Genomic DNA, 70,889 nt, shown 5'->3' with positions numbered 1-70,889 from the left:
CACCTAAAATGAGCCATTGCAAGGTGGCTTCTCTGGGATGGCCCCAAGTTACAAGTATAGTCAAAACATTACATTTGAGGTCCTTACATAGAAATATTTTGGAAATATGTTTATTTTCTTGTCTGGACAATTCTACGTTGCTTTAGAGGATGGCCAGCATGGCTTTTAGCTTAGTGATATACAAGATGGTGCACGTTTGCATCGGGGTGAGGTAGTGCCACATTTTAAATTAACTATTGATTAGTATGATTTGTGTATTGAGGTTAATCAGGTACAACAAGAACAGATAACTTTACTTGGCTTCTTTTAAGCTCAAGTACATAAATCTAATGCAGGGTGACTGTATATTAGAAACAACTTTTTTTTTTGGTCTAGAAGTAATCAAGGCAGTCTCAAAGCTGACAATAACAAGCACAATTCAACCTTCTTCTATTTGTGCGAATCTGGGTTTTGTTTTATTCTTAGGTTATGGAGCAAAGGGGACATATTTCTCTTTCTTGGAAAAGCCTCACTATATACGGTGAGCAACACCCCTTTACCGTGGAAGGGACAAATGCAGTATTTTCCCAACAAGGAGTCACCTTGCATTCCCAGAGATAGCTGGAGGGAAGAAATATTGTTGAGCTTCCTACTAACTCAGGAGTGTCTTCAGGTTAAATTGGAAGGTCTTGTGACAAGGCTGAGAAAAATACACCAAGTGAGAGTTTTTGCTGAGAGATTACTGTTTCTTGATGCCAGATGTATGAAGCCATGATTGCATTTATCATGAGCGTAGGCTCCAAGAGTGCATTTTAACCACATGGTTCCTTACCTGGCAGCCTCTCAAGAGATCCTGGAGTTCGCATCTTTCTGAAATCAAAGCAAACAAATAAACAAACAAATAACTCCCCTAGCTGTCCTTTTAGAACTTGGAAATGGCTGTAGTTCTTCAAGCCTGGACAGAGGAAAATTGAGGAGAGGGCACCTGAGTGATCCAGGTATTTTTTCTCTTGACACTCCTGTGGAAGTTTTGGGGCCGGATGGCATCAGTCTTTGTGACCTCTTAGAATCCTTCGTGAGTTCCTGGATTCTTCAGATTATGCTTGTTGACCACGAGGTACACAAGGCAGGCCAGCACCTCATCTTTTTTGCAAACCACTTTCTCCTATTTTCAGAACAATGTGATTCAGTTTATGTGCTTCAGGGAGGTCACATGACTCAGCCTCGTCCAATCAGAGGACTCAGTCCTTCTGGCCACATTGATTGGTCCAGGAATGGATACCTCCTAAGAATGGGCTAATCACGGCTTTCCATGAGTCTTTTCTCAGAGGTTGTGGGAAAGATGCATTTTACTAAGTTGGCATTGAGGGCTTTGTGTAGGACACAGCCTTGAGACCATGAACTGCCGTCTCATGTCCATCTGGATAAAGCTTGTCTGATAATAAGGCAAAGTGGAGCTGAGAGATAAAGAGAGAGACATACAGCGGACCCTGACGACAGTATTTGAACCTAGATGCAGCTAAGCCTGAAGCTAGGACCATCCCCTCAACCTTGTGGGGTACATAAGTCGCCAACATGTTAACGTAAACTGATTTGAATTGTGTTTCTTCTGTTTGCAAGTGAACTTAGTGGTTAAATCTGAAAAGCTTCAATGTATTACTCAATCCAGAGAAAGAGGGTGGTTTCAACGCATACGGCAGAAACACGGCATTGAATTGTTTTCATTAAAACAGAAATGCCCAATGGCTCCAGTTAGAACATTCCTCAGCAAAACTAAGAGGGTGGTGGAAGGAGTTTGGTGGACGCCTTAGAAAGACCTCATCTTACTGAGAAGTGGTGGGCAGAAAAAGAAGGAATGAAAACATTTGGTGAGGGCAGGGGTTGGCATCTTGTTCCCATAGAATGAGAGAGAAACATGTTTAGGAATGCTTGGAAAGGGAAAGTCAATTGCTAAAGAGAAAAGGGAGCAAACAATAGCTTGTTCTAACCAGGGAAAAATGAGAATAGGAAATAAAGGAAAATAAATAACAAGCATGAAGCAGTATCAAAGGATCAAAATCAAGCATATCACTTACACTAAATATAAGTAGATTGTACTTTTTTTTTTTTTTTTTTTTTTTTTGAGAGAAGTCTCGCTCTTGTCCCCCAGGTTCGAGTGTAATGGCTGGATCTCAACTCACTGAAACCTCCGCTTCCCGGGTTCAAACGATTCTTCTGTCTCTGCCTCCCAAGTAGCTGGGATTAAGTCTCCTGCCACCACACCGGGCTAATTTTTGTATATTTCAGTAGAGACAGGGTTTCACCATGTTGGCCAGGCTGGTTTCGAACTCTTGACCTCAAGTGATCTGCCCGCCTCCGCCTCCCAAAATGCTGGGATTACAGGCGTGAGCCACTGCGCCCGGCCGTACTTTTCTTTTTTTTTTTTAAATTAAAAGACAGTGACTGTCAGTTGGGGTTAAAAAAACAAAATACAAAACCTAGGTCTTAGTGTCTTCATCTGTAAAATGTAGATATAATGACTGTGGTATGTATCTGTGTGTGCACGTGTACATATGTGTATGGGTTTATGTATGAGTACACATATATTTGGAAGCACAGATGAGTCATGCTCTATACAACATTGTGCAGTTCTTTTTTTCAGAAGCCATATGTCCTAAGGATCTCTCTATGTTGGCGCATAAAAGCTTGCTCCAGTTTTTAGTAGCTGCGCATATCCTGCTTTATGACTATGTCATAAATTCATTTAGCCGAACCCCCATCATGGACACGTCGGTTGTTTTGGTTGTTTGCTTTTTTTAAATGGTGCTGCAGTAAAATTTCCTTGTGTACTATTTGGGCTCACTCATGTGGATGTATCTAGAGGATCAGTCCCCAGAAGTGAGATTGCTGGGCAGAGGGCATGTGCACTTAACGTGTTGAAAGATATTACCAAATTAGACAGTTTAATTTGCAAATGTGTCTTATTAGGAGAAAATCTGTTAGATTAAGTCCGCTCAGTAAATGTTATATTTGAGTAGTTCATTTATTAAATTGATTTGTGTTCTGCTTCTTCCTCAAAAGGGCCCAAGGAAGCTTATAGCAAGAGGCAAATCAAATAAGGCTGGAAATAATAAACATACGGACAAAAGCCAGTATGGCAACAGTAACAGCTAGCACATATTTTGAGCACTTACTACATGCCAGACACTGTTGCAAGTAATTTATATATAAACTCAACTAAACCACACAATTCCATTAGGAAAGGATTAGCCTGTCCATTTTGCAGGTGGGGAAACTGAGGCACAGAAGGGTTAGATAACTTGTTCAATGTCACATAGTGAGTGGTGAAGCTGGGATTTGAACTCGGGCAGGCTGGATTCAAAGTCTACCCTGTTAGCCATTATGATATACTACTCCCAAAATCAGGATTCTGTTGAGGAGGAAGGATGAAGCTGGACACAGATAGGTTTTTTTTTTTTTTGGAGACAGTCTCGCACTGTCATTCAGGCTGGAGTGCAGCGGTGCGATCTCAGCTCACTGTAACCTCTGCATCCCAGGCTTAAGCGATTCTCGTGTCTCAGCCTCCCAAGTACCTGGGATTACAGGTGGGTCCCTGGCTAATTTTTGTATTTTTAATAGAAATGGGGTTTTGCCATGTTGCCCAGGCTGGTCTCAAACTCCTGGGCTCAAGCGATCCACCTGCCTTGGCCTCCCAAAGTGCTGAGATTACAGGCGTGAGCTGCCATGTCTGGCCAACAGATTTTTTTTATTATTGCTGTGATCCATGTATTCAACCCTTGATTCATTCAACCACCAGTGTATTTGTGCAGTCATTCAAGAGATGGCTATCAAGGGCAGCCCTTTGCCAAGAACACTGGGATAAGAGTGAACAAAAGTCTCTGTGGTCCCCACCTCTACTTGCCTATGGGGGTCAAGCTGCTTCCTGAGTGCACTCCTCTGGATGCAAGGCTGTCCTTCCTTTGTGGGTGATGGGTCCCTCTGGTCAATATGTTCATTCTTGCTGCAGGAAGAGAGGACTTTTTGAGCCCTTGGTCCTCAGCTTCAGCATCACTGACTTTGTGGCCTTCACCTCAGGCATTGTCAGCCAGAGCTTTTAGTTTGCTCATTGCAACCCATCGGGATCCCCTGGGGGGGCAGGTGGGGCAAGTTTGCAGACAGCCCTATAAGCCTCATTCCCCAGACACTGGGCTGAACTGTAACCTCCTCACTGCTGAGGTGCGGTGGCCTCAGCCAAGCTGGGAGTGACCTCAGCGGAGCCCCAGTGGTCCCTGAGGGCGAAGGGGCAGTTTGAGGTTTCTACTTCTTGTCCCCTGGTGGGAAAAGCACTGCGTATGGGCTTTTGCCTTGCTTGGCGCTCGATCAGCCAGGCTTGGATACATTGAGGTTTCCAGACTCAATTTTTTCGTCTGTAAAATGATAAAAATCAATGTCATTTCCACTTTGTCTCTTTGAAGTGCGTATGAAGCAAACATAACAAAACAAAGGAAATTTCCATTCACTCAACATACATTTTTTTTTTTAGTACCTATGTGTGCCAGGCACTGAACTCGGCCCTGGGGTTGTTCTGATGAACAGAAGGACCCGGCTGTCAGCTCATGATGTGCACAGGCTGGTGGGGAGTAGAGGTAAATCAAACAGTCACAGCAGAAATAATAACAAACATTTACTGAGGACTTTCTACATGCCAGACACGTTTCTGGGCCCTTGACAGGGTGTCAGCTCAGTTCATCCTTACTGCAGCCCAAACACATGGGTGCTTTTATAATCCCCATTTTACAGGTGAGTAAACTAAGTCACAGAATAATTAAGTATGTGTCCAAGGTCCTCAGCTAATAAGAGGAGTAGCAGGGGCTCCACAGGCCTCTGGCTCCCAATCCTGTGTCTCTGAATAAAATACCATCTTGCCTCTGTGCTATGAAGTGGTGCAGGAGCAAAAGAACAGGATTGAGAGAATAATAATGAGAACCTCATTTATGTTGGAGTGTTTGGGAAATGCCCTTAGGAGGAAGTGGAATTGGAAGAGATATGAAGGAGGAGGAGCCAGGCTTACAGACACGGGTGTATGTGTAGGAGTTGGAGAGAGGCAGAGGGAACAGGGCTTGCAAAGGCCCTGGGGTAGGCAAAACATTGAGGGCATTTGCAGAATGGAAAGCTTTGTGTTTGGGATCGTTGGATTGGAGGTGCCCTTGAGACTTGGCACAGTGCCTGGAGCATCAGAAAAGCTCAGTAGAGTTTAGCTCTTGCTGTGTCTTGAGAGAGGAAGAAGCAGGGAAACAGAAGTTTTCAGGGACGACTTGCTTCCCTAAGCCTGCAGCTGACCACAGTAGGGATCGGTATTAGCATCAGGTGCAGGTAAATCCCATTTGATCACCTCTGGCCTCCTTCTCCAGGTGTGGGTCCTGCAAGTGTGGGTTCCCTTTGCTGGGGAATCCTTGGGTGGGGGGCTTTGGCTCCCTCCCACCCCTTCGAGGAATTCTCCTTTGTCAAATTCACTGAGTGTGCTTCCTTTTTGTCCATCAGTCTTGCAGTGGGAAGAAGGCATCTTCAACCTGCTTTCAAAGCTGAGCAAATAAAGCTCTTTTACAATTGGTTCCATTGTAGAGAGAGCATTAGACTGATTTATTCAAATCAATTCTGGGTAAAAGCCGTAAAAGAGAGCTTAAGAATGAGCTCTGTTTCCCCAGGAAACCCAGCTGACGGATGGGCACCTCAAGTGGGGCGGTGCGTGGCTGGCTTCTGGAGGGAGTGGGGGGCCACTTGCACTCTAGGCAGGCTCAGACAGCATTTTCCTGGGGGACTGAGGTTAGACGTGGCCTCCAACGTTCCTTAAGCTCCTGGTGGAGATGAAATGGTCCAGTATGTCTTTTGTTTTGGCTCCGGAAGGGCAGGAGGCCTCATTGTACAGCAGCTTTTGGGAACATAAGCTGATGTCATAGCTGGAAGGATCATCAGATAACCTGCTCGGAGCCCCTCCTTTTTGGCAGTAGAAGGATGGGTGGCTAGAACCCAAGAAACTGGAGCAGCTTGCCCAAGGTCACCCTCAAATTAGCGGAAGACTCAGAATTCAAATTTAAGTCTCCCAACTTCCTTCTCCTGTGCTGTATGCATCACAGGAGCCACATCCCAGCTTATAAACAAAATGAACCAACCAGCTAACCCCAAATGACCTTGATGGTAAGGGCTGACATTTATCCAACTAAAGCCATGTATGTTTTAATTTTTTTTTTTTCTTCAGACAGAGTCTCACTCTGTCACCCAGGCTGGAATGCAATGGCGTGATCTCGGCTCACTGCAACCTCTGCCTCCAGGGTTCAATCAATTCTCCTGCTTCAGCCTTCCCAGTCGCTGGGATTACAGATGCATGCCACCACACCCAGCTAATTTTTATGTTTTTAGTAGAGAAAGGGTTTTGCCATATTGGCCAGGCTTGTCTCGAACTCCTGACCTCAGGTGATCCGCCCACCTCGGCCTCCCAAAGTGCTGGGATTACAGGTGTGAGCCACCATGCCCGGCCCACGTATGGTTTAATTGAAGTCACTTTCCTTTACTTTGGTACTTTGCACTGATAGAGAATAAATAATCAGCACTGTGTTCATAAAAATTCTTTGTTGAGGTCAGAAGAGAGGGGAAAAATAATCTCTACATTTGCTGCACTCGAATTCATGTCACTTCTCAAACAGGATGAGTTTCTTTTCTTTATGTTGCACTTGCCTTCTGTACCCTCATGCATATGCCTGCCACTTAGTAGCTGTGTGATCTGATCCCTGATCACGTTGCTCAGTCACTCTGAGCCTCAGCATTCTCATCTGTGTAATGAGAACAGTGCCTGCCTCATCAAGGTGTCACGACTGGATGGCATGAGGCATACAAAGCAATCAACAGTGCCTAGCCATATCAGTTGCTCACAAAATGTTAGTTCTTTTTTCATTATTTGCACAGAAGAAATGAATGAGCCTCTTCCCCATTGGATAAATGTCAGCTGTTCTGTATTCTGCTTGCAGACTTGGCCTGCCTCTCATTTTGCTACTAGGATTGTTCATGGACACCTTTCTCTGTCTAACCCCCACCCCTCACCTTCAGCATATATGCACACACGGCACAGTATGCACATTTGGGTGTACAAAACACAGACTCTCCTTTTCAAGTTGCAAGTAGGAGTAAGAGAGAGAAGTAAAATGTGGGCAGTAAGAAAGAATGTGAGTCCTTACTTTATTTTTTCTTTCTTTCTTTTTTTTTTTTTTGGTGAGATAGGGTCTCCCTCTGTCACTCAAGCTGGAGTGTAGTGGTGCAGCCATGGCTCACTGCAGCCTCGACCTCCCTGGCTCAAGTGATCCTCCCCACTCAGCCTCCCAAGAAGCTGGGACTATAGGCACATGCCATCACATCCGGCTAATTTTTGTATTATGTTGCTCAGGCTTGTCTGGAAATCCTGGGTCATTTGATCTTCCCACCTTGGCCGCCCCCACAAAGTTCTGGGATTACAAGCATGAGCCACTGCACCCAACCACGTCCTTATTTCCTAGACTTTTTGTTCTCCAGCGTTTTCCCTGCCCTGGGACTGGGATAGGAAATGTCATGTTTTGAGTTAGCGCAGCCTGGGGCCAATGTGTACAGTGCGGACTTCAGTACTGAACCTTTTCATTCTTTGTCTCTTTTCCAGGGACTTGGTGCCCAAATCAGTCAGACACCAGAACCCAGACAAGGTGTTCCCAGGTGGTGCTTGTGCTTGGGACCCGCATAAGCTGTATTTTCTTGGCCGGCTGGGTGGAGTCCCTGTATCTGTCATAGAAGCTTCCCTCCTTGGGCACAACTTTGTCATCATTACAGGTGTGTTCAACAGCACCAAAGCAAGAGGAGGAAAAGAGAGGAATGAAGAAGGGGTAGAGAGGAGGGAGCAAGTGGGAGTGAGAGGGATGGAGGGGGAGGAGGGGACGTCTCAGAAATCTGCAATCACCCACTGCCTGGGAGGGAAAGGGGAAATCTGCTTTGGCCGTGGTGCTGAAGTACAAGTGCCCTGCAAGGGACTTCGAGGCAGCAACACAGCCAGCAAGAAATATGACAGAGAGAGAGAGAGAGAGAGAGAGAGAGAGAGAGGAGAGAGAGTGGGAGAGAGAGAGGGGGGGGAGAGAGAAGAGAGAGAGAGAAGAGAGAGAGAGAGAGAGAGAGAGAGAAAGAAAGGAGGGAGAGAGGCAGGGAAAAAAGGATGGAGAGAGGAAGAGAGAGAGGAATGGAGGGAGGGAGACAGAGGGAGGGAGGGAGGAAAGGAGAAAGAAAAAGGGAGGGAGTAAGAGAGGGAGGGAGGGAGAGAAAGGGAGGGAGAAAGAGAGAAACAGGGAGAGTGAGAGAGAAAGAGAAAGGGAGGGAGAGAGAAACAGATACAGAGGCAGGGAGAGAGAGAGAAAGAGATGAGGGAGGGAGGGAGGAAGGGAAAGTGAGAGAAAGAGAGAGAGGAGGAGAGAGAGAGGGAGAGAGAGACAGATAAGAGAGAAGGAGAGAGAAGGGGGGTGGCTGATAGAATGCTAACTCCTGCCTAGATTAGGGGTCAAATGCCAATGCCACAGGTTCATGTTGGAGAGACACACAGCTTTTTTTTTTTTTTTGGCCAGCATTTTTGTTCACTTCCCAAGGAGGCTTAAATTATGTGTGCACGTGTATGTGTATGTGTATGCATAAGAACAGGGATTATTACTACATGCATTTTACTCCATGTTGGAGGCACTGCTTGGGACATCATCTTACTTGTGCCTATAAAACAGCAGGGCAGCGTAGCTGGGGCACAGACATAGGTAGCCTTGCCCATGGGGACACCATAGCTTTGCTCGCAGTGCAGGAGGCCAGCGGCTCTGTGGGAGGGACAATGAAAGATGCTTCTGTTCTGTCTTCTGAGGCCTTGGCTTCTAGCTTGGCCCAAGGGGATGGGGGATTTTTTACTCTGTTTTGATGATCAAGGGTGTTCCTGAATCCCCGTGGTTGCCTATTTGGTTTGCTCTAGTTTAATCTTCTGGGGGTAACCAGGGGTTTGCTGTCTGCCTTCTGTGCTTCACAGGGACTTCTGGGATCTTGCTGGCTTCCACGAAGCTCAGGGATTTCCATGCAGGAGTAGAAGATGATGGGCATGTGGCTGCATGGTGCCTCAGAGCTCAGGCTTAGGAGCCAGACATGCCTGCATTGAGGTCATTTCTGACCCTCACTGTGGTCTTGGGTGAGGTTTCTTCTTGTTTTGTTACTGACGTAGATGTGGAGGACCCTGGGTGGTGACTGGTATCTGAAGATGACAGAATGAAGGGTAAGGCTTTTTGTTAATGTCTACCCTGAAATTATTACACAATGCACCATGGTCCCTGCTGGTCCTAAGCAGTCAACTTGATCTTATAGTGATTCCCCAGAAAGTTCTGGAAGGTAAGTGTCTTTGAGAGGTTATGAGCGTGGGCTTGAGGCAGACCAGTGAGATGCGAGTCCCAGCTCTATTCTTTACTAGCTGGGTGACCTTGGACCAGTTGCTGAACTTCTTAGAGCTTCGTCTTCCTCATATGTAAAATGGGAATAGTAACAATATCCACCTTAATGGGTTGTAAAAAAGATTATTTATTTTTATTTCTTACTGAGACAGGGTCTCACTGTCGTCAAGGCTGGAGTGTAGTGATGCAATCAGCACTCACGCACCCTCCACTTCCAAGGTTCAAGTGGTCCTCCTGTCTCAGCCTCCCTAGTAGCTGGGACCACAGGTGCATGCCACTACTCCTGTGTAATTTTTGTATTTTTTTTTTTGTAGAGATGGGGTCTCATTATATTGCCCAGGCTGGTCTCAAACTCCAACTCCTGGGCTTATGTCATCCACTTGCCTTGGCCTCCCAAAGTTCTGGGATTAAAGGCATGAGCCACTGTGCCTGGCCTATAAGGATGATTAAATGAACTAATATACATAGAATGTTTCTAACAGTGCCTGACACAGAGTAAGATTTAAAAAATATCACCTATTATTTTTTCTTCAACTTTTACTTGAAGTTCAGAGGTACATGTGCAACATGTGCAGGTTTGTTACATAGGTAAATGTGTGCAATGGTGGTTTGTTGCACAGATCATTCCATTACCTTTGTATTAAGTCCAGCACCCATTAGCTATTCTTCCTGATGCTCTCCCTCTTCCACCAACAGGCCCCAGTGTGTGTTGTTCCCCCCAAGTGTTCATGTGTTCTCATGATTCAGCTCCTACTCATAAGTGAGAACATGTGGAGTTTGGTTTTCTCTTCCTGTGTTAGTTTGCTGAGGATAACAGCTTCCAGCTCCAACCATGTCCCTGCAAATGACATAATCTCATTCCTTTTTATGGCTGCATAGTATTCCATGGTGTATATGTACCACATTTTCTTATGTAATGTATCATTGATTGGCATTTAGGTTGATTCCATGTCTTTGCTATTGCAAATAGTGAATATCAGCTATTATTATTTTACTAATATTATTACTGTTGTGGCTCAGGAAATGATAACTCAAAATTTGGCACTTTGACGTACTGAATGCTTTGAACTGAAATAGGAAGGCCTCAGAGATAAGTCTCAGAACCGAGGTCTCTTTGACCTTCCCCTGCTCCCCATCTCTGATCCTCTTTCTTTTCTCAAGCACAGGGAGGGACTCTTTCTGAAATTTTATTTTACTAAAGAAACTTCTTTCCAAAAGAAATGCAATTGTCTTAAGGCCCCCTCCCTAGGAATCTCATTGAATAACCACCAGAGAAGAGAAGAGACTAAAAGTCGTCACCGTGCTGAGATAGACTTTTCGTCTGTTCTTCTGAGGGCAGCTCTAAGAGATTATCTGGGAGACCTTATCTGCATAATAAGACAACCTTTGCTCACAGTGCGGTTCTGCCTCTCACCTTCCCACCACCTCCCCCAGAGCTCTGAGGGATGTTGTCCCAGGCCATTGTTCTTTGGGCTCATTAATTTCCCTTAGAAATTATATACTGTCCCTAAAATTACCTCCAGGCCCTTTATTTCCCTTCCCCCTAAGAAAAGAGTATTTAAGTCTCAATGACCTGGTCTCTTTTGAGCCTCATATTTGCAGGACTCCCATGTCCATATACATACCAAGAAATATGTATGCCTTTTTTTCTTTATTTATCAGTATTGTTTATTTATCAGTCATTTCAGTGAGCCTTCCATGGGCAGAAAGGACACTTTTCCTCTGTCCCTACATTACCATGGCTCTTGTCAACTAGAAAGCATTGGGAACTAATGTGTGCTTCCTGTCCACAGTTTCATCATCTGAAAAATGGGGCTGCTGATAATAGTCACTTCAGTAGCTCAAGAAAGAAATAAGAGAGGTCACACAAAGTGCCCCCACACAGTATAGGCACCCAAAATATGACATTTCCCCATTCCTCCTTTCTTTGGTCATATTCAAGATCAAGGTATATCAAATATTGGCATAAATGCACAGTTTGGTGGTTCTTGCCTTTTTGAGGGGTCATGGGTCCAGAATCACCTGTCCCTCTCAGGGTTCAATAATTCAGTGAACTGTAATGGGTTTTTATCTCATTGCCCAGAACAACCCATCTTAATGGCTTCTTCACACAATACATTAAATACAATTTTCTAGGAAAAAATGTGACCCACAAAAGTGGGTTCTTAAAAGTCAAGCTCCCAGCCAGGCACAGTGACTCATGTCTGTAGTTCTAGCACTTTGGGAGGCCAAGGTGGGAGGATCGTTTGAGCAGGAGTCCAAGGCTTCAGTCAGCTACATTTGCACCACTGCACTCCAGCCTGGGTGACAGAGTGAGAACCTGACTCTTAAAAATAAAAAAAAAAAAAAATTGAACTCTGGTGATGGTGAGATGTGGAGAGTCTGAGAGTCCCAAGAGTGCTTGGTTGTGGATCTGTACAGAAGCTTCTGAGCCCAGAATCTGCCTGTTCTGGGACTCACTGTTCTCATCCCATGGCTGCCCTTGGCCCCATTTGAGGCTGTCTGATGGGTGAAGACAGGATGGTGTTGGGTTGAAGGGGCCTTCCTCCTTCCCCAGTGCTGTCTCACACACACACTGGCTGTGTGGGTGTTGCCTTTAACGCTCTCTTCTCTAAACTCTGCAATTTACAGTGCAGCCACATCAGGGAGAAGGCAGGGATTTGTCTTTGTTGGAAGAACTGTTGCATGTATTAAAAGGCTCCGGTAGCAATCAGCACCCCACGGCAGGAAACAATGAGACACAGCCTGTGCCCATTTTCTTCTTCTTCTTCTTTTCTTCTTCTTTTTTTCTTCTTCTTCTTTTTTTCTTCTTCTTCCTCCTCCTCCTCTTCCCCTTCCCCTTTCCCTTCCTTTTCCTCTTCCTCCTCCTCCTCCTCTTCCCCTTCCCCTTTCCCTTCCTCTTCCTCCTCCCTCCCTCCTCCTCTCTTCTCTTCTTATTCTTCTTCTTCTTCTTCTTCTTCTTCTTCTTCTTCTTCTCTTCTTCTTCTTCTTCTTCTTCTTCTTCTTCTTCTTCTCCTTCTCCTTCTCCTTCTCCTTCTCCTTCTCCTTCTGCTTCTTCTTCTGACAGTTTCACACCAGTTGCTCAGGCTGGAGTACAATGGCAGGATCTTGGCTCACTGCAACCTCTGCCTTCTGGATTCAAGTGATTCTCCTGCCTCAGCCTCCTGAGTAGCTGGGACTACAGGCATGTGCCATCATGCCCAGCTAATTTTCGTATTTTTAGTAGAGACGGGGTTTCACCAGGTTGGCCAGGCTGGTCTCAAACTGCTGACCTCATGTGGTCTGCCCGCCTCAGCCTCCCCAAGTGCTGGGATTACAGGCATGAACCACTGCACCCGGCCTGATCGTGCCCATTTCAGCAGAACAGGAGGAGAGGAGATTCAGATAATCAAGACAAATATCCATGTACCCAAATACCCAAGATGCCTCTCAGAAGGGCTAGCAGCCATGGTTTAGATAAATGCTGATGTCTGATGTTTGTTCTCTTGTCCCTGCAGATGTCTGCTCACTAAGTTGGTTTAAAGCTGAGGAGGAAAAAAATTAGGTGCTAGGATGCTGGAAAGACCCTCAGATATCCCTCTACATGAATCATTTAAGTAGATGAAGAGCTAGATTGCAATAATCATTGGGACGAGAAGAATAAAACATGAGATTCTAGTCACATTCCAGAATTAAAGGTAAAATGGGTAAAAAGTGACATTTTCAAACCTGGAATCACACTGGAGTATTATTTGCATCTTGATAGTTAACAATAAAATTTAACATTAAAAATAGGGCCAGGTGTGGTGGCTCATGCCTGTAATCCCAGAACTTTGGGAGGCTGAGGCAGGAGGATTGCTCAAGCCCAGAAGATTCAGACTAGCCTGGGCAACACAGGGAGGGACCCTGTCTTTACAAAAAATAAAAAAAATTAGTCAGGCATCTTGGCATGCCTCTGTGGTCCCAGCTACTTGGGAGACTGAGGCGGGAGGATCACCTGAACCTTAGGAAGCAGAGACTGCAGGGCTACAGTGAGCTGAGATTGCACCACTGCACACTCCAGCCTGGGCACAGGGCGACAGACAGAGTGAAACCCTGTCTCTAAAAAAAAAAAAAAAATCAATCAATCAATCAGTTTCCAGCAGCACCATGGTTGGGCTGACAGAAAGCCTGTTGATGACCCTGGGGAAGCTATAATCCCTGTGTAATTTACAGGTGCTGGCCACATAGAGACATACATGTTCCAAATCAGGTGGAAGTTGAGAAACTCTAAGCAGAGATAGGCAGGCATCTGGGAGTATGGGCTGGGAAAAGTGAGGCACCCTGGCCCCAATAAGATGGAAAGTAAGATGGGACTGGTGGAACTCTCAGCAGCAGTGCAGGGCCACACAAATGCTGACTTGTCAGTTCAGTGTTTTGGGGGTACGGCTGGCTTTGGGGTCATGGCCAGCCACTAATGACCACTCAGGAGGTGGTTTGCAGACGGTATCAGGAGTCAATTGTGGGCAGTTGCCTGAAGAAATTATGGGTGTGTGTGTGGGGTAAATGATTACCCCCGCTGGGATTTCTCACTAGAGAGGAAGCAGCTACACCTTGAGTTCAGGGGTCTACCCTTATGGGGGCGCCTGTGTAGGGTGGATAGGCGGGAGCTCTGGGAGAGCAACTGTCTCATTCGGATAGAGTCTTGGGAACTCAACTGAGAATCGAAGGCAGGCGTTTGTGGGAAGAGGGTGATTCTAACTGCTGGGTTTCTCCCCTCACCTCCTAAACGGCTAAAAGTTTTCAAGAGGGATTTCAGCGGGGAAGCCAAGCCTTGGGGTTTATTTTCCTCACGCCCTAATTCATGACCAGCTTAAGATGTGGGTTTCGAAGCTTCTAATGGCCGATCTGGCTGCACAGTGAGCTGCAGCTGTTCCCCGGCCCTTGCCTCCGACTTCCCAACCTTGACCCACAGTCTCATCAGCATTCAGTCTCCCTCCTCCTCTTCACCAGGATCTCATCCAACTTCAGGATAAGACTCGCCTTCTTTGTAAGCAAGGTACGTGGGCTGGCCGGGCGTGCTGGCTCATGCGTGTAATCCCAGTACTGTGGGAGGCCGAGGCGGGCGGATCATGAGGTCAGGAGTTCAAGACCAGCCTGGCCAACATGGTGAAACCCCATCTCTACTAAAGATACAAAAAATTAGCCGGGTGTGGTGGCGCAAACCTGTAATCCCAGCTACTCGGGAGGCTGAGGCAGGAGAATCTCTTGAACCCAGGAGGCAGAGGTTACAGTGAGCCGAGATTGCACCATTGCACTCCAGCCTGGGTGACAGGGTGAGACTCTGTCTCAAAAACAAACAACAAACAAACAAAAAAAGTACGTGGGCTAATGATATTTAAAAACAAACAATTTTTGAACCTTTATTAGGTGTCAGGATTAGAGCTTTACATGCATAATTTTGTTAAATTCTCATAACAATCCCACCAGGTACTGTCGTGATGCCCATTTCACAGATGAAGAAACTGAGGTTTCCAGAGGTCCAGTCCCTGCCTGAGCTAATGCAGTTACAAAGGCTGAAGCCTGGACTCGATTTGAGTTCGGCCTGCAGCGCCCTGGCTGAGCTACCTGCCTTCTAGCTCCACGGCGGAAGGGGAGAATCCAGACGTCCTCGAGACCTGCCCAAGGAGTGTCCCTGTCACTGCTCTGCCATCCTTCTGATGCCACCCTGCTCCGTGTCTGGCTGGAGCCAGCCTGGTTCTGTCTGGGTTTGGATGCATAGTAGATGTTCTTGGTGGCCTTACTATTCCTGTGCATGCCGGCCACTTTTGCCTGAAGCTCTCTGTGGCCGCCAATGCCACTTTGTTGAAAGTACTTGGAAATTAAGACCCACTAAGGAGTATCTCTGAGTTGTGCCTGGTGAGTTTTCGGGTAGGAATGGCCCAGCTCCTGCAGACCTAGGCGGGATGTCTGAAATGCACCTTCTACACGCTCTGTCAGTTGGATTAAGTCCTAGGATGCCCACAGGAGTCACCGAGAGGTTAACAAACCTTTTACAGCTGTCTTCCCTTCTCCATATTCATCCCATATCCCCAGGCCATCACCAGGGTTTCCCGGCATCACCCCCAAATAAACCTCCTGCACTTGAATCATCATCTTGGGGTCTACTTGTGGCGGGACCCAGGTACTCACTGGGGTCAGATGCATCTTCTCTGTGGGTGTGGGGGTTACGGCGGGAGCCTAAAGACCCCACTGATGCAGAAGCAGTGTCTTCCTCCAGATATCCACAGTCTTTTCCATGGTTTCCATCACTTCTGCTCGCTGCTTTATTACTTATCCATTACATCTGCACCTGAGGTGGTGAGAATTCTACTCTTAGACTGATAGAAAAGAACCACTTCTTTCTCAAACATTTCCACTTTTTTTTTTTTTTTTTTTTTTTTTTTTTGAGACTGAGTCTCGCTCTGTCGCCCAGGCTGGAGATCTTGGCTCACTGCAAGCTCCGCCTCCCGGGTTCACGCCATTCTTCTGCCTCAGCCTCCCCAGTCGCTGGGATTACAGGCGCCCGCCACCACGTCTGGCTAATTTTTTATATTTTTAGTAGAGACGGGGTTTCACCGTGTTAGCCAGGATGGTCTCGATCTCTTGACCTCATGATCTGCCCGCCTCGGCCTCCCACAGTGGCACAGGCATGAGCCACTGTGCCCGGCTGACATTTCCACTTTTGTCTGTTGGCCCAGATGTTGACATTTTCTGAGCTCCCAAAGAATTTACAGACATTTTTCCTAGGTCAGAGTAAAAGGGATCCCCTTTGTTCTGGACCTTCTGCTGCCTTGATCGTCAGATCAAGTTGAGGAAATGGTGCCTTGGGGAGGTAATCCCAGTGGCTTGGTAAACTCACACCCTTTCTTTTGATGTCAGGTCTTTTAAAACATCAGGACCACTTTCCTTTACTTGTCCAGGATGGAAACATTTGGCAGCACTTTTTGCAATATCCATCCATTCAACAGCCACACGCCCCAGCTGAGGGCTTGGCACCACGCAAAAGCAACGGAGATTCAAGAATGAACCAGCTTAGCACAGGGGATTTTTAGGGCAGTGAGACTATTCTGTGTGACACTGTAATGGTGGATACAATGCTGGATGGTCACATCCATCCAAAGAATGTGCAACACACCAGGAGAGAAACCTAAACTACGGACTTAACAATAATATATCAATATTGACCCATTAATTGCAACAAATGCAGTACATTAAAGCCACATGTTAACAACAGGGGAAACGGGATGGGAGGATTTGAGGGCATATATGGGAGCACTATACTTTCCGCTCATTTTTCTGTAAAGCTTAAGCTATTCTAAAAAATAAAGTCTATTCATTAAACAACAACAAAAATGAATGAGCCTTTGCCCTTACAGAATTCACCGTCAAGAGGAAGAGAAGGCTGGGTGCAGCGGCTCACACTTGTAATCCCAGCACTTTCAGAGGCCAAGACGAGCAGATCGCTTGAGCCAAGGAGTTCAAGACCAGCCTGGACAACATAGAGAAACCCTACCTCTACAAAAAACACAAAAATTAGCTGGGCGTGGTGGTGTATGCCTGTAGTTCCAGCTACTCAGGAGGTTGAGGTGGGAGGATTGATGGAGCCCGGGAGGTTGAGGCTGCAATGAACCATGATTGTGCCACTGTGCTCCAGCCTGGGCAAAGGAGTGAGATCCTGTCTGGAAAAAAAAAAAAAAAGAAAGAAAGAAAAGACGAATAGATAAGCCGATCATGTCAAGGTATGCTGCAGACTGGGACAAAGTCTGTCCAAATTTAACCTCAGGAAGGGAAATATTTATGATACACACCAGAGAGAGTCTATGACTAGCTGGTGGCCCATGTCCTTTTAATTGTCCCTAATTTTCCTGCCTAGTTTAAATGCTGCAAAAGATGGGGTTGACGCTGTGACCTTGGGCACTGGAATTGGGTCAGGCTGCGTGGGTGGGGACTAGAACCCTGAACTGCGGTTTTGTTTCCAGAGATGTCAATGTTTCATGAGTAAGAGAACAGCCTCTATGTTGGATGCCCTGAATTTCAATGTCAGCATTGCCACTTTGTATATAACCAGACGATGGGTTTGCAGACCCAATGGATCTACCGTGACATGAACTTGTACTAACATTCACCTGATCTCCAAAATGCCTATTCTGACTGGTAGACCCTCGTCTCGCCCTAGTGCCAGTTCAGAGCTTGTGTCCAGTGATCCTGCACAGGTCTCATTAGTTCCTATTCCCCTGTTCAGTTATCCTGGTAAAAGGCTGCATATTCCTTTGGGGGCAGGCTGGGAGAAAGATCGACAGTATAAATTTTTGGCAGTGGAGTGGAGTCCTTTCTGGAGGGGACCTGGCTTCCCATTCAGACAAGGGGCTCCGGGTCTGTGAACTGGCTTATGTCTGGGAATCAACTGGGGACTGTGACTCTGTTTTTATGATTCAAGTTACACTTCTGCTCACCCGACCTAGAACGCTTCTGCAAACACAGATCAAGTACAAATGTGGCAGGCTTCTTATCTATTTCACTTCTAAGAATGCTACAATCAGCGGGTACTATAGGTCTGCGAGTCAGGCTATTCTGGTTGCAGCTTTGAGTCTGCTGTCCTTTATGGTAACTGCGTCCACCTTGCCTTTGGGGATTGAGTGCTGCAGTCACTTGGCCACGGCCCCTGTAGTGTGCCTGTGTCACTTACTCTCTTTATGTCTCAGTCTCCTCCTCTGTAAAATGGGCACCCTAATAGCACCCACCCCCAGGGCTGCTGTGAGGTATAGATGGATTAGCGTATGAGAAGTAATAGAAGAGGGTCTCAAAGCCCATGTGTCATTATCAGAATTATTTCATGACGGGGAGAGCTGGAGGAGAGAGGAAGGTGCTGAGCACATCCATGTGTTCTCCTACCAACGTTTCCTGAGCACCTACTATGTGCTGCCCACTCTGAGAGCTGTTAGGGATGAAATACGGAGCACAGCAGGGTAGGGGCAGCCATCGGGAGCTTAGTGGGGAGACAATTGTGCAACATGGTTCCAGTGTTTGCGGTGGGAGAGCTCAGGGAGTACAAGGACTTAGGATCCTGGGCAGAATCATGGAAAGGACACAGCCTCCCCAGTCTCTCCTTCCTCCACTGCCTCCCTGGCCTCCTCTGCTTCCCTGGCCTCCCCGGCCTCCCCAGCCTCCCCTGTCTCTCCTTCCTCCACTGCCTCCCTGGCCTCCTCTGCTTCCCTGGCCTCCCCGGCCTCCCAGCCTCCCCTGTCTCTCCTTCCTCCACTGCCTCCCTGGCCTCCTCTGCTTCCCTGGCCTCCCCGGCCTCCCCAGCCTCCCCTGTCTCTCCTTCCTCCACTGCCTCCCTGGCCTCCTCTGCTTCCCTGGCCTCCCCGGCCTCCCCAGCCTCCCCTGTCTCTCCTTCCTCCACTGCCTCCCTGGCCTCCTCTGCTTCCCTGGCCTCCCCGGCCTCCCCAGCCTCCCCTGTCTCTCCTTCCTCCACTGCCTCCCTGGCCTCCTCTGCTTCCCTGGCCTCCCCGGCCTCCCCAGCCTCCCCTGTCTCTCCTGCTTTTGAGGTAGGCTAGGAGCTGCTGGTGCCCATTTAGCCTGTCCTGGACTCTGGGTGTAGCACCTCAATGTCCAGAAAATACCCCCGGTTCAGCTCATCACGCAGCCAAGGAAGGAGCTCCACACTGACACTAAGGGTGCATCCTGGGCTCATTCATCAGTGCTTGCCTCCAAAATATTTCTCCACGTCTCCTCCCTTTGCCCACCTGCATTGTCTCTGTGCCTAAGCCCTGGCTGGGGGCCTGTAAGGATCCCCTATCTCCTCTGTCCCTGCACGGTCGGGTCCCAGCTAATCTGTCTGCCCACCACACCTCTCTCCCCTTGCCCACCACGCTCCAGCCCCACAGTCCTCTTTCTGCTTCTTTCCCAGCCTCCGGGCTTTTGCACACGCTATTCCCTCTGCCTGAACACCCTCCACTGGGCTGAGAACAACTCTGAGATATTTCTCAGCTGTTGCTTCCTTTGGAACGGCCGCCGCTGCTGTCCCTCTTTCAGTTCCAAGACCTGCTGAGCCTCCTGTCTTTTTCAGTTCCCATGCACCCAGCACTTCTTCTTGGCCTCCGTTTGCCCAACTGACAATATCCATTCTCAATGCCTTCTCACCCAGTGCTGAGCCCCACTGGGTGAAGGCAATGCCTGTCATGTTCATCACAATATCCCCTCCCCCATCACCGCGCCTGGTCCACAGTGACGCTCAAAAAATATCTATTGCCAGGCAATGCGAAGATACATTCATGTCATCCTGCAGGCGGAATTCTCCACGAGTTTTGAGCAGCCTCGGTTTTCCCACCACCTCCAAATCATGCAAGACACAGGGTAAGAGCAGACAAGGTGGCTGTGGCCGATGTCTACCCTCTCGAGGCGTCCTTTCTCTTCCCTCCTCCTTGAGGCAGGGAGACCATGGGGATGCAACCTGGCTGGGGCGGGGAGGAAGTGCAGGGCCTGACCACGGGCAGGGGACAGCGACAGCCTGGGCCGGGGCAGGTGAGCGCGGCGCAGGCTCGGGCCCGGCATGTCCGCGGTGCTCGCGAGAGGCCAGCAGAGGGCGCCAGAGAGCCAGGAGCGGCCCGCGGAGGAGCCCGCGCCGGCCCCGATGCCCCGCTCCGCGCCGCGCGGACGCACCGAGCCCGCGCTCAGACGCCCCAGCTCCGCCGAGAGGCCGCTCGTGCCGGGTGCTTCCTCTTCCCCAAGTGCAGGTAGAGCCCCCGGAGCCATGGCCAGCCCTTCCGGCAGCTCCGAAGCCACGGGCAAGCCCCGAGGCAGGGATGGCCGGCCCAGGAGGGAGGAGGACGATGTCCCTCCCGAGGAGAAGAGGCTGCGGCTGGGGCTGGAGGGGGGAAGCGCACAGCCCGAGGACGGGGAGGACGCCCCGCGGCCAGGCAGGGAGGAGACCGGCACCCAGACAGGTGGCGACGGCAGAGGAGTAAGTGACGGGGGCGCGGGGGTGCGGGGGGCGCGGGGGCGCAGGGTGGGCGCGGCGGGAGGCTCCGTGGCCGGCCCTGGGTTGAAGTTGGTAACTGAGCGGCAACTCCTGCGGGCGCGGAGTGACAGCTCGTGACAGCCTCCGAGACGCCAGCTGCCCCTTCTCGGGTGTGTGGCTTCGACTTCTTGATGTCTCCCACGACGTCCCTGGCCGTGAGACCCGCTGGACTCTGCGGCTGGCCAAAAGGGGAGGGGGAGCCCCGCGTCTCGGGGGCCCCCAGCAGGGGAAGGGGTGGGGGTTGCGCTGGGCATCCTGTCTGGGGCATCTGTCTGGGACTCTGTCGGTGCCTCTCACCTGGCGAGGGGCTTGTGGAGGGGGTAGGGGGGAAGTCCCTGGCGCCAGGCTTGGCCAAGCCCCGCTCTGCTGGGCTGCGGGCTGGCGGCGCTCACCCAGCTCCTCACCTGCCCCGCATCTTCCTGTTTTTTTTCCCATTCTGGTTGGGCAGCGAGAGTTGAGAGGAGGCAGATGGCTTCCATCCCAGAAATTGCTCTCCTCTTTCCATTCCCACAGAGAGGGACAGAGAGGCAAAGTTCCTCGCATCCCCCGGGGCGCTGTCCTGTGAACGCCCTGTGTCCCGCACACGTGGGCCCCTGAGTCACCCGGCCTGTGTGTGTGGGATGGGGCTCCGTGGCCAGCCTGGCCTCCTGGGGTTCACTTTCTGCTTTCCTACCCCCAACTCTTCCTGTGTGGCTTTGCTGGCCTTCCGCTGGGGAGACACATGGGTTTGGAGGGCAGACGAGGGCCCCCTGGAGAGCTGTACCCCTCAGTGAGGGCTGCCACCTTGATGGTTTTTGATGGATAATGGGGTTGACCTCTTTGTTCCTTGCAAATGTTTTTATGTTTGACCATTTGCTCAGCTGGGCTTGTCTTAATAATTTGATTCGTGGTTAATGAGCCCCACATGGGAGAGAGGGCGGCCTTCAATTCTGAACCCATTTAGGCAGCACCGGCAGCCCTCCTCGCCGTGGGCTGCATTAGAGTCCCCCTGCCCAGGCTTGGAGTTGCTGCCGGATGCTGTCTGGGAGGCTTGGTCATGATGACATCCTTATCTCCCCGTGCATGTTACTGCATTCAGAGCTTGGGTCACCTGGACACTGAACTCAGGTGAATTCTGTTTGAGATCCCTGGAGAAGAAGGACAGTTCTCTGGAAGGTTTTCCAGGGCCCATCACGGAAAGGATGAGAAGGGAGAGGTCCTGGTCGGGGACACAATTACAGTGGTAGCCTAACACTGGGAAACTTTGTTGTGTGAAGTCCTTGTCAGTCCCTCTACCTCCCTCTTTTACGAGGGCTCTGCCAAAGACCAGGATATCAGAATGCAGTGAAGTGACCGAGTGTAGTGGAACCTTGGGAATATGGGTCTGGAGCCAGGCGGCTGGGGTTTGCATCCTGGTTTTGCCCCTCCTTAGCTGGCTGACATGGCACAAGTCACGTACCCTCTCTGAGCCTTACTGTCTTCAGTGGCAAATGAGTCTGTCAACAGGCCCCATTCCGTGGGGCTATTACTGCTGAGATTATAGGAAGCTCGTCTGTAGAAAGCACTCAGCATTGTGCCTGGCACATAGCGTATGGTGGATAAATGGGACTTAGGACTGAAACTCATGCCTTGGTGTGTTTTTGCAGTGATGTTTTGTTCTGGGGTGCATCACAAGAGACAAGGTTCTTGCCCGGGCCTGGTGGCTCAAGCCAGTAATCCCAGCACTTTGAGAGGCCGAGTGGGGAGATTGCTTGAGCCCAGGAGTTTGAGACCAGCCTGAGCAACTGGCAAGTGGTGAAGACTCATATCTACCAAAAAACAAAACAAAACCAAAAAACCAAGCCGGGTGTGGTGGTGTGTGTCTGTAGTCCCAACTACTGGGGAGGCTGAGGTGGGAGGATTGCTAGGGCCTGGAAGGTTGGGCTGCAGTGAGCTGTGATCGTGCCACTGCACTCCAGCCTGGGTGACAAAGCGAGACCCTGTCTCAAGGAAAAGAGAGAGAGACAGACCCACAAGAGTCTTAAGCCAGAATCTCCATGTTAAAATGCTTTCTGGAGGCTAAAAGGATTATATATTAATAAGGAAATATTCAAAAGGCAGAAACCCCACTCATTTTTTGGTCTACAAAGGGAAATGGGAATCCCATGAACTGAAGGATGATGGAGGAACTGAACAGACACTGTCTTTGTTTCCTGAGTCTGATTAGGGTACCCTCTTTTCAGGGTGCCTGTATCTGCTCAGTCCAGCGGCCCCTCGAAAAGAGGGAATCTTGATTTTCATACTTAAAATTTGGCCCGCTGCCCATAATGCCCGCCAGACACATTCCTTTTCCTTTTTAGTTTCTATGGGAATACTCTGTTTGAAGAACCCGTGAGGCAGTGTCAGGCTGGTGTGAGGATCAGCAGTGGTTTCTTTGAGGAGGAGAGCCCGTTTCTTCACTCGTAGGCCATGTCTGTGTGGATCAAGAAGAACAGAGTGCCCTTTTATGAGATTTTGTCTGCGTAGACCATTAGCTTGGTAAAAATGTCAAAACCATCCTCGTTCTTTAATAGCAGATTATTTTGGACTTTTCTCTGCAAGAAGCACCATGGGCATTCAGATGCTTTTAAGGATAAAATGTTCTTTCTCATCACCAGGCCTGGTACTCTGGATGGCTGAGGTTTTAATGTGACTGGGTGTCCCTTGGAGTGGCTCCCAGGCTGTGCTCTTGCAGTTGGGTGGCAAGGGGTTGCTTTATTCGATGGTGGCTAGAGGGTGCTTTAGCAGGTAAATCAAGACCCCAGGAGCCCCTGAGTGCCCAGTCCTGCTGCAGGGCATCTGTTTATGGTGGAGGGTGAGGGGTGTTGATTCCCTGCCAGTGTCAGAAGTTTCACAGGCTTCTTGTGTATCCACAAACACCCACCCCATTGAGAAGGCATAGAAAACCTGGCCCTCTCCAAGCCTTTATTGACCCCTTGTAAATAATCCCAGGATGTGTGTGACCCACCGCTCTTCCTGGAAGGAGAGAAAAGTCTTTCTTAGGTATTTGGTTATCAACCTCAGCCATTCAATCAACCTTCCCGAAGACCAGGCACCTCAGCAGAGATTTCTGGGTTGTGAGGCAGAACTGAGCATTCAAGGGTAATAACTCACTGGAGTCCCTGAAATCCCTGATGGACGCACCACGTAAGAGCATCCAGGGTTGAAACCAGATCGGGAAGGTTATTGTCAGCCTGGGGTTCCTGCAGAGGTTCATCCACGTGGCAGGTATTTTCCCTTCTTGCTGGGGAGAACCCTGGGTTTCTCAGGTTTGGCACAGTCACAACATTTGGGGTCAGACCATTCGTGGTTGTGGTGTGGTCGTCCTGTGCATTGTAGGATGGATAGCAGCATCTCTGGTCTCCATCCTCTAGGTGCCATTCTCCCCTGCCAGTTCTGTGTACCCCAAATGTCTCCAGATGGTTTCAAATGCCATGGGGCAAGGGAGTGGTACATGAGCAAAACCACCCCCGTTGAGAGGCATTGGTCTACACTTGTGGAAACGTTTGAGGGTAAGAGTGTCGAGCTTGGGTCCCTGCTGTACCCTTTAGGAGCAATGCGGTCTTGGAAAATTAATACTACTCCAGGGGCCTCAGTTTTCTTATCTATAAAATGGAGATCAATGAGATACACTTTCATAGGAAGGTTATATGTGATTTACTGAGATAATAAGACAGTACATGGAAAATGCTGGGCATAGCATTTATTTTTAATTTTTTTTTTTTTAAGACAGAGTCTCGCTCTGTTGCCCAGGCTGGAGTGCAGTGGCATGATCTCCGCTCACTGCAACTGGGCTCAAATGATTCTCCTGCCTCAGCCTCCCGAGTAGCTGGGATTACAGGTGCCTGCCACCACGCCTGGCTAATTTTTGTGTTTTTAGTAGAGATGTGGTTTCACCATGTTGGCCAGGCTTTTCTCAAACTCCTGACCTAAGGTGATTCGCCCACCTTGGCCTGCCAAAGTGCTGAGATTACAGGCGTGAGCCACCATGCTGGGCTGGGCATAGCACTGTAACGGATAAAGCACAAAATACTTGGGCATATTTGGATTGTCTAGACTCCATCCTCCATCCCCTCATGCACTGGTGCGGTGCAGAGCAGAATATCACCCACCTCGACTGCAGAGTGGATTTGGGTGGCATCTTGGCTTTCTGCACAAGACTCGCCTGTTCCCCGCCACATCCCCCTGGTTCTCAGGGTCCAAGATTCCAGGAGGCAGGGATGTGGGCAGGCAGGGCAGGTGGCCCACCCAGTTCATTCCCACGCTGGGGACTTGCAGAGCCGGCTGTCTCCCCAAGACAGGGTGTTTGGACCAACATCTGGGTGTTTGGATTTCCATTTGAGCACAGCTGGACTGCACAGGCTGAAACTCTCTCTACCGAGATATAGGTATTTCCTTGGCAACAATCTTTCAAGCTGACATGGAGACATGGCCACCCGCTGGAATGCGGTGTGTCTGCTGTGGCGCTCTTGTAATTTGTGAGGCAGGCTCCTGAGGAATGCAGTGCGTAAGTGGGAAATGGTGGGAAGTTCTCACATCCTCCCCTGGCCGAAAGTGCTGCCTGTGCAAGTTGGTGGACGGTCCTTTGAGCAGGAAGAAGACACGGAGCACGTTCCTGTTAGCTACGACAGAGAGGGGCAGGGTACACACTGGACATTTCAAGCGCCTCCAGAGAAGCAAGTCTCACTGCGCTGGGAGTACTTGTGGAATGGGGGCCGTGTTGCCCTGGGCTTTAATTATTTCAGGAATATTTAACCACAGGGCCGGCAGGCTGGATCTTGGTGTGTATTTCTCAGTTGGAAAGACTTTGGACCACAGGGAAATGTCTCAATTCTTTTAATTTCATGAAGGTGGTCATTGTTTCTTTTGGTGGCCTCTGGAATGTGACACAGAACTCAAGGGACAGGAAGGAGATGAGTTGGAGGCTGGGACAGGGGTCCCTGCCAGGGATGCTGGTGACTCACATGATGGTGCTGGAGATGTGTGGAGTCCAGTGCCTGATTTGGGGAATGTTCGTGGGGTATGTTCCAAGGGCCTTACGGACCTATTAGGTACTGGAGGTGAAGGGTCAAGTTTGATCTCAGGGCTACAGTGTCAGGCAGGAACAGGAAGTTGATGTTGGACTCGTTGACTGAGGTTGCTTGGAACCCAGGAGGCAATGTGGGCCAGGACAGATGGGTCTGGGGCTGGGAGGGCGGGTCTGGGCTGGAGACTCGCTGGGGCTTGGGAGACATCCCAGGTAGATGGTGGTTGAGGCTATGGAAATGGCTGCGATTGCCTGGGATGAGAGTGGAGACAGACAAGATGGGGGTTTTACTCTAAGCCTGGGGAACCCACCTCCCAGGTTCAAGGGATTCTCCTGCCTCAGCCTCCCACGTAGCTGGGAATGCAGGTGTGCGCCACCACGCCCGACTAATTCTTGTTTTTTTAGTAGAGATGAGGTTTGGCCAGGCTGGTCTCAAACGCCTGACCTCAAGTGATCTGCCCACCTTGGCCTCCCAAAGTGCTGGGATTATAGGCATGAGCCACCATGCCTGACCATTTTTAAATATTAATTTTTATGAAATATTTTCAAACACGTTTTACTGTACATTGGATATGTCGATCATGATTTGAAAACTTTATCAAAATCCAATCAAATGTCAATTAACCGTTTAATTGTGGCTAGGTAAGGAGACTGTTTTTACCAAAACATATTAGAACAATAGCCACTTATAGAAATAATCTGTTTTAATTTTTCATTGAATTAAATAATCTTTTATATTCTGGCCAGGCACAGTGGCTAACACCTGTAATCCCAGCACTTTGGGAGGCCAAGGCCAGTGGATCACCTAAGGTCGGGAGTTCGAGACCAGCCTGGCCAACATGACGAAACTGTCTCTACTAAAAATACAGAAATTAGCCGGGTGTGATGGCACACACCTGTAATCCCAGCTACTTGGGAAGCTGAGGCAGGAGAATCATTTGAATCCGGGAGGCAGAGGTTGCAGTGAGCTGAGATCGTGCCACTGCACTCTAGCCAGCTTGGGTAACAGAGCAAGACTCTGTCTCAAAAAAACAAAACAAAACAAAACAAAAGATTCTCAATTTTATTTTTAATAATTACTTTTGTAAAGAGAATATCTTCTTTTTTGGAGTTGTTGAATTTATTGAATTGACAAAAATTACGTACAAAAGGGTATACAACATGATGTGATTGAAATATGTATACATTATGAAATGGCTAAATCAAGCTAAATAACATCACCTCCCAGACTTATTTTTTTGTGGTGAGAACACTTAAAAAATCTACTCTCTAGGCTGGGTGAGGTGGCTCAAGCCTGTAATCCCAGCACTTTGGGAGGCGGGGACGGGCGGATCACGAGGTCAGGAGATCAAGACCATCCTGGCTAACACGGTGAAACCCCCTCTCTACTAAAAAATACAAAAAACTAGCCGGGCGAGGTGGCGGGCGCCTGTAGTCCCAGCTACTCAGGAGGCTGAGGCAGGAGAATGGCGTGAACCCGGGAGGCGGAGCTTGCAGTGAGCTGAGATCCGGCCACTGCACTCCAGCCTGGGTGACAGAGCCAGACTCCATCTCAAAAAAAAAAAAAAAAACCTACTCTCCTAGTGATTTCTAAGTGTATGATATGTTGTTATTAACTATAGGTACCATGCTGTCCCATGGATCTCTTGAACTTATTCTTCTTCTCTAAAAATGACATTCTCTGTCCTTTGATGGGCATCTGCCCACTTCCCCACCCTGGCAGCCATCATTCTGCTCTACTTCTATGAATTCAACTTTTTTCTTTTCTTTTCTTTGTTTTGAGACAATCTCATTCTGTTGCCCAGGCTGTAGTGCAGGAGTGTGATCTTGGCTCACTGCAGCCTTGACCTCCCAAGCTCAATCAGTCCTCCCACCTTGGCCTCCTGAGTATCTGGGACTACAGGCGTGCACCATCACGCTCCACTGATTTTTGTATTTTTTGTAGAGATGGGGTCTTGCTATGTTGTGCAGGCTGGTCTCGAACTCCTGGGCTCAAGCAATCTGCTGGCCTCAGCCTCCCAAAGTGCTGGGATTACAGGTATGAGCCACCATGCCTGGCCGAATTCAACTTTTTTGGATTCCACACATAAGTGAGATCATGTGGTATTTTTCCTTCTGTGCCTGGCTTATTTCACTTAACATAATATTCTCCAGGCTCATCCATGTTGTCTCAAATGGCAGGATTTCCTTCTTTTTGAAGGCTGAATAGTATTCCATTGTGTACATACACCACATTGTTGCTGGAAGTTTAATGGAGGCCAGTTGAGGGAGGAGGGGGAAAAGATTCACTCTAAGTCAAGATGCTCCAGCACCCACCCAGGATGTGTGCAGGATGCTCCTGGTCTTGCAAACCGTGATTTGTGGGACTCCAAAGCCCCTGTCCTTCCACGATGCTTGCTGTCCCATTATCACATTTCCTCGGAGGACAACCCAACCTTGGTGGAGAGCCCTGCTGTGGCCGTGTCCCTCAGCATGAGATGGCAAAGGATGGTGCTGCTGGGAGACCCTTACCTCTGCATACTGGGGGCTGTTTGCCTTCTCCATTCTTTCTCCAAGTATCTGAGCAGCTCCTCTGTGCCAGGTGCTTGCTGGTCTATAAAGTGTATCGATCCTTGGAGATCATGCTGTAGCAGAGGAGGAAGGCTACAGCCCACAGGTCAGAATCAGCCCCCTGCTGTTCATACAAATAAAGTTTTATTGGAACATGACCACACCCATTTCAGTGCATACTGTCTATGGCTGCTTTCCTGCTGCAATGGAGAGTTGAATAGTTGGGACTGAGACTCTATGGCCTGCAAAGCTGAACTCTTTACCATCTGGCCCTCAAGAGAAAGAAAAAAATTGCTGATCCTTGTACCCTGAGAGTCTTAGGTTAAGAGGATTTTGTACCACCCTGACGTCCCAGGGGACCATGAGTCTAGCCACCCTTGAAATGTACACAACTCTGGGCTAGGCATGCAGTAGGCGAGTCCCAGTTTTGCAGGTCTTTGGTATCAGGGACACTGCCCAGGATTTTGAGTGGGGTTTCCTCACCACTGTGGCTGGGCACTGGGCGAGTGTTCTTTCTGATTTTTGTATGAGGAGGAGAAAGGAGGGAGGAAATGGCAACTTGTTGCCGTGTTTTAAGCATTTTCCTAAGATGGGTGTCCAGGCAAGGGCTTGGGATCTCACCTTGCACAGCTTACAAAACCCAGTGAGGTCAGCTGTCTTGGCGCTGCCACTCTGAGGGATGGAACCCCCAAATGACTAGGAAGGGAGAGAAAAGCATGGTTTCTGCAAGCACAAGAACTGGCGTTATTGGAATTAACATTTCCCCCAAGTTTTATAATGTCTAGGCATGCATATTTAAGTGTCTGCCTCAAAAGCTCTTGCTAATAACCAGATGGTGCATTTAATTTCCTTTTTTTGTTCTCTGAGCAACATGCAGCTTCCTGCACAGTCCTCCTTGCAGGCAACTGTGCTGAGGTGACAGTCCTTCTGACTGCCAGCACAGATCCCCAGAGCCTCTGAGAGCCCTGTATTCTGGGGGCAGCCTTTCCCCTTCTATTCCGCCCCAGCTGGAGGGGGGGCAGGTTACCCACAGCCTAGCACAGGGCTCCTGCCTTAGCTTCTCTAAGGAATCTGGCTCCCTCTGACCCTCTAAACCTCACCAGCTGAGGATCAGAGCCCCGGGGCATGGGCCAGGGGTTGGTGTGAGGTGGGGGGAGTGGTGTGAGGTGGGGTGGTCTGAGAGTGCAGCTCTGGAAGGGGGCAGGGCAGGCCCAGGAAAAGCTGCTTGGAAGAGACTGCAAAGAGATGGCAGAGTTAGGACAAGAGGGCCGGGCACGGTGGCTCACACCTGTAATCAAAGCACTTTGGGAGGCCAAGGTGGGCGGATCACCTGAGGTCAGGAGTTCGAGACCAGCCTGGCCAACATAGTGAAAGCCTGTCTCTACTAAAAATATAATAATTAGCTGGGCGTGGTGTGGACACCTGTAATCCCAGCTACTCGGGAAGCTGAGCCAGGAGAATTGCTTGAACCCAGGAGGTGGAGGTTGCAGTGAGCTGAGATGGTGCCACTGCACACCAGCCTGGGTGACAGAGCAAGACTCCGTCTCAAAAAAAAAAAAAAAAAGTTAGGGCAAGGGGAGGAGGGAAGAGAAGGGAGCTGTGGGACAGCAACCAGGACCTTAAAGGCACAGAAGAGGAAGCTTGGATTTCCAGTTCCAAAGGACATGAAGACAAAGTCACACACCTTCAGCCTGCTCCGGGTGAGGCTGGGCTTTGTGCATTTTCCTTGTTTTCCTTTTCCTTGTGTTCAGGGTGTTGTAGAAACAGGTACATAGGGGGACTCTGTGTAGCGCCTGTTCTGATGGCCTTCAGGAAGCATGGGGTGCCCTGGTTTCCTTGGCTTCGTGTCCCCCTTTCCTCCTGCCACCCCTGACTGTGCACCCCATCTTGTCCTTCAGACCACCCTCCTGGAGGGGGCCTGGCCAGGGCTTGTGTCCTTGCTAGCCTCTGGGGAGGAAGACGCTGTGACTTGAAAGCCTGTGGACTTAAATTGCAAGATGTGGGTGCCTGGGAGGGGACGGCCATAGCCCTCTTGACTGATCCATTCATGTTTTTTTTTTTTTTTGACTCTGTTCTATGTTGTCCTGACGGAGGGGTAAGCCCCTGGCTTCTGCCTTTCCTGCCTTGAACTCTTGCAATTAGGCCAAATGGGAGGGTCCTGTGGTCTGAATCTAACTTCTTACTTTTTGTTCTGCTTATTAAAAATACAAATTATTATTTGTTCATTTGTAAAGAATTCAAGCAATGCAGGCCAGCTCTGTGGCTCACACCTATAATCCCAGCACTTTTGGGGCCAAGGCGGGCGGGCTGGGAGTTTGAGACCAGCTTGGCCAACCTGGTGAAACCCTGTCTCTACAAAAAATACAAAAGTTAGCCGGGCTTGGTGGCACATGTCTGTAATTCTAGTTATGTGGGAGACTGAGGCAAGAGAATCAGTTGAGCCCAGAAGGAGCAGGTTGTAGTGAGGAGGAGGTTGCAGCAAGCCGAGCTTGTGTCCCTGGACTCCAGCCTGGGCAATAGAGCGAGACTGTATCTCCAAAAAAAAAAAAAAAAAAAAGAATTTATATAGAAAACAGAAACAAAACTTGCCTTTGATTTGCGTTTCTTGGTCTTGCTTCTCAGAGGTAACACTGGGAAGGGTTGGGGTATACCTTTCCACTCCTTTTTCTTTTCTTTTTTGTTTTAAGTTCTGGGATACATGTGCTGAACATGCAGGTCTGTTACATAGGTGTCCATGTGCCATGGTGGTTTGCTGCACCTGTCAACCCATCATCTAGGTTTTAAGCCCCGCATGCATTAGGTATTTGTCCTAATGCTCTCCCTCCCCTTGCCCCCACCCCTGACAGGCCCCAGTGTGTGATGTTCCCCTCCCTATGTCTATGTGTTCTCATTGTTCAACTCCACTTATGAGTGAGAACATGCGGTGTTTGGTTTTCTTTTCTTGTCCACACCTTTTTCCTCTCTGCACATAAGCACATGTATTTGCATGTAAGTGTTTATTGTAACCTTTTTAAAAAAATAGAAATGGAATAATGCTATATTTATTCTTTGGCAAAGCCTGCTTTTCAGGCAGCATGTCTTTGACGTTGTCTCACGTTGGAACCTGGGCACCACCTTCTTCTCCCGGCAGTTACTCCGATGGGTGGATGCGCCATACTTCACTTAACCAGCCCGCACCGATAAGTCTTTGGGTAGTTTCTGCCTTTTCCCAGTCGCAGACGGTGTTCTGATGAATTTCCTCACACATATCTGCCTGCATTTCTGTGAGATGTTCCTGGAGGTGGGCTGTGTAGGTCAGAGGGGAGGTCTGTGCTAAATTTGCATCCTGTGCTAAATTCCATCCAGTCATCCAGCTCCCCAAGGACTCACATGGTACTGTCCTGTGTAGACATCATCTTCTGCAGATGTCTCTTTCTTTTACTCAGACCAGTCTGCATCCCGGTGTCCTGTGGGGGGTCCAGCCCCTACCCACTTGCCTGCCCCCACCCCACAGTCCCCCCAGCGCCTGCTGACAGGGACTCTGGCTTCTGAGCTCTGGCAGACTGCCTCACTCTGGAGAAGTTTGCTTTCTCAAACATTCCTGGCAATATTATTGCGAATCCCGAGGCCTGCATTTGCCTTCTTCAGGCCTCAGTTTTCTCATAAGTGAAATGGGGATAATGTGATGCTACTGTCTGCTAGGGCTGCTGTGAGGGTTCAGTGAGATCACCGTTGAGAGCGCGTGTTCACAGCGCCGGCCTCTTGCTCAGTCAGCACCTGTGGGGCAGGGCTGTCGCTGATGCATTGTTGACTGTCATTGCTAGACTGTGGCTTTAACAGGGGCAATGTCTTTTGTACTGAGCCCAGAGTCACCCCAGTACCTGTGTGATTGAGTGGCAGGGTCAGAGACTGGGGTAATGGCAGCGGAAGCAGAGGAAGGAAGTGGGGCTTCTAATAGGTCCTGAGCTTGAAGATGAAGCATTCTTGCCAAGGTCTGGGGCTGTGCGGTGTGGTCTAGGTCCGAGACTAGAAGCTGGGCCTGGCTGCAGCCCCTGCTGAGCTGGGGAGGTGCAGGTCACCACCTTGCTTCATTCCGACTCCTCCAAGCCCAGCTTAGACCTGGATGCCAGGTGACCCCCTGTTTAATCCCAGACAGAGGACAGAGAAGTGTGCAAGGGTGGGGACCCTCATCACCACCCTTGACTCTGTAAGGCATATGGGTTTGTGCACGTGTGTGAGCACGGGCGTGGCTTCTCTGAATTTCCAAGCTCGAGGTGTTTATGCACGGTTCGGCTTGCCAGGTAAAATACAGGAGGTCCAATTAAACCTGAATTTCTCATTAACCATTTTTTTTTGGTGCAACTATATCCCATGCAATATTTGGGACCCACTTACCCTAAAACATGATTTGTAGTTTATCTGAAATTCAGTTTATCTGAAAAATGATCTGTAGTTAACTGGCATCCTGTCTTTTCACTTGCTATGTATGACAGCCCTGTGTGTGGGGGGGTTATCAGTATGCATTTGTGAGTTACCATGTGAAGGACTCTCTCCAAGTGTCTGTAGGTGCCAGGATGGAGATGGACAGAGAAGATCCTCTTGGGCTGCTTTAGTGGCCTCTAGAGGCTGTGGGGTTGGACACTTCAGCCCCAGGGGCCTGGGCAGCACTGTCCAGCACCTGCCTGCTCCTGTCTTCTCTATGGGGGCTGACTTCCCTGCCATCTCTCTCCAAATATGGTGTCAAGAGCTATCCCTTCCACCCCCATCTGGAGCTTGGCTGCCCAGCCAGACAGGATGGCAAACAGCACGCAGATGGCTGCAAAGCTTTCCCCAGCTCCTTCTGCAAGGGGCCTGCAGATGAAATGGAAGCCCTCATCCTTACTGCCTCCCCCTTCCAGAAAACCCAGGCAACAGCCACCTCTAAATGCTGCTTTAGAAGCTACTCCCTCCTCGTAATTAAAGCACCCCAAACACATACGGCACTGCATTTGCACTGTAAGCTTGTTCCCGTGCACGCAGCCAGTTGTCTTGGATCCGCCGGTATGCCTGATTCATCAGAGCAAGGGTTCTCCTCTCAGGTGCTTGCAAAGAGCTGCTTAATTTTCATCTGAAAGACTCTGTAGAAGCCAGGCCCAGCTTTGGAAGAAAGCCCTTTCTCCCCTTTAGCAAATTCCGTGTCATTCTTTTTTTTCTTTCTTTTTTGAAACAGAATTTCACTTTTGTTGCCCAGCCTGGAGTGCAGTAGTACAATCTTGGTTCAGTGCAGTCTCCGCCTCCCAGGTTCAAGTGATTCTTACTTAGCCTCCTGAGTAGCTGGGACTACAGGCACCCACCAACATACCGGCTAATTTTTTTGTATTTTTAGTAGAGAGGGAGTTTCACCATGTTGGCCAGGCTGGTCTCAAACTCCTGACCTCAGGTGGTCCACGTGCCCCAGCCTCCCGAAGTGCTGGGATTACAGGCATGAGCCATCACGCCTGGCAGGAATTCTGTGTCGTTCTGGATACTTATCATGACTTCAAGCATCCAGGACTCTGTCCCGGGTATCCTGAGCCTGAGGGTGTATGTGTGTCCAGCTGGCTTGGAAGTTGTCTACAGGCATGTTGAACTTGGCCTGTGAGTCCATGGCAGCATCACGTGGGAAATTCCACCAAGGAGCCTCATTCTGTGCTTTTAGGACATAATTTCTATTTAGTCATTTGCTGAATCTGTGACAGACAGGGTCTCAATTTCTTGCAAGTCCTGTATGAGGTGGGTGCTGTGATTATCCACCTGTTCACTTGCTCTCTCTGGCCCCTTTCAGACTCTTGCACTTCTTTTGCTCTTGCCTGCCACAGGGCCTTTGCACATCCTGCTCTTTCTGCCTGGAAAGATTTTCCCTCTCCCTGCCTCTTCACCTGGTCATGGTCTCATCTGACAGTGGAGTCCCCACATCCTCAGGGACACCTGGCCACAATGACTCAGTCACAGCAACCCTCTGTTAGCTGCTGTCATAACACCAGGTGCCTCTCTGTGGTAGACACTAGCTCAGCTACAGCTTCCTAGTTCTGTGTGTGTGATCCTTCCCCTTCAAGACTGGTCACCAGGAGGGCCAGGGCCATGCCTGTTCCTGATTCTCACCTGTGTCTCTGGTGTTTAGCATATGCTTACCTAGAATTTGATTAATGAATGAAGTCATACCCATTTTACAGATGAGAAAGTTGAGGCTCAGGAACATTATGTAACTTGCTCAGTATTAGATGGTGATGGTTTGAAGCCACCTGGCTGGTGGCTGGGGACACACTCTTAACCACTTTGCTATCGTTCTTCTCTCACTGTAGTTCTCCAAAAGCAGGAGTGAGAGACAACTTTAGGACAGGTGTAACCAGAATCCCAGGGGTTGTCCTAGAAGATAGTGTCAGGAACGTACTTGCCTATGGGCCTTCTTACTGTATTGCATAAAATACCCAGTTTTTCTGACTTGCCTTTAGTAAAGACCTTAGCAATATTTGAAGCACAGCTGTAAGTAGGAAAGAGGGGATGTTTACACTCTTTTTAAAAGGAGTCCATATTGTATTTACCTTGTAGTCTTCCATGCCCCTCTGATCTTCTTATCTTCAATTATGCAAAATTAACACCTCTTCTCTTGACTGCCTCTCTCTTACCTGTTCAGTTTCTTTTGTGTGTTTGAGATTGCTTAGAATTTTTCTCCAGTACTACAGCCTGCTTCCCACCTCCTCCCCCACCCAGCTTGTTCTGAATTTTGTCAACAACAGTTCCAGCATTTAGTGAGGGCTGGATTGAAGGGAAGCCTTGGGAAAGGATGAAAGTGTGTGAAAGGTGAAGATACCTAATGGGCAGGCAGTCATCAGGGTTAATTCAAAGGCTGGAAGAAGGACTGACCTGGAGGACTGGAAATGTCTTTGAGCTGAAGGTCATGTGCAGGTGGAAGGAAGAGGGTGAGCCTTTTGGGGTGAACTGCAAGTATTTGATAAGATCCCTGTCCCCATGGTTAGGGAAGGCTTGATAAGCATCCTTAATGTGATGGAGGGATTAAGGAACCCCTGGCTATACCTGCCCAGCATGGCGGTAACATGACATAGCCAAGTTATTGATTATTGGTTGCCCAGCTGTCATCAGCTCCACATCTTCTGTTAGTTGTAGTGGTAATTTGCATTAGTTATCAATGCCAGTTTTGACTTTCCTAGTCAATAAAGTGTTCTGAGAGTGGTGACTAAGGCTGAGCACTACCCATAATCATGAAGATTACAGAGGCAAGTCCCCTTGCCCACCTAGAGGCAAGTCCCCTTGCCCAGCTACCTGCAGGTGATGAGCACCCTAGGGAAATCATTCAATTCTTTGGAGGACCCCGAATAAATGCTCAAGTCCATCTGTTCATCTGTCCCTCCTTCCTTCCTTCCTTCCTTCCTTCCTTCCTTCCTTCCTTCCTTCCTTCCTTCCTTCCACCCACTTACCCATCTATCCACCCACCCATTCATCTATTCATCCAACCCACTCTCTTATGCACTCAGCTATCATCCACCTACCCATCCACCAACCCGTCTATCCATGCACTCACCAACCCATCTATCCATCCACTCACCCATGCATCTATCCACCCATTCACTCATCTACCCATCTGTCCACCCATCCATCAATCCATCCATTTATCCCTCCACCCACCAACCCGTCTATCCATCCACTCACCCATGCATCTATCTGCCCATTCACTCATCTATCCGTCTATCCACCCACCCATCCATCCATTTATCTATCTCTCCACCCACTCAACCATCTCTTCACTGACTCGACTCAACTATCCATTCATTCATCCACCTGCCCACCCACCCATCTATCCATCCACCCATCTGTCTATCCATCCACCTACGTATCCATCCATCTGCTTGTACGTCTGCTCATTTATTCCACAAAGACTCGTTAACCACCTACTAGAGTCTGGGGAGGTGCCTGCTCTAGTAATTGAGAACACGGTCTCTGGAATATGATTCCCTGGGATAAAAATGAACTGCCTCATAGCTAGCTGCTTGGGTAAGTTATAGAAACTGTGCTTTGATTTTCTTATCTGAAAATTGGCTATTAATAGCTTCTACTCTTGCAGATATAGTGAGGATTAAATAAGATGTCACATTAAAAGTGCATCGACACTCAATAGAGATTAGGTTTTACCATTTATTATTATTCTTGGCAGATGCTGCAGATAATGTGGAGAGCATAGGAAAGACACATGTTTGAACAATTAGTGACATACAGGTGCTAAGTTCTGCAGTAGGGGAAGGTCAGAGAGCCGTGGAGAGGGCCTGACCCAATCCTGGAGGCTCAGAAAAATGTTCCCAGTGGAATTGCTGTTTTAGCTGAGACTTGTGGGATGGGTAGTAGTTGGAGATCCCAGACAGAATGTGACCAAGTTAGGGAAAAATTGGGTCCTGGCACACATGGCAGAGTTGAGTGATCCAGTCCTTCTGTCTCTTCTGGCTGAAAGTCCACCAGATCTGGGAATGTCAAGTTGGGGGAGGGGGTTGACAATGGCCATGACCTTCACCTGTCCTCACATGTCCTCTGTGTGTCTGCAAAGCCTCTGCCTCAGTCTCCTCTTCTGGAAAGTGGGATTGGAAACCACATCTGCTTCTCTCCCAGGACTTCTAGGAAGACAAGATTAGATGGCAGGTGAGAGCTCTTTGAAAATGAAAGCATTCTACTATTTGAATGCAAATGATTATTCTTTGCCTGTCATGTTTCTGAATCTGTGAAATCATACTGGACCTCGAAGCTGTCTATTAAAAAAAGTAGCAAAGTGGCTGGGCATGATGGCTTGTGCCTGTAATCCTAGCAGTTTGAGAGGCCGAGGTGGGCGGATTACTTGAGGCCAGGAGTTCGATACCAGCCTGGCCAATATGTGAAACCCCATCTCTACTAAAATTACAAAAATTAGCCAGGTGTAGTGGCGTCTGCCTGTAGTCCTAGCTACTTGGGAGGCTGAGGCACAAGAATCATTTGAACTCAGGAGGCAGAAGTTGCAGTGAGCCGAGATGGCACTGCTGCACTCCAGCCTGGGTGACAGAGAGAGGGTCTGTCTGGAAAAAAGAAAAAAAAAAAGGCAAAGTTAACACTTCCTCTATCTCTCCCCTGGGGGAGGCAATTTGTCAAAGATTGTTGTTGCATTTTACACACAGGGAAATCTAAGGAAGGTGTGGAAATCAGGCCAGGACTTCAGACTCTCGACTCCCGGTTTACAGGGTCTTAAATGGGGGAGCCACTTTGGGTTCTTTCTACAAGATTGCTTTGTAAAAAAACCAAGAAACAAACAAAAAACTCAAAAAAAAAAAAAAAAAAAAAAAAAACAAAAACAAACCCAGCCCTGACCTAAATATTCACAAGGGACCTTAGGCAGTATCTACAAACAAAAGTGAGTGGTGAGTGGGATCTGTCATCTTTACAACAAAGCCCCAGAGTTGAAGCAAGTGGAAATACCTCTAGAGACAGAGATTTGGGCAGGTTTTGCCAGTCACAAGCTGTGAGAACCTGGGCAGGTTTACCTCTCTGAGCTTCTGTGACCTTGTAAATAAAATAGGATGCGTTGCACTAAACGTGCAGGAGGAATCCAAGCCTCCTCCTGTGCACAAGGCTGGTTTGTTCCCATCCTTTTCCTTGTTCTGCCTCTCTCCTCCTCTCCAAGAGATGGATACATCTGGACCCAGTAGGGACGTATGTTTGCAAAAGCTCGCAGGTGATTCTCATGCAGCCAACCTGGCTCTGGCGCTGAGTTCTTAGACACTTTGGGAGGCACATTTACTAGTGAGGGAGGTCACTGTGTGTTAAAGGCATCATTCATCTTCCATTCCTTTCTTCCATGAAGCAAGGTGCACAGGCCGACTGAGCTGGGAGAGTCCGCGGTGTTAGCCTCCCCCACGCTTCCTTCCCTCCCCATTCCTGGTGTGCTGTACTTTGTCTTGATTTCCTGCACTCTGCACCAAGCCAGGAGATGGTAAGATCTCAAAAAAATCGTTTTTTTGGGAAATGGGATCCAGAGGGTTTTTGTTTGCTTGTTTGTTTGTTTGAGACAGGGTCTAACTCTTTCGCCCAGGCTGGAGTGCAGTGGTGTGACCTTGGCTCACTGCAGCCTTGACCTTATGGGGTCAGGTGATCCTCCCACTTCACCCTCCTGCGTCGTTGGGACTACAGGGGCACACCACCATGCCCGACTAATTTTTTCCATTTTTTGTAGAGATGAGGTTTCACCATGTTGCATAGGCTCATATCAAACTCCTGGGCTCAAGCCACCTTGGTTTCTCAAAGTGCTGGGATTACGGGCATGAGCTGCTATGCCTGGCCAGGTTTTTTTTTTTTTTTTATTTTTATGAAAAATTTTCAATATACATAAAAGTAGAGAGACTAGTTTAGTGAGCTATCGTATGCCCATCACATAGGTTTAAAAACCATTAACTTTTGCAATATTTACTCCATTTGTTTTTCTGAAGTATTTTAAAAATAGTTTACAGTGGTTATGTAATTGCATCATGATGTTCACCCCTACCTAATTTACTTTCCCTCCAAAAACACAAGGGCATTTTTTACAGGATCATTGTCATACCTAATAAAATTACTAGTAATTTCTTAATATCCTCTAAGATCAAGTTTACATTCAGATGTCTCATCCTCAAAATGTCAATTGTGATCATTTTTTTCTTTGAGCAAAGATAGTAAGATCTCAAGATTTAATGACAGAGATTCCATGTTGGCCCTGATGTCTAAGCTCTGTGGTCCATCGTGGCTTTACTTGAAAGTCTCAGGCTAGGTGCGGTGGCTCACACCTGTCATCCCAGCACTTTGGAAGGCCAAGGTGGGCAGATCATGAGGTCAAGAGATCCAGACCATCCTGACCAACATGGTGAAACCCCGTCTCTATTCACAATACAAAAATAAGCTGGGCGTGGTGGTGTGCACCTATAGTCCCAGCTACTTGGGAGGCTGAGGCAGGAGAATTGCTTGAGCCCGGAAGGCGGAAGTTGCAGTGAGCTGAGATCACACCACTGCACGCCAGCCTGGGTGGCAAGAGCGAGACACACACACACAAAAAACTCTCTCACTGTGGTCTTAGAGTAAAAGGACGGTCCATTTCCTGTCTGGCCCCTGTTCCTTAATGTTAGCCCCCTCCTGTGGGGAGGAGGGAGTGACCTTCAGGGCAGGGTTCAAGCATTCCCGGGGCTGGCTCTGATCCTGATAAAGCACACTGTCATGAATGAATGCTTTCCTTGCAGGTTAGTCTGAATATTGGAAATAGTGCACGTGGAGTGTCCTTGCGATGCCTGGGACAGTACTGAATATTTATAGGTTTCTTTTGGTGCCTTTTTTTTTTAGTGTTTTCCATAGTTCCATGTTTCTACAACCCTTAGGAACATCAGAATCATGTGTGTGTGGGTGCTTATTAAATAAACCAATTCCTGGAGCTCACTCCCAGACAGTCTGATGATTAGGGGCTCAGCTAGGACCTATGTTTGCAAAAGCTCCCAGCTGATTCTCTTGCAGCCAGCCTGGCTCTGGCTCTGGGAACTGGGTTGGGAACTTGTCTTTGGTGCTATTCTGCTGAAACTTCAAGTTGGCCTCTTTGACTCCGTCTTGTATTGTCATCACTTGTATTCAGGTCTGTTTTTCCCCTGAATTGTAAACTCCTTGATGTCTGGGTCATCTCAGCTCGTGAGCTGAGCTTTTAGTGGGTGCTCAGTGGAACAGGTGCTGAATGGAGTCAGGCTCTAGGGAGGCCCGCGTGTGTTGGTAAGTGAGAGACAAAAATCATTTAAAAAAGAATCTTTTTACCTTTCAGTTGTGTTTGCCATGAGTTCATGTGATTTACTCTAGTGGAAGCCAGTGCAGCTTAAGTGGAGGTCTTGCTCTGAAATGGAGCCAGGTTATGGGTGAGCAGAGCTGCCAAAAGCATTTTGGAGGAAATGTTTCTGTGTCACCCTCAGTTGATTGAACTCAAGATTTCACTCCCATTTAACACCACGTGGGGGCCATTCTGACTTCTGCGGAGGGGGTATGATCAGATCCTCTGTAAACGTGGAAGTGAGGAGGCTGGGCATGGTGGCTCACACCTGTAATCTTAGCACTTGGGAGGCTGAGGTGGGTGGATCACTTTAGCCTGGGAGTTTGAGACCAGCCTGGCCAACATGGTGAAACCCCATCTCTACAAAAAATACAAAAATTAGCCGGGTATGATGGTGCACCTCCCGATCCAGCTATTCGGGAGGCTGAGGCAGGAGAATCGCTTGAACCTGGGAAGTGGAGGTTGCAGTGAGCTGAGGTTGTGCCACTGTACTGCACATCAGCCTGGGTGACACAGCGAGACTCCATCTTAAAAAAAAAAAAGAAAGTGTATGTGAGGAACCTGGTATTGAGGTTGGAGATGTTGGGGATGGAGGTGCTTCATGTACTGAACAAAAATCATGGGATACTAATGCTGGAGGAAGAAGCATCACCCTCAGTTTCTACTAACTCAACCATGCATGAGAAGGGGACTTTGTATCTGAGAAAAGAGCCTCTTTTTAGGTCTTCAGCCTTGATCAGACCATTTCTGAATTCCTCATAGACATATAATCAGTGCTATGAGTGGTACTGATTGGATAATCTTTCTGTCATTTCCTGTGCTAGGAAGGAAAATACATGTACAGTCAACTTCCTTGAGGGTTCTTTCTTTTGCATCAGGATATCTCAAACTCCTGCCCTTACAACACCTGTAAGAGAATCATCTGGGATGCTTGCTCACTCTGCATACAGACCCTTTAGAGTCAGAATCAGAATCAGAATTCCTGGGGCTGGAACCACAAAATGAAATGACAGTTCAACAAGTTTGTCATCACTTAAGAGAGAATAGGTGAGTATTTGGATACCTATGATACAAAGTAGATTAGAGAAGAATGATTTGATTATTTTAAATGATGTGTTTTTAAAAATTTAATACATGAAAGGCTGGGTGCCGTGTCTCACGCCTGTAATCCTAGCACTTTGGGAGGCCGAGGTGGGTGAATCATTTGAGGTCAGGAGTTAAAGACTAGCCTGGCCAACATGGTGAAACCCCGTCTCTGCTAAAAATACAAAAATTAGCCAGGCGGTAGTGGTGGGCGCCTGTAATCCCAGCTACGGGGGAGGCTGAGGCAGGAGAATCGCTTAAGCCTGGGAGGTGGAGGTTTGGTGGGCTGAGACTGTGCCACTCCACTCCAGTGTGGGTGACGATTGTTTAACCGTCACCAAGATGGGTTCTGAGTCCAGATAGTAATATTAAGGACACTGTTGACTTTGTCTCAAAAAAATTAATGAATACAGAAAAGTACAAAAAGGGAGAGAAATCATCCCAAATCTCACGACCCCAAGAAATAAACCTCCTTAATATTCAGTGAACAGCATTCCTTGCTATGCACAGAGATGGCTAGAGACATGAATAGATGCTTCTGATCACACAAAATGAGATTTTAAAAACAAGAAGTAGCAAATTGAATGTAAATTTATCTGAAGAAAAAGAAATGGAAGTGAAATGGAAGGAACTGGTCAACTCAGATAAATGTAGTTTTTCCTCACCAAAAATCAGTTTCTAGAACATCTAAGAAATCAAAGGTGATGAAAAATATTAAGGTGTTTTATATATATATATAAAAGACTGTAAAGACTTTTACACATATATATATGTGTAAAAGTCACACATATATATATGTGTAAAAGTCTTTACAGTTGATTGAGCCTCTCATGAAAAATTTGCACAATCACTGCAAATAAAGTCATTGCAGAATCTTTACTCCTTTTGCTTTTTGTCAGCACTGACATTGGCCTTTGCAGTCTCTTGACTTCATTCTGCCCTTGCATTCCTTTTGCTGTTTTCTTGAGGTCGTCGTCTTCTCATGCCAGCCATGTCTTGCAAGTCTATGTTTGAGTTCATTTTTCTTTGCATAATTCAAGGAACCAGAGAGCATGCCAAAGCCCATTGTTTAACCACCACCAAAATGAGTTCTGAGTCCACATATTCATATGAAGGTAACGCACATTGTGGTCTTGTACATTTTGTTGCCTTCCCAGGATGAAGGACATTGGTGGCTATTTGTTTCCTCTGGAGTGGTTGATTGGTCATGACCTTCCTGGTCCAGATAGTTACTGTGTCATTCATCATGGTAGTTGATCCTCGGTTAGTTAGGGAGGAAAAGAAACAAGAAGTTTTATATTTAAAACCACGTTTCAATTTTAGATCTGATTGACTTAGTAAAGGGCATTAGCACGTCTACTTTCTACAATCCCTCCCATTTCCTCTGGAAACTAGTTATTTCTAGGTTGTTTTATGTTGTTAAGGTTGACCACCTTTTCTTTCTGTTCTGTAATCATAGTCCTATTTTTATATGGATTCACCTGTCATCACTAGCCTTTTGTCATGGTCATTCAATTCACAAATTGCTTATTTTTTAATTTCTTGGCCGACTAAATTTTATTATGAAGGCTTTTATTAAAAAAGCTCAGAAGTACTGTATTCTCTAAGTTCTTGAACATGTCATAGTGTCTTTTGCCTATTTTGATTGGTGGATAATTTAGCTGGCTATAAAATTCTTGGATTACACTCTGTTTCCCTTAGAAATTATAGGCACCCATCCACTGACTTATTTCATTGTGCTTTCTGTTTTTTTGAGATGTAGTCTCACCTGTCACCCAGGCTTGAGTGCAGTGGCGTGATCCCGGCTCACTGCAAGCTCTGCCTCCCGGGTTTACGCCGTTCTCCTGCCTCAGCCTCCTGAGTAGCTCGGACTATAGGCACCTGCCACCATGCCTGGCTAAGTTTTTTTTTGTATTTTTAGTAGAGACAGGGTTTCACCGTGTTAGCCAGAATGGTCTCAATCTCCTGAGCTCATGATTTGCTGGCCTTGGCCTCCCAAAGTGCTGGGATTACAGGCGTGAGTCACCGTGCCCAGCCTCATTGCACTTTCTACTAACCCCCTTACCCTGGCCTCTTCCATCTTGTCTTTGTCTCTCCCAGTAGTTTCTTCATGAAGAGGCCATGTGCTATATTCCATGAGATATTTCACACTCAAAGAAGACTTCTTTTATACTCTTTTGATGATTTGGGAATCACTGTCTTGATTTATAAGGGAGTTTATAATAAATACTGTAAAAGAGAAACACTTAATGTATTTTGAGACATTAGAGAAGGGAGGAACCACTTCTATTAATATTTGGGGTTAGCAGGGAAGGCTTAGTTAAGAGGTAACATTTGAACTAAGCCTTGAAATAAGGGAAGTATTTGGACATGCTGTAATGGGGAGGGAGTAGAAGCAAGGCATGGTGGTTAATTTTATGTATCAATTTGACTGGGTTACGGGCTGCCCAGATACTTGGCTACACTTTGTTCTGGGTGTGTCTCTGAGGGTATTCTGGATGAGGATAACATTTAATTGGTAGACTGAATAAAGCAGATTGTCCTCCCCAATGTGGGTGAGCCTCATCCAGTCATCCAACAGGTAGAGTAACAGAGAATTTGCTCTCTTTACCTGGTTATATTTAAACTGGAACATCATTCTTCTCCTGACTTTAGATGTGGACTCGAGTTGGAACTATATCATGGCTGTCCTGGGTCTCCAGCTTGCTGACTGCAGACCCCAGGACTCCTTAGCCTCCATAACCATGTGAGCCATCCCTTACAACAAATCAATCTGTCTCTCTCTATGTATATAACTCTATCTCTATCTCTGTGCTCTTTCTCTGGAGAACCTAGAGTAATACACAAGGTTATCTTAGAGAAGAGGATGACCCAAGGAAAAGCGTGGAGGCAGAAAAGTGCAATGAGAGTTTGGGAAAACTGGGGTCCTGATGGGGAGTTTGGATTTCACTCTGTGTAGCATGGAGAATCCTTGAAGATATTCAAGAGGTGAAATTGTATTTGTGGAAAAACACCAGGAGTATGTGAAAAGAAAAACACACATTCCATTTTAGCTCCACTGAAGGGGGCATCAAAAGGATGCACTGGGGACATCGGTTGGAGGGTGGTTGAGGCCATATCTGGAGGATCTTTACTTCTAGGCTGAGTCTGAAGTTATCTTTCTGGGGAGTGGGAGATCATTAAAAATCTTTGAGCTCCACTCAAGAAATGGTTTTGCTAACAATGGCAGGGTGATGGTGGTGGTGGTGGTGGTGGGGAACTGGTGGCATGAATTCTAAGTAGGTTTCTGCTGTTCTAGCTGAGAAAGGTGGGGAATGGACTTTAAGTAGAATAATACAGATCTGGGAATCAACTGCATGGAGGAGGTAGTTATGGGTGATGAGATGGCTCAGGGACAAAGTTTGGTAGAAGGAGAAAAGATATTAGGCTGGTACAAAAATAATTGCTATTTTTGCCATTAATTTTAATGGCAAAAACTGCAATTACTTTTGCACCAACCTAATAGGATGCAAACTTTAGAGTCATCTGTATCGCAGGGATTGATGAAGATCAACAAACTTTGGGAACACAGGAAAGGAGCAGAGAGGGTAATGACTTGAGGGCATAGCAGGGATAATCAAGGTATTTCTTGTTAGCATGTGGAGACTTAAGCATGATTATATGTTAAATGCCTGGCACATACATGGTGCAAAATATGAGTCAAATGATGAGTGAAGGTGGCGAGTCATAGGAGTTCCAAGGGAACGGGTGATAAAGGGAGGTCTCAAATGAGGCACAAGTGGAGAAGGTAGCTTGGGAAAAGGAGAAGGATGCTTCTCTTTATAAGATGGGAAAGGCAGAGGAAGAGGGTCAAGATAGAGTGATCTAGGGGTGAGGTGGAAGTGAGTTCAGAGAACTCAACTCTGAGTGGGCTCTGAAACCCCTAGGGATGGGTTTGGGGGGCTTTCAGATACGGAAGAGGTTTAAAGTCAATTGTTATAGCAAATATGGTTCGGAATTTATTTGTGATGCTTAAAAATATTGCTGAACAGAAGTGAAGTCTACCCTAGAGTTGGATGGTGAGATTATTATTATTATTTTTTAAATCTTTTTTATTATTATTATACTTTAAGTTCTAGGGTACATGTGCACAACGTGCAGTTTTGTTACATATGTATGCATGTGCCATGTTGGTGTGCTGCACCCATTAACTCGTCATTTACATTAGGTATATTTCCTAATGCTATCCCTCCCCTCTCCCCTCTCCCCACAATAGACCTCGGTGTGTGATGTTCCCCTTCCTGTGTCTAAGTGATCTCATTTTTCAATTCTCACCTATGAGTGAGAACATGCAGTGTTTGGTTTTCTGTTCATGTGATAGTTTGCTGAGAATGATGGTTTCCAGCTGCATCCATGTCCCTACAAAGGACATGAGCTCATCCTTTTTTATGGCTGCATAGTATTCCATGGTGTATATGTGCCACATAGAAACAAAAAATTTTGAAGCAATTTAAAAGAGAAAAAATGGTGGGAGAGTTGAAATATCACACAATAGTAATAGAGTCAAAGCTGTCAGTGTTCACAGATTGATGCTTAGGAATGATGTGTTGCTTGAGTTTTCTTTTTGTTCATACCAATTTACAACGTTTAGTATTAAATGAAATAAAACAATAATAAACACTTTTTTGTTAAACCATTTTTTTTTTCCAAGACAGAGTCTTGTTCTCTCACGCAGGCTGCAGTGCAATGATGCAACCTTGGCTCACTGCGACCTCCACCTCCCGGGTTCAAGCGATTCTCCTGCCTCAGCCTCCCAAGTAGCTGGGACTACAGGCATGTACCACCATGCCGAGCTAATTTTTTGTATTTTTGGTAGAGATGAGGTTTCTCCAGGTTGGCCAGGCTGGTCTCCAATTTCCTGGCCTCAAGTGATCTGCCCACCTCGGCTCTCAAAGTGCTGGGATTACAGACGTGAGCCACAGTGCCCGGCCAACACCAATTCTTTTCAATTTTTCACTATTGTATTTTGAGGTTCAACCCAAATTGATTATCACATCAAAACAATGAATTAAGTTTACTATTAAATAGGAAAAATAATGACAACTATAATGACCTAAATGACAGTCTGTTATGCTTTAAATATAAAGAATCAAATCAAGTAAAATATATCATTCCAGTATGTCTTTCAGCTATTATATGCCACATCAGTAAATTGATTACAGCAAAACTTCATCCACCCAGTTTATTTAAAATTATTAATTTAAATTGTATTGGTCTATATCTACTTGTGTTAGTCTATGTCTACTTTTATTTGTATATGCTCAAGTGTAATCCTATGAAAGCTACATCCTATGTGATTCAGCCTCAGAGCACCCCAGATTCAAAGAATCCCAATGCAAATACTCATTCCACTCTTTGCCCAAGGCTCTTGAAAAACTTAAAAGATACCCATAAAGAGCTTCTCTAAACTTATTTTTAAATTTCTTGGCTTCTCCTATTCACTAATATCTCAAAACTGGTGGAGTTCTCACTTTACCACCTCAGAAGACATTTCTTCCTTCTATTCATGAGTTCATCTCCAAAATCTTTCACAATCACCTCTTCTCCCATTTCCTCTGCACTTAGCCCTTTCTCCTAAAGTTCTTCAGCTAGTTTCATCCCTGACCACCACTATTCTAGACTCCTGAAGTGAATGTTGAACACATAGTCTCTCCCACTCTGAGAACATTTTTTTCCGTGATTCATTTTGATAAGGCTTGAGAGACAAGGTATGTACATTGGAGAATCAGAATTGTTTTAAAAAGGCAGAGACCAAGTTGACACTTTATTGAGGAGGGGAAGAAGAAGGCTGAGACTTATGAATCCTATCACCTAGATAAAATTATAATCTCAAAAAATAGTGTTAGAAAATGCCCATGGGAATTTTCTTTTAAAGTAAGTCCATATGAGATGGTGAGATTAGTTAGTGGAACTACCAGATCCATGTTGTGGTTCTTTCCAGTATCATTCAGCAGCCCTTGGACAGTTGCAAGGCAAGTCATCAGTGGGGTGTGGAGATTTTCCAGGTGGGTGTTGTTGAAGGCAGGGAAGAACAAGTTTAGGAGCGTATTACAAGAAGAAGGTGACTGTGAGGTCCAGGCTGAGCAGGAAGGTAGAGCAAGAAGGAAACATGAGATTGTAAAGAGAAGTTTAGAGGGATGAGGAGGCAGGATAGGTGAACAGTTGCAGGATGTAGCTAGAATGGTGATGTCAGATCTTGGGGCCAGAGAGCTTTACAGTGATGATGAAGATCAAAGAGAGGGCATTAGAATCAAGCTATAAAGAGCCACTGTTTGATGTCAGGATGTGAGGATGCTGCAGGTGGATGTCTGCGCATTGATGGTGAGAACGTGGACACCCTGGCCCTGCTGGGTCTTTGCTAAGGAGACTGCGCTCTGTTCTTGGGGCCGTTTTCATCACCTGATTAGAGCACTGGTCCCTAAATGGTGTTCTTTGGACCATCTGTATAAAATGTTCATGGGTCAAGGATAAAATGGAAAAACAGAAAATGTCACAGAAATGTGCCCGTTGATGAAAGACCACCTACTTGTCCTTTTTGGAGGATTGTTCTTTATTCTGAAATTGTGTATATTCTATTCTATTAAAAAATTTTTGTATTTGCGTATGTTTTTCTCTTTTATGAAATGCCATGGGGTAGAAATTTGTAATGTATCCAGTTGTCCTGTCTTCATGCATTGCAGTGTGGTGGGGGAGGGGATGTGGCTAGTACTGGCCAACAGGCTGGGGGCGGAAGTGCAGTGTGACACTTCTATCCTGGAGCATTTAATTCCTAGTATAGGGCTCTCTAGCATTCTTCTCCCTCTGTTCCCTGGTTGGTGATACTCGAGGTGGGACAACCCCCATTAGCCTTAGTCTTGGGGTGAGTTTGATGGGAAACAGAGCACCTCACACCTCCCTGCAGATGTAGCATGAGTGTGAAAAACAACTTCTGATGTTTGAAATTACCAAGATTAAGGAGTTGTTTGTTATTGCAGCAAAACCTAACCTATTCTGACTGATCATGGTGGAATTTCTGTGTGTGTGTGTGTTTGTGTGTGTGTGTGAGAGAGAGAAACTGGTAGCTTAAAAAAGTTCCTTCTTACCAAAAAGAAAAAAAATAGCAACCTTATGTTGGTTCTCAAATTAAAAAAATATTTTTACTGGTTTATAAAATAGAAAAATCTGAGAATCTGTAGCTTAGAGAACTACAGTGTGGGATGTCTCTAAAGACCAGGTTATTTTATCAGCTCCTCACACCACTTTATAGAAGCTTAGCCAAGACTTGGACTATTTCAGTCTTTTCCATTCCACATTCCGCGGACTCTTGAAGAGACACTGATAAAACGGTGCAGCCTTGAACCACCCTAACTCAATCCCCCTTTTACTGCAGAATGAGCTTGTTGCTACAGTGATACTTGACCCCCTTAGATATATTCTGTACTAATTATATTAAAACATGACCAATGGTTTTGCTTTGTTGTCTCCCAAATTAAACACCTTAATCATGCGAACACAGAGAATTGGATTTAGTGTGACTGATTCCCAACTGTCAGGAAGAACATAATTAGATAATATTTTTCTCCAGTTCAAATAAAAGAAAATTGACAATAAAATGCTGATCAATATGTGTAGCTCAGGAGGTAGAGCCTGCTTTGAGATGCAGAAGTATTTGTTTTGTTTTTTTTTTTTTTTTCTTTAGATCTATATTCTTGAGTAAAGAAAAAATCCATCTCTCTTTCCTAGAGGGGGAAGACTTTCAGAGCTGGGCTTGGCAACAGCCTGACTATCAGAGGCTGAATTAAACAAATAGGTACCTCCCTGGAGTGAATGGTGCATTTCTCCTGTTGGGGGGACCGTGCTTTTATGGTGGACTTTGCTTTCTGTCTTGGTCTCTGGATGTGTGTATCTGTGGGTGGATGTCTGCATGTAAATGGCAGTGTATACCTGTGTGGGTGTGTACAAAATTCCCATGTGAATCTCAGCTTTGTGGGGATCTTGGGGTCTTGAGCCCAGCAGATGCCATTTGAAGAAAAAGCACTTGACTATGAGACAGAAAGAATGGAAACCACATCCTAGCTCTAAAGGTACCAGGCTGATTAAAAAAACAAAACAAAACTGGATTTTCTTTGTTTTGGACTCTACCTGCCTCCAAATGACATTTCTGTTTCCTATGAAATGATTAGAATGAAAGAGATCCTGAGCACGAAGGAGCAGATACTGTGTGATTCTGTGTATGTCAGGGTTTCAGCTGCGACACTGCTGACATTTTGGCTCAGCAATTTCTCTATTGTATGTGTGTGGGCTCCCTGTACATTCTAGGATGTTGAGTGGCATCTCTGGACTCACTGAATGCAGTAACACAACTTCTCTCAAGTAGAGACAACCCCCTGTGTCTCTGGATATTGCCTGATGTCCCCAGGGGGCAAAATAGCCCACATATGAGAACTACTGCTTTCATAAAGTACAATGTTAGGTGGAATTGGTGGAGGCTGTTGGTTGTCAGGGATGGAGACCCCAGAGATGGAAGAGACCCCAGGAATATTCTGGAAGGGGCTGTAATGTTCTTTTTCTTGAATTGGGTGTTGGTAATATGGAGATGTTCAGTTTTTATTTTTGAGGCAGGATCTTGCTCTGTCACCCAGGCTAGAGCACAGTGGCACCATCATGGCTCACTGCAGCCTCTGCTTCCTGGGCTTAAGCAGTCCTCCCACCTCAGCCTCCTGAGTAGCTGGGACTACAGGCATGTGCCACCACTATTGCCTAATTTTTTATTTACTTATTTTTTGTAGAGATGGGGATCTCACTATGTGCCCAGGCTGGTCTTGAGCTCCTGGGCTCAAGCAATCTGCTCACCTTGGCCTCCCAGAGTGCTGCGATGACAGGCATGAGCCACTGTGCCTGGCCAGTATGTTCAGTTTGTAAGAAAATTACTGTGTTGACCTCTTATATGTGCACATTTCTTTTTTTTTTTTTTTGAAACGGAATCTCGCTGTGTCACCCAGGCTGCAGTGCAGTGGTGCAGTCTCGCTCACTGCAAGCTCTGCCTCCCAGGTTCACACCATTCTCCTGCCTTAGCCTCCCGAGTAGCTGGGACTACAGGCACCCGCCACCACGCCCGACTATTTTTTTTTTTTTTGTATGTTCAGTAGAGATGGGGTATCACTGTGTTAGCAAGGATGGTCTCGATCTCCTGACCTCGTGATCAGCCTGCCTGAGCCTCCCAAAGTGCTAGGATTATAGGCATGAGCCACCACGCCCGGCCTATGTGCACATTTCTTTAAGTAATAATTCAGTAAAGCATTTAGAAAACTTTGTCATAAGAGGAGTGATTTGTAGAATGACTGGCATGAAAGCTGATCACCTTAATTTGAACTACTCTGAAATGAGCACCAGGGGCCACCAAGACAAGCCATTCAAGGTGTCATAACCAAGGATAGGAGTGTGTTGTGTACATCTCTGCATAAAGGATTTGCTGGTTACATAGAAGAATGAAGCCTCCTTCTGAGGACAGAGGCAGCAAAGCAAGTGGAAACCCAAAGCACTGAGCTTTCTAAATGGACTTTGCTAAAATCTTGTGGATGACTCATGCTCTTAACATACACCTGTGTACATATTGTCCACATAAACATTAATTCTGTAGCAAGGCCCACACATAAGGGTTTTTTTTTTTTTTTTTGAGACAGTTTTGCTTTATTGCCCAGGCTAGTGTGCAGTAGCATAATCTTGGCTCACTGCAACCTCTACCTCCTGGGTTCAGGCAATGCTTGTGCCTCAGCCCCCCGAGTAACTGGGACTACAGGTGCACACCACCACGCCTGGCTCATTTTTGTGTTTTTGTAGAGATGCAGTTTCACCATGTTGGCCAGGCTGGTCTCAAACTCCTGGCCTTAAGTGATCCGCCCACCTCAGCCTCCTAACGTGTTGGGATTACAGGTGTGAGTCACTGCACCTGGGCCCACACATAAGGTTTGAGTTGAGATAGAGAAACTCTGGCAAGACTGAGGAATTTGGCCACAGTCTCTGGGAAATATCCACAATTTCTGGAATCTTCTCTACTGCCAGAGTTCCCACTTTCTGTCTCTCTCCTGTTTATTCAACGAACTTGTATGGAACCACAGTGTGCCTAGAACTTGCCAGGTGTGGAGGATAAAAAGATGACTGAGGTCGGGCATGGTGGCTCATGCCTGTAATCCCAGCATTTTGGGAGGCCAAAGCAGGTAGATCATTTGAGGTCAGGAGTTTGAGAACAGCCTGGCCAACATGATGAAACGTCTCTACTAAAAATACAAAACTTAGCTGGGCATGGTGGCATGCACATGTAGTCCCAGCTACTTGGGAAGCTGAGGCAGGAGAATCGCTTGAACCCAGGAGGGTTCGAGGAGATTTTGCAGTGAGCTGAGATCATGCCACTGCATTCTAGCCTGGGAGACAGAGCAAGATTCCATCTCAAAAAAAAAAAAAAAAAAAAAAAAAAAAAAAAGATGACTGAGATACAGACTCCATCAGAGTTGACTCTAACACAAATTAGGTAAGAGCCCAAGGTCTGACTGGGCAAGCACCTTGATCGGCCTCATCCTGTAGCCTCTACTAGAATGAAGAACACTTTTTTCTTTACCTGTGAAAATGTACTGTGCTGCGTACCTACAAGTGCAATTTGTGTTAATTCTGCAAAATTTGCCATATCACTATGCCTGTATTCTTAACATTTTTCTTTTGAGAGATTTTTCAGCAAATCATCTTTGTACTATGTGCAACTGGAAATTTACTTAGAGTCAACAAAAAGTACAGGAAGGTCAGTTCTTAGTCAAGAGTTAGGTTTTCAAAGACAGTGGAGAAAGTAAAAAATCTAGTATAGTCAAGATTATACTTGCAAATCCCCCCATCATTCATAAAGTTTAGCAGTCAGTCTTACTGTGCCTCACCAGGTTCAATCTGCACTTCTTCCCCCACTATTGGAGCAGAGGGTGATTTTTTTATGAGCAACTGATGAAGTCATTTAGAGGGTGTTTGCAGTAGGAACCATGTGCACTAGAGAGCAATCAGTGTACCTTCATGGCAGCATTTCTGCCTCTCTCCCTCTTTGTTCTTGCCAAGTACCCATAGTTCATTTTCCATAGATTAAAAGAGCCCGAGTTGGGCCTATACCTAGGAGTACAATTGCTGGGTTGTTGGGTAACTCTACGTAGAATTGTTTGGGAAGCTGTCAAACTGTTTCTCACAGTGGCTATGCCATTTTAATTCCCACCAGCAGTGTATGAAAGTTCTAGTTTCTCTACATCCTCACCAACATTTGTTATTTTCTGTAATTTTTTTTTTTTTTTTTTTTGAGACAAAGTCTTGATCTGTCACCCAGGCTGGAGTGCAGTGGCACAATCTCGGCTCACTGCAATCTCTGCCTCCCAGATTCAAGTGACTCTCCTGCCTCAGCTTCCTGAGTAGCTGGGATTATAGGCACCTGCTACCATGCCTGGCTAATTTTTTTATTTTTATTTTTACAAGAGACAAGGTTTCACCATGTTGGCCAGGCTGGTCTCAAACACCTGGCCTCAGGTGATCCACCCGCCTCGGCCTCCCAAAGTGCTGGGATTACAGGTGTGAGCCACCGCGTCAGGCCAGTGTTCTGTATCTTCGATTCTAGCCATCCTTATGGGTATGAAGTGGTATCTCATTGTGGTTTTGATTTGTGTTTCCCTGATGATGAATTTCATCGAGCATCTTTTCATGTGCTTATTGGCCACTTGTATGTATTCCTTGGAGATGTGCCATATTTTCATATTCAAAAATGAAAGCACAGGTCCACACAAAACTTACACATGAATAATTCAGTAGCATCACTCCTAATAACCCAAAGAGGGAATTAATCCAAATGCCCATCACCAGATGAAGAGATACACCGAATGTTGTCTACCCACACAGTGGAATATTATTTGATTACAAAAAGGAGCAAAGTACTCACTTATGCTACAGTGTGGATGAACCTTCAAAACAGATGAAAGATCACATTCTACATGATTTCATTCAGATGGAAATCTATAGAAATACGAAGTGGGTTAGTGGTTGCTTCTGGCTGGTAGGGGCATGGGAGGATAGGGGGTGTTAGCCAAAGGGTATGAGGTTCCTTTTTGAGGTCATGAAATGTTCTAAAATTGACTGGTAATGTTTGCGTGTATCTCTGAATATATTAAAAACAATTGAAATGTAAAAAACGCAAAGAAAAAAACAGCCCAAGTTGCAGTTTTATTCAACACTTGATGGGCTTTAAAAATAGATTCCAGGCTGGGCTTGGTGGCTCACACCTGAAATCCCAGTGCTTTGGGAGGCTACGGTGGGAGGATTGCTTGAGGCCTGGAGTTCCAGGCCAGCCTTGGCAACATGGCAAGACCCTGTCTCTACCAAAAAAAAAAAAGGAAAAATAAGTAGCATCTGGGTGCAGTGGCTCACGCCTGTAATCCCAGCACTTTGGGAGGCTGAGGTGGGCAGATCACCTGAGGTTAGGAGTTGAAGATCAACCTGGCCAACATGGTGAAACCCTGCCTCTACCAAAAATATAAATTTTAGCCTTTCGGTACTCTGAGCAGCACCATGGCGGTTGTTAAGAACAAATGCTTTATGAAAGGTGGCAAAAAGGGAGTTAAGAAGAAAGTAGTTGATCCATTTTCTAAGAAAGATCAGTATGATGTGAAAGCACTTCCTATGTTCAGTATAAGAAGTATTGGAAAGATGCTAGTCACCAGGACCCAAGGAACCCAAATTGCATCTAATCGTCTCAAGGGTCTTGTGTTTGAAGTGAGTCTTGCTGATTTGCAGAGTGATGAAGTTGCATTTAGAAAATTCAGGCTGATTACTGAAGATGTTCAGGGCAAAAACTGCCTGACTCACTTCTATGGCATGGGTCTTACCTGTGACAAAATATGTTCCATGGTTGAAAAATGTTCAGCAATGATTGAAGCTCATGTTGATGTCAGGATTACCGATGGTTACTTCTTTCGTCTGTTCTGTGTTGGTTTTACTAAAAAACACAACAATCAGATACGGAAGACCTCTTACGCTCAGCACCAACAGTCTGCCAAATCCAGAAGAAGATGATGGAAATCATGACCTGAGAGGTGCAGACAAATGACTTGAAAGAAGTGATCAGTAAATTGATTCCAGACAAGATTGGAAAAGATGTAGAAAAGGCTTGCCAATTTTTCCTCTCCATGATGTCTTCATTAGAAAAGTAAAGATGCTGGAGAACCCTGTGTTTGGATTGGGAAAAGGCATGGAGCTTTGTGGTGAAGGTAGTAGTTCTGGAAAACCCACTAGGGATGAGACACGTGCTAAAGTTGAATGAGCTGATGGATATGGACCACAAGTCCAAGAATCTGTTTAAAGTTCAGACTTATAATAGTGGCAAATAAAAAGTCCTATTTGTGAAAAACAAACAATAAACAACAATGTAAAAAAGCAAAATTTGCCTGGTGTGGTGGTGTATGCCTGTAATCCTAGCTACTCAGGAGACTGAGGCACGAGAATCACTTGAACCTGGGAGACAGAGGTTGCAGTGAGGCAAGACTGCACCACTGCACTCCAGCCTGGGCAACAGAGTGAGACTGTGTCTCAAAAAATAGAAAAAAAAAGTATCCAGGCTTGGTGGTATGCACCTGTAGTCTCAGCTACTCCGAAGGCTGAGGTGGGAGCATGGCTTGAGGCCAGGAGTAGTTTGAGGCTGCAGTGAACTATGGTTGTGTCACTCCAGCCTGGACTGCAGAGCAAGACCCTTTCTCTTATACATACACACACACATACATACATACATACATACCCAGGCTCTACCTCCGGTGATTCTGACTAGTAGGGCTGGGTATCCCCCAGAGATCTTGCTGTTCAGCCTGGTCTGGGACTTTTCTTTGGGAACTGAGATACTGGCTGTGAGCCTTCTGTCCTGAGAAGTAGAGATCATGGTGACGCAGGTTCAAGCCTAAGGAGAACTGACTGTGCGTTAGGTATTATGCTGAACATCATTTCTTACTCTCACAGCAACGTCCTTAGAAGGTCGATGATATGTCCCTGCTCTACAGATGAGGAACTAATCTTTCAGAGGAGTTTAGCTTGTTCAAAACTTATTCTTCCTGTTGGAAACTTTGTACCCTTTGACCAATATCTCCTATCCCCTACCTTTCCTCCACCCCAGACCCGGATAACCACTGTCCTACTCTCTATTTCTGTGAGTTCAACTTCTTTAGATTCCACATATAAGTAAAATCATGCAGTATTTGTTTTTCTGTGCCTGACTTATTTCCCTTAACACAATGTCTTTCAGGTTCATCCATGTTGTTGAAAATGACAGGATTTCATTCTTTTTAAGGGTTAATAGTATTCCATTGTGTTTACATAGTACATTTTCTTTATCCTTTCATCCACTGATGGACACTTAGGTTGATTCTATATCTTGGATATTGTGAATAGTGTTGCAGTAGGAATGTAGAGATCCCTTTGACATACTGACTTTAATTTGTTTTACTCTATACCTAGAAGTTGGCTTGCTGGATTATATGCTTTGAAATCTATAGCACAGCAGGGTGATTATAGTCAATAATAATGTATCTTTCAAAATAACTAAGAGGGTACATTTCAAATGTCTCATCATAAAAATTGTCAGTAAATTAGGTGATGGACATGTTAATTAGCTTGATCTAATCATTCTACATTGTCTACACATAGGAAAACATCACATAAGTGTGTACAATTATGATTTGTCAATTAAAATAACATTAGTTAACAAAATAAGTAAGTTGTTCAAAGCCGCAGCTGGGATTGATGGAGCTGGGACATGCGCTGAGGCTGTTGCTTTCAGGTCCACGGAGTCTATGGTCCACGAATGTTGAAGCCCTACCTGAGATGTCTACTGAGATAGGTGTAGGAATTCAATGTCTCAGAATCGTCTCATCCTCCAGGGCCCACAAGTCCATGACTCCTGCCTCTACCCCTGACCCTACTGACCTGAAATGTGGCCCCTGCTTTCATTTCTGGGAGCATACACCACTTACACCAAGCATTGATGGGTTTTGTTGACTTCATTTGAGATGTGGGGCCATGGAGAGGGTCCCATGATCCTTGCTTGGTGTTGGCCAACTCATTGACTTCTCTCCTTTGACTTCACCCTTCCCTTTTCTACTCACCTCCTCTGTCATGGATTGCTTTGGGAATTCTGAGCCCTGGTCCCTTTATTTTGCAGATAACCTTCACTCTTCTCTGTAACTAATCCCAAAAGTATGTAGTTGAGCTGACTGCAAGGTGCTTGACATGCAAGAGACTCCACAAATGGGATTCAGCCTCTGGAAAGTGGTGGTAGTTTCAGATTTATGTGGATGTTACTTTGTTTTCCCCTATAAAATATATTATTTAAACTATCAAACTCTTGGCTCCTGGATGCAGTCCTTTGCTGGTGGCAGTGGGCTGGGTACTGCTACCAGGGAGAAATGTTGCATACTTGAGAAAGAGAAACTGGTTCTCTTTAAGAGGCAGAGAGTGGTTTCCAGTGCCAGTTTGTTTGGAGGCAAAATGGCTGCTGTATTAAAATTGCCCAAACTTGGGCTGGTGCCTTGTGTGTTTAGAGCTCAAAGCCACGATTGCTTTCATTTTTTTTTTCTTTGGTGTTAGGTTTTCCTCCTCCCAGGTCCCCTACTAGACCCTCTCAGCCCACCCCAAAGAGAGGCCAGAATTGGACTTCCAAAGATCTCAGATGCCCTTGCATCATCTCCCTGAAGAAGGAAGGTGAAGCTTTGGTGTCTGAAGAGAATTTGGCTGGACAATCTCCAAAGTTTGGAACGATGGGAAGAAGCTGCCATCTGTGTTTAAGGTGAGAAGCGGGGGAGTGGCTGGATCTCAGAGGAAGGCAAGTTTAAGAGAAGGTTTTTGTGAGTTCCTTTGCCTAGTGGAGACCTGTTATAGTGAGGGTCCCTGGGGCTGAGCATGTGGGTCAGTGGAATGAGGCCGTGACAAGGGTCTTCTTATAGCAGATGGCCCAAAAAAGGTTGATGGATCATGAACAGCTGGAAGAATGGAGAGTTCGGGAGACGTAGTTCCTACCTGGCTTTCCAACAGTGCGTAAGCCCAGAAGTCTTACATAAGCCTGTGGAGAAGGGAAAGGAACACTGGTAACGACAAGATTGAATTCTCCACCTGCCAGGCATCTAGGGACTCAGAGCAGATTTAACTGAAGTTACAGAAATAGGAATGTGACATTTCCTACATCCGGGTGTGCTGAAGCAAAATGTATTCCCTCTCTGGTTTGTGGGGAAGGAGAATGCTAACAGACAAGACTCCAGGTTTTCGTTCTTAAACCTGGTGCCTAGAAATACAGTTTCTACTGGATGTAGACAAAAGCTCCATATAGACATATCCATCACTGCATCTCTGATGCCTTGTGTTCTCCCTAATTTTCCTTGTAACCTGCAGAGGAAGAAAGTTCCAGCATCACTTTTGGCCTCCCAAGAGTGAGTTAGGTGACCAGGTGGGGTTGCTCATGCCTGTAATCTCAGCCCTTTGGGAGGCCGAGGTGTGCAGATCACTTGAGGCCAGGAATTGGGGACCAGCTTGGCCAACACGGTGAAACTGTGTCTCTACTAAAAATGTAAAAATTAGCCAGGCGTGGTTGTGGGCGCCTGTAGTCCCAGCTACTCTGGAGGCTGAGGCACGAGAATCGCTTGAACCCAGGGGGCGGAGGTTGCAGTGAACCCAGATTGCGCCACTGCACTCTAGCCTGGGTGATAGAGTGAGACTCGGTCTCAAAACAAAACAAAACAAAACAAAACAAAACAAAACAAAACAAAAACAGAGAAGAGTGAGTTAGGATGAAAACTTCCAAGTCTCTCTTTCATATGTCTCCTCCCTCGTGAGCAGAGGAGTTGACTTTATTGGCAAGACTGAGGAAAAGGTGACTGTATTTCTGCCATGTTCACTTATTAGTGGATGGGTTATTTTGCCTAGACTATGACCACAGGGGCCACCTCTAAATCCCTTGCATAGGCACCAGGCTTTTTTAGGGCAAGCAGGACAGGTAAGATCTGCCTCTGGCAGAGCCAGCCAGGTCTACTTACCCCTGCTTCCCTTTCTGCCCGTGACTGAATGGGCATGTCAGGGTCTAGTAGGGGACCTGGGAGGAGGAAGCCTCATTACCTTCTATTCTGCAGCAATTGATGGCCACCCAACTTGAACAGTGGGGGCTTATCACCTCATGTACTAAGACTGGAGATAGCTAGGTTGGCTAAATTAGTAGCTTGAGATGTTAGATTTTTCATTTGAGGTTTCTGTGCTGCTATTGCCTTCTGCTCTTGGTCACAGAGGCCGCCACAATCCACATGTCAAGTCCTCGTGTGACAGCATCCAAAGACAGCACGGAAGAGGTACAGTGTATTCTTGCATGTTTCTTAAAAAATTTTTTGATAGAGAATAATTGTACACATTTATGGGGTCCATGTGAGATGTTGGTACATGCATACGATGTGTAATGATCAAATCAGAGTCTTTAGGATATTAATCACCTCAAACATTGACCATTTGTTTGTGTTGGGAATATTTCAAATCTTACTGCTATTTAGAAATATATAATAAATTCATTTATGAGGATACAAAATCAATGTACACAAATCAGTAGCAGTGCTATACACCAACAGTGACCGGGCTGAGAATCAAACCCTTTTGTAATAACTGTAAAAATAAAATACTTAGGAATATACCTAACCAAGGAGGTGAAAGACCCCTACAAGGAAAACTACAAAACACTGCTGAAAGAAATCATAGATGATACAAACAAATGGAAACACATTCCGTGCTCATGGATGGGTAGAGTCAATATTGTGAAAATGACCACACTGCCAAAAGCAGTCTACATATTCAATGCAATTCCTATCAAAATACCATCATACTTCTTTATAGAACTAGAAAAAACAATGCTAAAATTCATTTGGAACCAACAAAGAGTCTACATAGACAAAGCAAAACTAAGCAAAAAGAACAAATCTGGAGGTATCACATTACCCAACTTTGAACTATATTACAAGGTTATAGTAATCAAAACAGCATGGTGGTGGTATGAAAATAGGCACATGACCAATGGAACAGAGTAAAGAACCCAGAAAGAGGGCCAAATACTTACACCCAACTGATCTTTGACAAAGCAAACAAAAATAAAGTGGGGAAAGTACACCCTATACAACAAATAGTGCTGGGATAATTGGCAAGTCACATGTAAAAGAATAAAACTGGATCCCCATCTCTCACCTTATACAAAAATCAACACAAGATGGATCAAAGACTTAAATCTAAGACCTGAAACCATAAAAATTCTAGAAGATAACATTGAAAAACGCTTCTAGACATTGGCTTAGGCAAACAGTTCATGACCAAGAACCCACAAGCAAATGCAAGGAAAACAACAATAAATAGATGGGACTTAATTAAACTAAAAGCCTCCTGTACAGCAAAGGAAATAATCAGCAGAGTAAACAGATCACCCACAGAATGGGAGAAAATTTTCACAAACTGCATCTGACAAGGGACTAATATCCAGAATCTACAGGGAACTCAAATCAGCAAGAAAAAAACAGTCCCATCAAAAAGTGTGCCAAGGAGATGAATAGACAGTTCTCAAAAGAAGGTATACAAATGGCCAACAGACATAGAAAAATGCTCAACATCACTAATTATCAGGGAAATGCAAATCAAAACCGCAGTGCGATACCACGTGTGAAATATACAAAAATAGATGTTGGCATGGACGTGGTGAAAAGGGAACCCTTTTACACTGATGGTGGGAATATAAGTTAGTACCATCACTATGGAAAGCAACATAGACATTCCTTAAAAGAAGTAAAAGTAGATCTACCATTTGATCCGGCAATCCCGCTACTAGGTATCTACCCAGAGGAAAGGAAGTCATTATATGAAAAAGACACTTTGGCACACATGTTTACAGCAGCAAAATTCGCATTTGCAAAAATATAGAACTAGCCCAGATGCCCATCAATCAATTAGTAGATAAAGAAAATGTGTTATATATATACACCATAGAATACTACTTAGCCTTAAAAAGGAATGAAATAATGGCATTCACAGCAACCTGGATGGAGTTGGAGACCTTTACTCTAAATGAAGTAACTCAGGAATCAAAACCAAACATCACATATTCTCACTCATAAGTGGGAGCTAAGCTATGATATATGCAAAGGCAAAAGAATGAAACAGTGGACTTTGGGGGCTCAGGGGGAAGAGGGGAGGGGGTGAAAGATAAAAGACTATATGTTGGGTAAACTGCTCTGGTGATGGGTGTGCCAAAATTTCAGAGATCACCGCTGAAGAATGTACCCATGTAACCAAATACCACCTGTTCCCTAAAAACTATTGAAATAAAAAAAAGAAATATACAATAAATTGTTATAGTCACTTTCTGTGATATTGAACACTAGATCTTATTCCTTCTATTATATATTTTTATACCCATTAATCAACCTCTTTTCGAACCCCTCCTCTTCCCAGCCTATGGTAGCTATCATTCTACTCTTTATCTCCATGATATCAATTTTGTATAGCTCCAGGGCACACAAGTCCATAACTGCGGTCTCTATCCCAGACCCTACTGACCTGAAACATGGCCCCCACTTTGATTTCCAGGAGCATAAACCGCTCATATAAGTGAGAACATACAGTATTTTTCTTTCTGTGCATGGCCTAGTTCACCTAACATTATGACCACTGGTTGCATCCATTTAGCTGAAAATGGCAGGATTTCATTCTTTTTTATGGCTGAATACTATTGTATTGTGCATATATTCCCATTTTCTTTATCCATTGATTGACACTTAGATTGATTCCATGTCTTGGCTATTGTAAATAGTGCTGCAGTAAATATGGGGGTACAGGTATCCCGTTGATACACTAATATCCTAGTTTTTGGATATATACCCAGGAGTGGGATTGCTAGATAATATGGTAGATCTGTTCTTAGTTTTTTGAGAAATCTCTGTACTTTTTTGTCATAATGACTGTACTAATTTACATTCCCACCAATGATATACAAGAATTTTCTTTTCTTCACATACTTTCCAGCATTTGTTGTGCTTTGTCTTTTTAATAATAGCCATTCTAACAAGTGTGAAATGATATCTCATTGTGGTTTTGATTTGCATTTCCATGATGATTAGTGATGTAGAATATTTTTTTCATAAACTTGGTGATTTGTATATCTTCTTTTGAGAAATGTCTGTGTATTTTTTTTTTGATAGTTTCTTTTACTCTGCAGAAGCTCTTTCATTTAATTAGATCCCATTTGTCAATTTTTGCTTTTGTTGCAATTTCTCTTGGTATCTTTACCATGAAGTCTTTGCCCGTGACTATGTCCGGGATGGTATTGCCTAGGTTGTCTTCCAGTGTTTTTATAGTTATGGGTTTTACATTTAAGTCTTTAAGCCATTTGAGTTAATTTTTGTATATGGTGTAAGGGAGGGGTGTTGTGTTTTCACTCTGTTGATTGTTTCCTTTGATATGCAGAAAGTTTTTAGTTTACTATAATCCCATTTGTCTGTTTTTGTTGCTTGTACTTTTTAAGTGTTAGCCATACAATCTTTGTTCTCAAGCGTTTCTCCTGTGTTTACTTCTAGTAGTTTTGTAGTTGTGGTTATTACATTTAAGTCTTTAATCGATTTTGAGTTTATTTTTGTATGTGATGAGAGATAAGGGTCTAGTTTTATTCTTCTGTGTTTGGATATCTAGTTTTCCTGGCACCATTTAATGAAGAGGGTGTCCTTTATTGAATGTATATTCTTGACACCTTTGTTGAAAATCAGCTGTAAATATGTGGATTCATTTCTGGATGTTTTAGTCTGTTTCCTTTGTTTTCGTGTCTCTTCCAATACCAGTACGTGCTGTTTTGGTTACTATAGCTTTGCAGTATATTTAAAATCAGGTAGTGTGAGGCTTCTAGCTTTGTTTTTTTTTTACTCAGTATTACTTTGGCTATTTGGCGTCTTCTGAGGTTCCATATGAATTTTAGAGTTTTTTAATTCGTGTTTCTATGAAGAATATAATTGATAGGGATTATACTGAATCTCTAGATTGCTTGGGGTAGTATGGTCATTTTAGCAATATTAGTTATTCCAACCCATGAGCATGAGATACCTTTCCATTTCTTTGTGTCGTTTTCATTTTATTTTATCAGTGTTTTGTGGTTTTCACTGTAGAGGTTTTTTTTTTTTTTTCCATCCTTGGTTAAGTTTATTCCTAGGTATTTTATTTTTGTAGCTATTGTAAATAGAATTGCTTCCTTGATTTCTTTTTTAGCTTGTTTGTTACTGGTATATAGAAACATTACTGATTTTTGTATGTTGATTTTGTGTCCTGAAGCCTTACTAAATTGTACATCTTTTTTTTTTTTTTTTTTTTTTTTTTTTTTTTTTTTTTTGAAATAGAGTCTTGCTCTGTTGCCCAGGCTGGAGTGCAGTGGTGCAATCTTGGCTCACTGCAACCTCTGCCTCTCAGGTTCAAGCGATTCTTCTGCTTCAGCTTCCCAGGTAGCTGGGATTACAGGCACCTACCACCATGCCTGGCTATTTGTTGTATTTTTAGTAGAGACAGGGTTTCACCATGTTGGCCAGGCTGGTCTCAAACTCCCAACCTCAGGTGATCTGCCCACCTTGGCCTCCCAAAGGACTGGGATTATAGGAGTGAGCCACCATGCCCAGCCTACATTTATCCATTTTAAGAGATTTTTGGTGGCATCTTTAGGTTTTTCTGTATGCAAGTATAAGATTATGTCATCTGCATAGTGAGATAATTTGACTTCCTCTTTTCCAGTTTGGATGCTTTTTATTTCTTTCTCTTGTCTGATCGCTCTGGCTTGGATGTTCCATACTGTATTGAATTAGAGTGGTGAAGGTGGCCATCCTTGTCTTGTTCCAGTTCTTAGAGGAAGGGCTTTTCAATTTTTCCCAGTGAGTATGATGTTAGCTGTAGATTTTTCATATATGCTTTTTCTTATGTTGAAGTGTTCCTTCTATGCCTAATTTGTTGAGAGCTTGCATCATGAAGGAATGGTAAGTTTTAATGAGTGATTCTTCTGCATCCGCTGAGATGATCAGATAGTTTTTGCCCTTCATCTTGTTGATGTGGTGTATCACATGTATTGATTTGTGTATGTTGAGCCATCTTTGCATTCTTGGTATAAATCCCACCTGATCATGGTATATTATCTTTTTCATTCATCATTAGATTCGGCTTGGTAGTATTATGCTGAGAATTTTTCCATCTGTGTTTATTAGCAATATTGGCCTGTAGATTTCTCTTTTTGTTGTGTCCTTGTCTTGATTGGATATCAGGGTAGTGCTGGTCTTATACAATGAATTAGGAAGAATTCCCTCCTCTTCAATTTTTGGGAATAGTTTGAGAAGAATTGGTGTTTGTTTTTCTTTATAAATTGGGTCAAAATCAGCATAAAATCCTGGTCTAGGGCTTTTCTCTTTTGGGAGACTTTTTGTTACTGATTCAAACCTGCTGTTCATTTTGGGTCAGTTCAGATTTTCTATTTCTTCCTAGTTCAGTCTTGGTAGGCTGTATATGTCTGGGAATTTATCCCTTTCCTCTAGGTTTTCCAATTTGTTACCATATGGTTGTTCATAATAGCCTTTAGAATGATCCTTTTTATTTCTTTGCTAACAGTTGTAATGTCTCCTTTTTCATTTCTGATTGTTTTTATTTGGGTCTCCTTTCTTTTTTTTTTTTGGTTAGCCTCACTAGTGGTTTATCAATTTTGTTTAACTTTTCAAAAACACAACTTTCATTTTGCTGATTCTTTTCATTTCTTTTTTGCCTCTATTTCATTTGGTTCTGCTGTGATACTTATTATTTTTTCTTTCTACTAATTGTGTGTTTGGTTTGTTCTTCCTTTTTGAGTTCAGTGAGGTACATCATTAGGTTGTTTATTTGAAATCTTTCTACTTTTTTGATGTAGGCGTTTATTGCTATAAACTTCCCTCCTAGTACTGCTTTTGCTGTATCCCACAGGTTTTGCATGATGTGTTTCCATTTTCTGTTTAAACAAATTTTTTGATTTCCATCTTAATTTCTTCATTGACCCAATGGTCATTCAATAGCATGTTTAATGTCATGTATTTGTACAGTTTTCACATTTCTTCTTGTTATTGATTTCAAGTTGTGGTCTGAGAAGATACTTGATATGATTTTAATTTTTAAAATTTTTTTGAGCCTGGTTTTGTGTCCTAACATATGGTCTATCCTGGAGAATGCTCCATGTATTGATGAGATGACTGTGTATTCTGCTGCTGCTGGATGAAATATTGTGAAAATATCTGTTAGGTCCATTTGGTCTAAAGTGCAACTTAAATCTAATGTTTCTTAGTTGAAGTTCTCAGCTATCATTGTATTGGACTCTATCTCTCCCTCTAGATTTAATAATATTTGTTGTGTGTGTCTGGATGCTCTTGTGTTGGTTGCATGTGTATTTAGAATTGTTATATTTTGTTGCTGAATTGATTCCTTTATTACCATATAATGACCTTCTTTGTCCTTTTTACAGTTTTTGACTTAAAGTCTGCTGTCTGCTTTATCTGATGTAAGTTTAGCTACTCCTGATTACTTTTGATTTCCGTTTGTGTGGTATATCTTTTTCAATCCCTTCACTTTCAGTCTGTGTGTGTCTTTATAAGTGAAGTGCATTTCTTGTAGACGTTGTTGGCTCATTTTTTATCCATTAAACCTGTCTCTATCTTTTAGGTAGGTAATTTAACCCATATTCAAAGTTATGATTTATAGGTGAGGTCTTATTCCTGTCATTTTGTTCATTGTTTTCTGGTTATTTTGTATATCCACCAGTCAGATCTCATCTTGAATTCCCATGTGTTGTGGGAGGGACCCAGTGGGAAGTAGTTGAATCATGGGTGCAGGTCTTTCCCATGCTATTCTTTTGATAGTGAATAAGTCTCATGAGTTCTGATGGTTTTAAAAAGAGGAGTTTCCCTGCACAAGCTCTCTCTTTGCCTGCTGCCATCCGTGTAAGATGTGACTTGCTTCTCCTTGACTTCCGCAAAGATTTTGAAGCCTCTCCGGCAATGTGGAACTGTAAGTCCATTAAACTTCTCTCTTTAGTAAATTTCCCAGTCTTGTGTATGTCTTTATCAGCTCTGTGAAGATGGACTAATACAGTAAATTGGTACCAGAAGTGGGGTGTTGCTAAAAGATACCTGAATATGTGGAAGTGACTTTAGAACTGGAAAACAGGCAGAGGTTGCAACAGTTTGGAGGGCTCAAAAGGAGACAGGAAAATGTGGGAAAATTTGGAAGGGACTTCCTAGAGAATTGCCCAAAATGCTGATAGTTGTATGGGCAATAAAGTCTAGGCTGAGGTTGTCTCAGATGGAAATGAGGAACTTGTTGGGAACTGGAGCAAAGGTGACTCCTGTTATGTTTTAGGAAAGAGACTGGTGGAGTTTTGCCCCTGCTGTAGAGATTTGTAAAATTTTGAACTTGAGAGAGATGATTTAGGGTATCTGGTAGAAGAAATTTCTAAGCAGCAAAGCATTCAAGAGATGACTTGGGTGCTGTTAAAGGCACTGAGTTTTATAAGGGAAGCAGAGCATAAAAGTTTGGAAAATTTGCAGCCTGACAATGCAATAGAAAAGAAAATCCCATTGTCTCAGGAAAAATTCAATCTGGCGGCAGAAGTTTGTATAAGTAACGAGGAGCCAAATGTGAATTCCCAAGACAATGGGGAAAATGTCTTCAGGGCATGTCACAGGTCTTCATGGCAGCCCCTCCCATCAAAGGCCCAGAGGCCTAGGAAGAAAAGATGGTTTTGTGGGCTGGACCCAGGGCCCCCCCTGCTGTGAGCAGCCTAGGGACTTTGATGCCCTGAGTCTCAGCCACTCCAGCTTCAGCTAAAAGAAACCAAGGTACAGCTTGGGCTGTGGCTTCAGAGGGTGCAAGCCCCAAGCCTTAGCAGCTTCCACATGGTGTTGAGCCTATGGGTGCACAGAAGTCAAAAATTGAGGTTTGGGAACCTCTGCCTAGATTTCAGAAGATGTATGGAAATGCCTAGATGTCCAGGCAGGAGTTTGCTACAGGGGCAGAACACTCATGGAGAACCTCTGCTAGAGCAGTGTGGAAGGGAAATGTGGGGTCAGAGCCCCCACATAGAATCCCTACTGGGGCACCACCTAGTGGAGTTATGAGAAGAAGGCCACCATCCTCCAGACCCCAGAATGGTGGATTTACCAACAGCTTGCACTGCGTGCCTGGAAAAGCTGCAGATACTAAATGCCAGCCCATGAAAGAAGCCAGGTGGGTGGGAGAGTTATACCCTACAAAGCCACAGGAGTGGAGCTGTGGCCTTTTTTCTCCCAAGGCCATGGGAACCCACCTTTTGCATCAGCATGATCTGGATGTGAGACATGGAGTCAAAGGAGATCATTTTGGAGCTTTGAGATTTGACTGCCCCACTGGATTTTGGACTTGCATGGGGCTTGTAGCCCCTTTGTTTTGGCCATTTTCTCCCATTTGGAATGACTGTATTTACCCAGTGCCTGTACCACCTTTGTATCTAGGAAGTAACTAACTTGTTTTTGATTTTACATGCTCATAGGCAGAAGAGACTTGCCTTGTCTCACATGAGACTTTGGACTGTGGACTTTTGAGTTAATGCTGAACTTAGTTAAGACTTTGGGGGACTGTTGGGAAGGCATGATTGGTTTTGAAATGTGAGGACATGGGATTTGGGAGGGGCCAGGGGCAGAATGATATGGTTTGGCTATGTCCCCACCCAAATCTCATCTTGAATTCCCACATGTTGTGGGAGGGACCTGGTGGGAAGTAATTGAGTCATGGGGGCAGGTCTTTCCCATGCTGTTCTCATGATAGTGAATAAGTCTTACAAGATCTGATGGTTTTAAAAAGGGTAGTTTCCCTGCAGAAGCTCCCTCTTTGCCTGCTGCCATCCATGTGAGATGTGACTTGCTGCTTCTTGGCTTCCACCATGATTGTGAGGCTTCCCCAGCCACGTGGAACTGTAAGTCCATTAAACCTCTTTCCTTTGTAAATTGCCCAGTCTCAGTCAGATATGTCTTTATCAGCAGCATGAAAACAGACTAATACACCTTTGTTGCTTTTTTCTCTCATTATTTATTGTTGCAGTTTGGTGGTTTTCTTTAGTGGTGACGTTTGAATCCTTTCTCCTTTGTGTGTCTGCTCTACCAGTGAGTTTTATACTTTCATGTATTTTCACGATGGTAGGTATTGTTCTTTTGCTTCCCAACATAGGACTTCCTTAAGCATTTCTTGTAGGACCACAACAAACAAGACACAAACAGTCTTTTGCTTCCCTGGGAAATATTTTTTTTTCTCTCTCTCTCTTTTTTTTTTTAAGCATTGGAGTCTCACTCTGTCACCCGGGCTGGAGTACAGTGGCATGATTATAATTCATTGCAGCCTTGAACTCCTGGGCTCAAATGATCCTCCTGCCTCAGCCTTCTGAATCTCTGGAATTGCAGACATGAGTCACTGTGCCAGGCTCCTTCATTTTTGAAGGATAGCTTTACTGGGTATAGTATTTTTGGCTTATAGCATTTTTTTTTTTTTTTTTGAGACGGAGTCTCGCTCTGTCGCCCAGGCTGGAGTGCAGTGGCCGGATGTCAGCTCACTGCAAGCTCCGCCTCCCGGGTTTATGCCATTCTCTCGCCTCAGCCTCCCGAGTAGCTGGGACTACAGGCGCCCGCCACCACGCCCGGCTAGTTTTTTGTATTTTTTTAGTAGAGCCGGGGTTTCACCGTGTTAGCCAGGATGGTCTCGATCTCCTGACCTCGTGATCTGCCCGTCTCGGCCTCCCAAAGTGCTGGGATTAGAGGCTTGAGCCACCGCGCCCAGCCATTTTTTTTTTTTTTAACTTGTAGTGTATATCCCTTTTTCTCCTAGCCTATAAAGTTTCTGCTGAGAAATCCCCTGTTAGCCTGATGGAGATTCTCTTATGAGTGACTTGATGCTTTTCTCTTGCTGTTTTTAGAATTTTCTCCTTGTCTTTTGACAGTTTTACCATAATATGCTTTGGAGAAGACCTTTTTGGGTTGTATTTATTTGGGAATCTTTGAGCTTCCTGTATTTGAATCTGTATCATTTGCAAGACTTAGGAAGTTTTCAGTTATTTTTTTATTAAGTAGGTTTTCTATGCCTTTACCCATCTCATCTCCATCCGAAACTCCCAGAATTTCAGTATTTGGTCACACATGTGACCCATATGTCACATAGCCTTGCTTTATTCTTTTTTCTTTCTTTTTGTCTGACTGGATTATTTTAAAAGACTAGTCTTCAAGTTCAGAAATTCTTTGTTTTGCTTGATCTAGTCTGTTGTTAAGGCTGTCAATTATCTTTTGTATTTCTTTCAATGATTTCTTCTCTTACAGGAATTGTTTTTGGTTCTTTGTTATGCTGTCTATCTCTGTTGAATTTCTCATTCAGATCCTGAATTGTTTTCCTGATTTTTTTGTATTCATTATCTGTGTTCTCTTGTATCTCCCTGAGGTTCTTTAGTATCATTATTCTGAAATTTTTTTTCAGGCATTTCATAGATTTTCTTTTCATTGGAATCTGTTGCTGGAGAATTATTGTGCTTCTTTGGAGGTGTTATGTTTCCTTTTTCATATTTCTTGTGTCCTTATGTGACTATCTGTGCCTCTGACATAACAGTCACTTCTTCCAGTTCTATGGATTGACTTTTACAGGGGAAAGGCCTTTTCTTATAGCTGTATCTACAATGTTCATTAGGTATCATACTTTGGCTTCGATTCTGGGTGGGTACAGTAGTATAGTCTGCATATGATTTCTTCAGCTGTAATTGGCATGAGTGGTGTCTGTGAGTTTTTCAGTGGCTTAGACTGTAGTTTTTTTTTTTTTACTGTGGTTGTTGAGACGGAGTCTCTCTCTGTCACCAGGCTGGAGTACAGTGACGCAATCTGAGCTCACTGCAACTTCTGCCTCCCGGGTTCAAGTGATTCTCCTGCCTCAGGCTCCTGAGTAGCTGGGACTACAGGCATGTGCCACCACGCCCGGCTAATTGTTGTATTTTTAGTAGAGATGGGGTTTCACCATGTTGGCCAGGCTGGTCTCGAACTCCTGACCTCGTGATCTGTCCGCCTCGGCCTCCCAAAGTGCTGGGATTACAGGTGTGAGCCACCACACCCGGTCAGACTGCAGTTGTTACTGGAGGCTGTGGTGAGTCTTTGCTGAGGATGGGGATGCCAAGAAGTCTTGTCCTTCGGCATCAGTGGTGGTGGTGGACCAGGTGTGTCAACACTAGGACCATGGGCAGTGTATGTGGTCACTGATGATCATCTGTCTGCGTGGGCCAATCTCTGGGCCTCCAGGTGGCTTCTTTGGTTTCTGGCAGTGGCAGCACTGGGCCAGGTGAGCAGGTGCGCCATTGGGCTCCTGGGTGGTGTGTGTGGCAGGCTGATGTCTAGTTCTCCAGGTGATGTATGCAGGTACTGGTGGTTGGTGGGCAGGCGTTTCCTCAGGCCTCTCAGTAGTAAGTGTGAGCACTCGCTCTGGAGGCAGGGCGAGTCAATCTCCAGGGTGCCAGATGGTACATTCAGGCACCAGCATATTCCTATGCATTTCTAGATAAAAAGTATTTTTCAGAAAACCTGAACATATGTGCTATTAATACAACTTACCCTCATCAGCTCTGCATGAGAAGAAGGGGGAACTCCCTCAGTAGAACAGTAAGAATGAAATCACAGACTTGTTTTGAACCAATCACTGGTAAGGGTGGTTATGCTAAAATGATAAGCTCAGAATCTAAACCTTAGACTAGGGAATGGCAAACTATTTCCGTAAAGAGGCAAATGGTAATATTTTAGGCTTTTGGGCTAGATAACCTCTTTTGCAGTGACCCAGTGGTGCTGTTGTAGCATAAAAGCATACGTAGATAATGCATAAATGAATGGACTTGGTTTTATTCCAATAAAACTTAATTTATCCAAACAGTCAGAGGGCCAGATTTGGCCCTTGGTCTATAGTTTGCCAACCCTGTTTAGACCAGTCACAATTTATTCCCCGGGGCTGGGCCAACATTTTCTAAAAACAGAAAGCAACCCAGTATTAGAATAAAATAGGGTTTCTATTTTAAAGGAAGAAGAGGCTGGGTGTGGTGGCTCATGCCTATAATCCTACCATTTTGGGAGGGTGAGGCAGGAGGACTGCTTGAGGCCAGGAATTTGAAACCAGCTTGGGCAATATAGTTATACCCTGTCTCTGCAAAGAATAAAAAAATTAACCAGGCATGGTGGCACATGTCTGTAGTCCTAGCTACGTAGGAGGCTGAAGGGGAAGATCACTTGAGCCCAGGATTTTAGGTTACAGTGAGCTCTGACTGTGCCACTTGTACTCTAGCCTAGGCAAAGAGTGAGACCCTGTTGAAAAAAAAAAAAAAAAAAGATTAGGGCAGATTGGAGAAGAAAGTGTTTCTGAGTAGGTTACTGATAGTGTCAGGCCAAACTAGCTCTATAGTCTTATTCCTTATAAATAAAGGCAACTAGAAAATCTCCATCTAGCTATTAAATATTGGTTAAAATCTACAGAGATAAAAGACGTCGACCTTTCTATCAGTTGCTGTCACAAAATGCTGCATAACAAGTCACTCCAAATCTCAGTGGCTTAATACAACAATCATTTATTTTCATGGATCTGTGGGTCAGCTGAGGATTGCTTAATCTAGCATGAGCATGTCTGGGAAGCTCTACTTTGCTCTTGGTGTCTCTTACCTTCTGCTGGAAGCAGCAGGCTGGTCTGGGCTTGTTCTCATGGTGATAGCAGGAGTGAGTAAATGCACACTTTCCAAGTTTTTGGTCATGCAAATTAATATTCCATTGACCAAAGCTAGACACATGACTAAACCCAACCTTAGGGGCTGGAGAAATATAC

The 70,889-nt window shown here is 45.4% G+C and overlaps 2 protein-coding genes across 3 annotated transcripts; both read left to right on the top strand.

Annotated features, from left to right (window-relative positions):
- Positions 1 to 19,718: 19,718 nt before the first annotated feature.
- LOC115895297 (translation initiation factor IF-2) lies at positions 19,719 to 56,328 on the top strand. 2 transcript variants are annotated; one of them, XM_030925539.1, is made up of 5 exons: positions 19,719 to 20,400; positions 36,582 to 36,673; positions 37,863 to 37,991; positions 39,648 to 39,778; positions 40,655 to 40,877. In XM_030925539.1, the coding sequence occupies exons 1-4, from the start codon at positions 19,990 to 19,992 to the stop codon at positions 39,715 to 39,717; spliced, it is 702 nt and encodes a 233-aa protein (XP_030781399.1). In that variant the 5' UTR covers positions 19,719 to 19,989; the 3' UTR covers positions 39,718 to 39,778; positions 40,655 to 40,877. The 2 variants fall into 2 exon arrangements, with proteins under 2 accessions (XP_030781399.1, XP_030781400.1); XM_030925540.1 differs by lacking the exons at positions 36,582 to 36,673; positions 37,863 to 37,991; positions 39,648 to 39,778; positions 40,655 to 40,877 and adding an exon at positions 56,149 to 56,328 and having other exon boundaries at positions 19,929 to 20,400.
- LOC115895298 (40S ribosomal protein S3a-like) lies at positions 53,502 to 54,530 on the top strand. The gene has a single exon (XM_030925541.1). The coding sequence runs from the start codon at positions 53,514 to 53,516 to the stop codon at positions 54,015 to 54,017; it is 504 nt and encodes a 167-aa protein (XP_030781401.1). The 5' UTR covers positions 53,502 to 53,513; the 3' UTR covers positions 54,018 to 54,530.
- Positions 56,329 to 70,889: the final 14,561 nt, after the last annotated feature.

The sequence above is a fragment of the Rhinopithecus roxellana genome, chromosome 20 (genome assembly GCF_007565055.1).
Source record: "Rhinopithecus roxellana isolate Shanxi Qingling chromosome 20, ASM756505v1, whole genome shotgun sequence".
In the NCBI taxonomy this organism is placed as follows: domain Eukaryota; kingdom Metazoa; phylum Chordata; class Mammalia; order Primates; family Cercopithecidae; genus Rhinopithecus; species Rhinopithecus roxellana.
The sequence above is the reverse complement of the archived record's forward strand: the minus strand, read 5'-3'. Positions and strand labels throughout refer to the sequence as shown.

What these genes read in the sequence shown, in the direction of transcription:
- LOC115895297 (XM_030925539.1), top strand. Translation starts at nt 19,990, where the DNA reads ATGTCCGCGGTGCTCGCGAGAGGCCAGCAGAGGGCGCCAGAGAGCCAG. An exon ending in CAGGTGGCGACGGCAGAGGA is followed by an intron (nt 20,401 to 36,581) that starts GTAAGTGACGGG and finishes GTGTCTGCAAAG; the next exon opens with CCTCTGCCTCAGTCTCCTCT. An exon ending in CTGCACCAAGCCAGGAGATG is followed by an intron (nt 37,992 to 39,647) that starts GTAAGATCTCAA and finishes ACTTGTATTCAG; the next exon opens with GTCTGTTTTTCCCCTGAATT.
- LOC115895298 (XM_030925541.1), top strand. Translation starts at nt 53,514, where the DNA reads ATGGCGGTTGTTAAGAACAAATGCTTTATGAAAGGTGGCAAAAAGGGA.